The sequence below is a fragment of the Garra rufa genome, chromosome 2 (genome assembly GCF_049309525.1).
Source record: "Garra rufa chromosome 2, GarRuf1.0, whole genome shotgun sequence".
In the NCBI taxonomy this organism is placed as follows: Eukaryota; Metazoa; Chordata; class Actinopteri; order Cypriniformes; family Cyprinidae; genus Garra; species Garra rufa.
Window position 1 is genome coordinate 8,991,308 of NC_133362.1, and position 68,686 is coordinate 9,059,993.

Here is a 68,686-nt window from a genome sequence, read left to right on the forward strand (position 1 = left end):
TGAACTTTTTTTATTGCATGTTCACATCTATTCACAGGGTAACAAAGAAACACTTGTGAAACTGCTGTGTGGTCACGAGAAGACCAACAGACAGGAGAGAAAATTTTGAGAAACAGAAAACATATCAATAGTGCAATATCTAGAATAGCATGTTTGCAGAGAATTGCATCAGATGATGATTGCAAAAATATATACTCACTGGAGCATGAAAAGACATACATACATACATACACATCATGTAATCACACGAACAGACGCTTTTGGGAAGAGCCGCACACACACAAGCTCATATAATGGTGAGTTTTGGATGTTAAGTGAGGACAAACAGGCAACAGATTGAAATAAATCTCTTTTTAGTCTGACATGAAACTCATTCTCTGATTCACAGGATTCCTCTGAACTAAATGAGTGATGGGCCCAACTGAAAGCAGGTCATACCAACCGCACAACTAACCATGGAACACACACACACACACACACACACACACACACACATATACATATACAGAGCCGTTCGAACATGGAACACAAACACTCACTCTTCACACACACAGCCACTTTACCGTGGAACACTCATTTCTCAACCTGTGGTCACATCCCTACCCAGAATGCACTCTGGCTGCGGTGACTCATGGCATTCTGATAATCACCCAAAAACTGACGTTCCACAGAACTCGAACGTGTGTGTTTGCTGGGGTGTAAGGAAAGAGATGCATGGATGTACAAATCAACACATGTATACATGTAAATTTGTATAATCCGGTCATAATCAGCACGTGTATATTTGTAGCAATAGACAACAATACATTGTATGGGTCAAAATTATTGAGGATTATTTATCATTAGGATATTAAGTAAAGATCATGTTCCATGAAGATGTTTTGTAAATTTCCTACCATAAATATATCTTAAATGAAACTTAATTTTTGATTAGTGAAATGCATTGCTAAAAACTTCATTTGGGCCACTTTAAGGGCAATTTTCTCAATATTTAGATTTTTTTTGCACCCTCAGATTCCAGATTCCAGATTTGCATTTCTCTGCAAATGTTCTATCCTGTAGATATTATTATTACGTTGCACTATTGATATGTTTTCTGTTTCACAAATTTCACCAGTTGGTCTTTTTGAGGCCACACATCAGTTTTACACACATTTCTTTGTTATTCTGCGAATATATGTGAACACCAAAAATACATTGTATGGGTCAAAATTATCGATTTTTCTTTTAGGCCAAAAATCATTAGGATATTAAGTAAAGTTCATGTTCCATGAAGGCAAGCCGTTCCAAATGAGGACTTCGGAATGGGTTTGCAAATCTTTTGCTTTTGATTCAGATGAGGGCGGTTTCTCAAGTCTTTTTTCAGATTTTTTTAAAACATCAAACCATTAAGGCACTACAATTATAAAAACAATACAAAGTAAAATGAAAAAGTATGCACAAATACAAATCCGTTAAGAAAATTAACCATGGTTTTACTAAAGTAAAAGTGTAGTACAGTCGTGGCCAAAAGTTTTGAGAATTACATAAATATTGGAAATTGGAAAAGTTGCTGCTTAAGTTTTTATTATAGCAATTTGCATATACTCCAGAATGTTATGAAGAGTGATCAGATGAATTGCATAGTCCTTCTTTGCCATGAAAATTAACCCTAATCCCGAAAAAAACTTTCCACTGCATTGTTAAGAAGGCTTCAGGGCGTCCAAGAAAGTCCAGCAAGTGCCAGGATTGTTTCCCAAGGAGGATTGAGCTGCGGGATCGGAGTGCCACCAGTGCAGAGCTTGCTCAGGGATGGCAGCAGGCAGGTGTGAGCGCATCTGCACGCACAGTGAGGCCAAGACTTTTGGAAGAAGGCCTGGTGTCAAGAAGGGCAGCAAAGAAGCCACTTCTCTCCAAAAAAAACATCAGGGACAGATTGATCTTCTGCAAAAAGTATGGCGAATGGACTGATGAGGACTGGGGCAAAGTCATATTCTCTGAAGCCTCTTTCTAATTGTTTGGGGCATCTGGAAAAAGGCTTGTCCGGAGAAGAAAAGGTGAGCGCTACCATCAGTCCTGTGTCATGCCAACAGTAAAGCATCCTGAGACCATTCATGTGTGGGGTTGCTTCTCATCCAAGGGAGTGGGCTCACTCACAATTTTGCCCAAAAACACAGCCATGAATAAAGAATGGTACCAAAACACCCTCCAACAGCAACTTCTTCCAACAATCCAACAACAGTTTGGTGAAGAACAATGCATTTTCCAGCACGATGGAGCACCGTGCCATAAGGCAAAAGTGATAACTAAGTGGCTCGGGGACCAAAACGTTGAAATTTTGGGTCCATGGCCTGGAAACTCCCCAGATCTTAAAACTTGTGGTCAATCCTCAAGAGGCGGGTGGACAAACAAAAACCCACTAATTCTGACAAACTCCAAGAAGTGATTATGAAAGAATGGGTTGCTATCAGTCAGGATTTGGCCCAGAAGTTGATTGAGAGCATGCCCAGTCGAACTGCAGAGGTCCTGAAAAAGAAGGGCCAACACTGCAAATACTGACTCTTTGCATAAATGTCATGTAATTGTCGATAAAAGCCTTTGAAACGTATGAAGTGCTTGTAATTATATTTCAGTACATCACAGAAACAACTGAAACAAAGATCTAAAAGCAGTTGAGCAGCAAACTTTGTGAAAACTAGTATTTGTGTCATTCTCAAAACTTTTGGCCACGACTGTATACTTTGTAATACTTTAGTAGTTGGCCTAATACTTTGCATGTGCTTCACTTTCTTATTAGTATATTTTTATTTATCTTTTTTATTATTTATTAGAATTTGAAAGATAAAACATTGCTTGATAGGTGAGATCTCTAATTGAAGTCCATGAAAATCAAACAAGTAGTGCTTGAAATGTCCTGTAATTTCATTTTATGATATCTGTACAAACCCTGCATACAGAATTTTGCTACTGTGAAAGTAGGAAATCTATGATAGACTTTAGTCTAAAAATCAGTCTGCTTTTATCTTTTTCTATGACGTGCGTATATCTAAACACTGCTGAACTGTTATCTGTTGGATACCATTCATCATCTCATTTCTCTATTTGAAGGTCTGATTCGTATCAGGACTGCAGACATCAGACTCAATCCACCTGATTAAGAAAAAAACGCATGCATGCAACATTAACTCTTAAAGGTAATGATTCATTCATTGCGTAACTAAAAATGTGTGCACAGCAAGTCTTTGCACAACTGTTGATTAAAAAGCATGCTATCTTTAAAATGCATTGGCATTCAAATATTTATTCGCATGCAATATATGCTGTATATTTGCTGTATAAAATGCACACACACACTGTACTGTATGTAAATGTGTCTGTCTGAATTTAGTGAGAACTACATCTCTACATCCTGTCCCAAGCTCTGAGCTCTCCTTTTTGTCTGTCACATGCAAACCTCTGTCTGCACCACAGGAAATCAACAGGTCTAATATACACACACACTCAGACACAAACACTAACCCATACATAGACACACACGACCGTGCATAAACACGCACAAGCATTTAGAGCCGCGTATCTCTGGTGCTGTAGCACGCAATGTGCACAAAGCACACAAACAAAACTCTGCATAAATGTGAGATAAAAATACAAATGCACATTCAACCGATGCAATAGATGCATTTGAGGCATGCAAAATTGATAAATCAGATTATTGCACATTTACTTTAGAAACCCCAAGTAGGTCTGGCATGAGAAGCGATGTGTTTGTTTCATCAAAGCCAAACGCAACCGAAACTGAGAAAATCTCATGCTGTGGGAGAGAGTGGGAGAGAGAAAACGAGAAATGCGAACGGGGGATAGACTGGCACGGCTTGACGTGACACACATCTGCATGTTTGAAGTGCTCTGAATGGTAAGGAGCCGAGGTTGGTGGTTGGGTTTTGGTCGACCATGCTCTGGCCCAGATCTGGTGTGATCTGGTCTGGTCTGGTTTGAGGAATGTGAGATGGTGAATCTTGAGGTGGAGACCGTGGCTTTCAGGGCTCCCACGCAGTGGAGTCTGCCAGTGGAACTCTGTAACCCCACATTAATGTAATTTCCCCCGTCAGCGGCAGTGATGGCTCACAGAGCATCCCTAATGTGGAGGAGGTCATTTTTGAGCAGATGACTAAGGCAAAACATTATTATTAGCTTAGTAAGCTTATTATTAACTGCATTTACACTGATTGCACTTGACAAAATTTTTATTTTTAGTAAGTATGTTTGTTTTGTTGTCCATTAAAAATATCCAGACCATATAAAATTTCTTCTGATGTATTTCCTATGTAAACAGGAAGTTTGGGGTGGAACATAGACTGGTTTGTCCCTTATTTTAAATAGCCAATAGATTTTAGTTTACACTGTAAACCTTGAATGCTAGAAGTAGGTGATTTTTATTCTATCGAGCAATTATCTTTGTAAATTCCCCTGAGTGCAAGATGAGTCATCATTTTAGAATATGTTTTGCTCTTTGCTTTTAAATGCATAAATCTGCTATAAGCTGACTTTTAGTCAGCTTTTTGGAGAACACTAGCATCTAGATGGCCTCATAGATAACAAACATGGACTAAAAGCCATGCAACTCTACATATGTGACCTAAAGTGATGCCATAGAAGAACCTTTCAGTGAACAGTTCTTAAAATAACCATTTTGAATGACATTTTAAAAATCTAAACTTTTTCCAGTATAAAGAAACTTTTCTGCATTTGAAAGGTGCATTTTAGACATGGCTAGCAGTCTTCATGATGCTTTTGGGCCTTTTTTTGACAAACAGACAAAATGTTGCCTTAACTTAAAGGGATAGTTCACCAATTTTTCACTTTAGTCATCATTTACTCATCAATATTAACTTATTATCTTTTACATATTGGCTTACATATTAAAGAAAGTCATAGAGGTTTGGAACGACATAATGGTGAGCAAAGGATTTTACTTTTTGAGAGAACTAAGTATGTTTAAGTATGCATGGACACGGTGACATATTTTATTCATTTTTAGGCAGCACTGCATATATACTGCATCACAACACTGAATGCAATTGTTATTTTGGGATGAACTATCTCTTTAAAGAAATGACTTAAATTAACTGCACTAGTCAAATCAAGTGCACTAGTGATGCAACCCTGGACCACAAAACCAGTCTTATGTAGCACGGGTATATTTGTAGCATAGTATGGGTCAAAATGATAAATTTTTCTTTTAGGCCAAAAATCATGTTCCATGAAGATATTTTGTAAATTTCCTACCATAAATATATTAAAACTTAATTTTTGATTAGTAATATGCATTGCTAAGGACTACTTTAAAGGCGATTTTCTCAAAATTTAGATTTTTTGCACCCTCAAATTCCAGATTTTCAAATAGTTGTATCTCGGGCAAATATTGTCCTAACAAACCATACATCAATGGAAAGCTTATTTATTCAGCTTTCAGATTATGTATAAATCATATTAAAGTTCTCAACATAGCGACATTGTCCATTCCTAGGCTTGCAAATGATATCTCTTAGTATATGCACTTACACCATAATTGTAGTAAGTACTGAAGACAAAATTTTCTCATGAGAAAAATAATTTTGTAAAAGCCACGTAAACCTGACAGACATGATCTTTAAGGAACTTAACGAAGGGGTAGTGTGTTAGGAGGCTGTGTGAAATATTGGAGTGAGGGTGCAGATTGTGCATTTCAGTTACTGAGAATTTGTGTGCAGATAATGTGGCTCTTCTTGTGTGTGTGAACGCGATTGGACAAAAATACAGTATCAGATTTGACGGTATCATTGACGCAAAAATGTGGGTCACTCATTATTTCTAAATGCTCATTAATATGAATGCATGGAATAACATTAAGCGGAGTGCTTTTTGTTAATACTTAGTTTTAAAAGAAAATGCATTTGACTGGTGTGTTTTTCTGCCGGTAAAGGCTCTGTGGTTGAGAGAGAGTGTGAGAAAGCGGAAGGCGGGAGGTGCGGGTACAGCTCTGTGGAAAGGGGCGGAGCTTAACAGGCTGGCAAGGCGATAAACAGGCCGAAGTTATTTTTTCTTTTTATCTCTCACTTTCTCTGTCTTTAGATTGGAAGTTGATAATTGCTTTTATTATGCAATGGAAAGATGTTTTGAGTTAATATGCTATATCTTTCTTGTTTCTAACCAATTGGACTTCATGTATCCGACCAAAAAAAAAAAAAAGGATGTTGAGAGTGAATGTTTTGAGATTCCTTTTATTTACAAAAAAAAACCCTGACCTATTCAATTGGTATCAAAAGTGGCAAGAAAAAAACAGGAATGATGAATCGAAACTCTACCATCAGCAGCGGTACCTGTGGGAAAATAAGGATCCAAATTTTTTTTATGCTTTGTGTTATTTTAGATGTGTGAGAAGCCAGAGATTGACACAAATGTTATCTTTCATTAACACAAACAAGCAGCGACTTCCCCTTTAAGAGGATCTCAAACAGGACTAGACCAAAACAGGCAATTGAGATAAATGTATTAAAAGTGCTATCATAATATGAATAAGGCAATATTTGTTTTGTACCAATTTGTACCGTTGCAGATTCAGTTATAGAATTTGCAGAGTTAGATGTAAACAGTCACAGACTTTTTTCTGATTTTTAATGTACTTTAAGGTTAATGAGTTTGTGTTTCATCTTGGACCAGGTTTGGTGGTTTGGTTGATGACTTGAAAAAAAAACCCTTCAGGACCAAAGTTTTTGAAAAGGTAGGAGGTCACTTTTCTATATACTCTATGATTTTAATATAAGAATAGTTCACTGAGTATGAGTATTTCAGTTTCCACACAGAGAGAAGAGACAGAAAGAGAGAAAGTGAACGTATGTGGGGCAGGCTGAGTGTGTGTGCGGGAACACGACAAACGTTGCTTTGAAAGGTAGTTTTTTTTTGTGGTGCATTTTCTGCTGAAGTGGCCTGATGAATATAGTTTTTTTCCCTGCTGATGAATTAACTACACATCCACAACGTTTAATAGATGTCAACACATCTTAACAAAGTCATCATGTCAGCAGACAACTGTTTGTTGATCTTGCATTTCCTGTCAGTTAATATCATGCACATGTGCTAGTACTACAGCATAAAGGGATCAAGCAAGCAAGTAATATATATATATATATATATATATATACACTGTAAACAAAATCTGTAGAAATTACAGTATTACTGGCAGCTGGTTGCCAGTAACTTACTGTAGATTTTAATTTATGCTATTTACTGGCAACAGTTTGTTCAAAGTTAATTGAACATTAAACATTAACAAGTCTTTATCTTTACAGAATAAAACTAAAATAACAGCCTCATGCAAAGCATTCTGGGAACCAAAATCTGAAGGAAAAAAACAGAAAAAGGTTGATGAAGGTTTCTGGTTCCCAGAATGCTTTGCAGTAGGTTGTTATTTTATAGTTTTATTCTGTAAAGACAAAGACTTGTTAATGTTTAATGTTCATTTAACTTTGAACAAACTGTTGCCAGTAAATAACATAAATTAAAAATCTACAGTAAGTTACTGGCAACCAGCTGCAGAACTACAGCAATTTTTTTACAGTGTATATATATATAAGTTAAAGGGACAGTTCACCCAAAAATGAAAGTTTGATGTTATGGCAGTCAATGGGACCCACGGCTTTGAGAGTCAAAAAAACATACACAGTCAAAACCAAATTAAACCCTGCGCCTCGTGACGATACAGGACTTAACTAGCGTTGGGTATCGTTTGGGTTTTTTTCCATACTGGTGCCAAAACGATACTTTTAGAAAGGTACTGGTGCCAAAATTGTGCCTGAACCGATACTTCTAAAAAAGCCACAAATGCTGGATGACACAAGAATATCTTTTTATTGGACAAAAAAGTTCTTTAAATTGAACAGTGTATTAAAAGTTTAAAGTATACATTTATATTTAAGTAAATACAAAACACAACAACAATAAAACTTTAGCCACCTAACCCTTAGTTAATTAAACATCTTCAAATTTCAGAAATTTCTTTTGCAGAAATATAACCATATTTGCATTCTCTGGCAAAATACGTCACCTCTCCTGACTTATTGCATGTCCTGGTATGATTGGGGCAGGGGTCGTCCACACTTATAGTCATGGTGCGATTTGTGAAAAAAAGCAGAGAGGGTATGCTTTTGAAAACCTTTTTTCTCTTCCCATAGGCAGAGGTTGACCAATCTGTTAGTGCAATCTGTCACATTTCCCTCAGGCCATCCAGGATGTAGATGTGTTTGCGTCATTGTAACAGATTAAAAAAACAAGTAACTGCCTGACCAATGGATCCTCTGCAGTGAATGGGTGCCGTCAGAATCACAGTCCAAACAGCTGATAAAAACGTCAGTAATCCACACCACTCCAGTCCATTAATTAACGTCCTGCGAAGCGAAAAGCTGTGTGTTTGTCACAAACAAATCCATCATTGAGGCGTTTAAGGTTAAACTGTTCCTTCTGGTCAAAATATGAGTCCATATACTGGTTTAGAAAGGTTTTGGACTGTTTACACTTGTAAACAGTGCTTGATCTGTGCATATTTTTCTCCTGATTCAGATGAGACTACTTTTTCTCTAGAGAAACCAATATTTTGGAAAGAGGACTTGTATTTTATCAAAGGTTTGAATTTAAAAACATCTTGAATTCATTATGAACAGCTTTTTGCTTCACAAGATGTTAAATGAGTGGATTACTTGTGGATTAATGTGATGATTTTATCAGCTGTTTGGACTTTCAGTACCCATTCACTGCAAAGGATCCATTGGTGAGCAAGTGATGTAATGCTGAATTTCTCCAAATCTGTTCCAATGAAGGAGCCAGCTCATCTACATCTCGGATGGCGTGAGGATGAGTAAATCAGCAAATGTTCATTTTTAGGTGAATTGTTCCTTAAAGTCAATGTTGTTTTAATACGATCAGTGTGGATATATGGAGTATGATTCTGGGATTCATGAAATCGAAATGGCTGACTGTAGTTGGTTTCTTATATTCTTTTCTCATCCTTCCATCCAAAAGCCTCGATCCCCCTTAAGCAGCATAGCCAGATTTAGACTCTGGGCGTTCGCTTTTGGTCCGAAAATGCGTTTGAAGTGAAGATGGCCACCTCATCACTGTATTTTTCCTTCTGTCCTTTGCTGTGTTCCCCCTTTATGAGTTGCACATGGGGCAGCCTGCAATTTATATACCACAAAATAAGCCCCTGCACATCTGCGCTCGCGACCGCACGCTCTAGCCACCACCCCGCTCTGCCCCACCCGTGGGGTGGAGGGACATTGGCAGCATTCGGCCCACCGCAGGTCTCTCAGCAAAACACTGCAGTTATATTAAACTTAAATACAGGGGCTTGATAAACAAGAGAGAGAGGAAGAAAAAAACATCTCTGTCCGATCGCTGCAGTGCTGCTTCCACCATTTTTGCTTGTGGTTAGTGAACAACGCTGCTAAGAAACCCTTTTCCCAAAACACAGAGCAGATGGTGTTTGTGTCTGTGGAAAGAAGCTGGACGGCCCCATCCTCAACGTTTGATACACTCTTCGGGAATACACGCACTTGTGGTGTACTTGCTAAATTTATACGGAGTTATAATGTGCGTAAAAATCTGAAAATTGCTATTAGACTTGACATCAAAATGTCACACAATTCTAAATAAAAAAAGTTGCAAAGGCTACTGTTGTAGGTAAGGCAGTCTTTTTACCATTTTGCCAATAGTCAGTGGCTTAATGTGTAACATTACAGCAACAGTAGCAAATAACAATAGATTAAATGCATCTCTAGGGTGAAGTTGACCTGCAGCCTGCACTTCCTCAAACTAAAACAAAGCCTGCCGTACTGGTATCGAATGCCAACATGGATTCAATCAATTCCCAATGAATAAAATTCAAGTTCCTCTCTATAGTGTTTTCTCTTTATCCAGTTTCACTCGTGTGACAATGACGTTGTAGCAGAAGAAGATCCCACACAGGTGCACACACAAACACACACTGACCGAGCTGGGTGATTCTCTCAGGGGAAACTTTGTGAGGTTGGAATAAGGTTGATAAAAGCCCTGGAGTCATTCTGTGGCCTCACCATAGGCCACACTCCATGGAAGTGTGTTATTTGCCTCACGCACACACACATCCACTGTGTCATTTTCCCTGTGTTGCCGACTGACCAGCACACAAGTGCTCATTTTCATGGCACTGTGGCTACAAAGTGGCATGTTACAACATAAACTCAAATCACACACTCACACATCTATCTATCTATCTATCTATCTATCTATCTATCTATCTATCTATCTATCTATCTATCTATCTATCGATCGATCGATCGATCGATCTATCTATGTATTCTTCGTCGTTCTATCTACATTTCTATCTATCGTTCTATCTATCTATCTATCTATCTATCTATCTATCTATCTATCTATGTATTCTTCGTCGTTCTATCTACATTTCTATCTATCTATCTATCTATCTATCTATCTATCTATCTATCTATCTATCTATCTATCTATCTATCTATCTATCTATCTATCTATCTATCTATCTATCTATCTATCTATGTATGTATTCTTCGTCGTTCTATCTACATTTCTATCTATCGTTCTATCATTCTGTCACTCTATCACTCTACCTGTCTATCTATCTATCGTTCTATCGTTCTAATTTATTGTTCTATCTATCTATCTATCTATCTATCTATCTATCTATCTATCTATCTATCTATCTATCTATCTGTCTGTCGTTCTGTCTAGCATTCTATCTATCATTTTATCATTCTGTCACTCTATCACTCTATCTATCTATCTATCGTTCTATTTATCGTTCTATCGTTCTATCATTCTAATCTATCTATCTATCTATCTATCTATCTATCTATCTATCTATCTATCTATCTATCTATCTATCTATCTATCTATCTATCTATCTAATGTCCAGTATGTAGTAAAGCCCTAGCAACCACATAACAATGCCAAACTGCATTATAACAAACTGCATCAAAATGTGTGGGTAATTCGGGGAACAAATTTCACATGCACACATATGCATACTGACATGAACAGTTAGATGGTGTAGATAAAAAGGTACACATGTTTGCTTTTAACACGGCCACTGAAATCAGGCCATACATGAAAGGTGTATTAAATACCGCAAATATTTCGGAAATAAAAAGTAGGCCGCCCACAGCCATGTCAACTTCATAGAGCAGAGAGTACTGGGTACAAACGAGGGTGAAAAGCGAGCGGGAGGCCTAATGAAATGACTGGCATGGCTGTTTTTAATGAGGCTAGCATTGAGATACTATCAAGTGGTGAGTGAGGGTGGAAGGGTGGTTTAACAGGCTCGAAACCACCAAAGCACACTTCAGCACTCTGTTTTCCCTAATAGTCTGCTTACGTCCCACATTTCCTGCAGTTTGTTTCACTTGAGAGTTTGTGTCACATCTAGGCTTTGTGGTCCCTCTTCTAGAAGGTCCTGTTGTCATCTGAGAAACCTTTCAAAAAACACCAATCAGCCAATCAGATGGGTGTGAAACACACTGGGAAAGAATAGAGAACTTCACTGCACGCAAGTAAGAGAGAGAGAGAGTCATGTGACTTGAGGTCCACCAATCAGATCATGGGATTGCCGTGCAGCAGCCCTACCGCGGGAGCTGTGACCTCGGATACCTCAGACATGCGACTGACAGGCCGTTACCACGGAGATCATCGTTGCGAGAGAGTGTCAGACACCTGAACTTTCAACTACCTGACTAAAACCACGTAGATACTACGACAGCCACTGTCAGACAGACACACAGAGACAAAAGTGTCCATCGTCAAAGGTGAGTCCATCGCTCAGAGTGGCTTGGTCTTTCTCTCTCTCTCTCTCTCTGTCTCTCTCACTCTCACTCACTCTCACCACACGGCACATATGCTGTTCTGTTAGTCGGCTTGTGGCGAAAGATTCCTGTGGCACTCTCAAACCCCAAATTCTTGGTTGCAGGCAGTCTATGTAGTTTCTCTATTTCTCTTTCTCCGACTGTCATTCTCTCAGGCTGAAGTCGGCACGGCGGTGGAGAGGCCACTTCTTTTCCCTCCTGAGCGGGACACATGGCTTCAAACAGCATCTTCGACACATTCTCCAGCTACTCGCCCAGTTTACTGCGAGGTAAGTCACCCGTTGTGGCATTCCCTTCCCTCCTCCTCCTCCGCCGTTTTGTGGTGACCAGAAAGCTGTCAGGCGCAGTTTTGGTAATCGTAACGTTCCTAAGAGCGTATCTGCTGTAGTTTGCTCTGTGTCTGTGGCAGTTTAGCAGCTATGAAAGTGTGACATTGCATGCTTGGGTTTGACGTGTTTAATATGGACTCCAAACTCCCTTGAGAACTATTAACTAACACTTTTTAAAGTGCAACCTTTCCCATGTTTTGCTTGGTAAACGGACTGCTTTGAAAGTTGAGCATCATGTAATTCTATGTATATACTGTATGTTTGCCGTTGAGCCTTTATGGCCTTCATAGATTCCAGAGTATTCAATGCACAAATCTGTCTTCTGAGTTACCTGCGCATTTGTTTTCTGTAAGATGTTTGTTTTATAATGCCGCAGTCTGTTTGGAGCAGTTCTGATGGGTTTGGATCATAATGGCCTACTCACCGCAAGCATTAGCACCATAAACGCTCTCTCAGCGCAGGGCGCAAGGGAGGAACCAGCTAGACCAACCTTTACTGGAACTCACAAACCAGTCAACTTCTGGAGCCAGGGCACTCTCTGCCTTTCTGTGGTCACTGTGTATATGTGTGGGTACGGGCCCAAGTCAACATTAGTGATTTACTGGCATTTGCATCTCCTGAGCTCCTCAGAAGAGGCCATTTGTCACTATGGTAACGTCAACATGTGATGAGGTGCTTCCTGTCCTTGCATCCCGTCCGGTTTTGTTTTAAAAACAATGCAGAATCATTCTCCTCATGCACTGCTTATAGGGGCAAGATAAAAAGATCAAATTCAAGTCAGTGTTAGGTCAAAACTGATATTTGCTCTTGAATGCATGGACCTGGTCTAATTGGGCGTGATGCATCCCTGTAACTACTAGAAATAAAAATGTTTGACTTCATACCGACCTGTCGTTCTTGTATGTGACCCTGGACCACAAAACCAGTCATAAGGGTTAGGATAGGCCAATATTTGGCCGAGATACAACTATGTGAAAATCTGGAATCTAAATATTGAGAAAATTACCTTTAAAGTTTTCAAAATGAAGTTCTTAGCAATGCATATTACTAATCAAAAATTAAGTTTTGATATATTTATGGTAGGAAATTTACAAAATATCTTTATTTATGACTGGCTTTGTGGTCCAGGGTCACATACTTAATTCCCAGTTTTCATGTATAAACTGAGGACCTGTACTACATTTATCAAAGTCTTAGAAATATGTAATTTAAAGAAAGAAAAATGGGTTGCAAACTGCATTCATGTTGAATTTGTTTTGATTTTAAAAGTCATCTGGAATCTGAGGGTGCAAAAAATGGAAATATTGAGAAAATCGCCTTTACAATTTTAAAAATTAAGATCTTAGCAATGCATATTTCTAATCAACAATTAAGTTTTGATATATTTATGGTAGGAAATTTACAAAATATCTTTATTTACGACTGGCTTTGTGGTCCAGGGTCACATACTTAATTCCCAGTTTTCATGTATAAACTGAGGACCTGTACTACATTTATCAAAGTCTTAGAAATATGTAATTTAAAGAAAGAAAAATGGGTTGCAAACTGCATTCATGTTGAATTTGTTTTGATTTTAAAGTCATCTGGAATCTGAGGGCGCAAAAAAATGGAAATATTGAGAAAATCGCCTTTAAAGTTTTCAAAATTAAGATCTTAGCAATGCATATTTCTAATCAACAATTAAGTTTTGATATATTTATGGTAGGAAATTTACAAAATATCTTTATAGAACATGATCTTTACTTAATATCCTATAATGTTTTTTGGCATAAAACAAGAATCGATCATTTTGACCTTTACAATGTATTGTTCGCCATTGCTGCAAATATACCTGTACTACTTAAGACTGTGTTTGTGGTCCAGGGTCACATATTTAATTCCCAGCTTTCACAATCCAATACACTTCTAATGAATAAACTGAGGACCTGTCCTACATTTTTTAAAGTCGTACTTAGAAATATATAATATAAAGGAAGAAAAATGGGTTGCATGTTGAATTTGATTTAATTTTGAATCTTTTTGTCTGATTACACAAATATATGTATGTGTGTGTGTATGCATATGCATTACAAAACATTTGCATCGCTTTCAAGATGCTATATGCATTTCACCAGTTCATGCATTCCCTGGGGATGCTCTGTATTAAAGGGGTCATCAGATTTTTACATGTAGTTTGAACATTAATGTGTGTTGACAGTTTGTGTACACAACCACCCTACAATGATAAAAATCACCTTTTAAAACTAATATCCACTTTTTAAAATCAGGTCATTCTCAGCTTCTTGTCAGTGTGACGGCACACAGACAGAGGCCACTCCCATGATAGTAGATTGACATGAGCGCCTCCGCCCTCACCGAGCTGAAACAGTCCGTCTCTGATCACCATTGTGTGACTCAGGTGCAGGGGAAGAAAAGAATGTCTCCGATTGAGCGATTTAGGTGTGCTGTTGTTGGATGTAATAATGAACATAGCAGTCGCCATTTACTCCCGACATCTGAGCCGCTGAAGACGCAGAGGATAACCTTACTTTTGTTTTTAAAAGGAAAGCACCGATCCTGATCTACATATGTGTCTATGTTCTTGCGAACTGTTCCTGATGCAGCTTTACCCACAGCAAAAGAGGGTAGAAGGGTTTTTTTATGCATCTTTGCAAACAACCTTTCTTAATAATGTGCTTGATGTCAAGTTCACTGCTAATCGCGGCTAAATGCAGCTAAAGTAAACATTACGGCTCATAATCCTACAGCAGAGAGGGGTGGGGCGAGCAGAGCTCATTTGCATTTAAAGAACTAAGCAATAAAATGAATAGAATTTTTGCAGAGCTGATTTTGACAAGGTAAAAGGGTGTCTTTTTACAATACTATTGAGAATTTTTAACCAAAGTATATTGTAGACTTTTCATTATTAAGACACTAAAGAATCATATGAACTTGTGGAAAATGGGCATCTGACGACCCCTTTTTAAGGACCCCTTTTTCACTTCCAGAACAAAATTTTACAGATAATTTACTCACCCCCTTGTCATCCAAAATGTTCATGTCTTTCTTTCTTCAGTCGTAAAGAAATTAAGTTTTTTGAGGAAAACATTTTAGGATTTCTCTCCATATAGTGGACTTCTATGGTGCCTTCGAGTTTTAACATCCAAAATGTACTTTAAATGCAGCTTCAAATGGTTCTAAAAGATCCCTGCCGAGTAAGAAGGGTCTTATCTAGCAAAACGTTCAGTTATTTTCTAAAAGAAATTGACAGTTTATATACTTTTCAACCTCAAATGCTCATCTTGCATTTGTGTGTACTCTGTGTATTCCGGTTCAAGACAGTTAGGGTATAGGTCGAAAAACTCCCATCTCATTTTCTCCTTTTCTTTTAGATCTTTCAGAGCCCTTTAAATCTACATTTAAATTGCATTTTGGAAGTTCAAACTCGCAGGCACCATAGAAGTCCATTATATGGAGAGAAGTCCTGCAATGTTTTCCTCAAAAAACCTAATTATTTTACGACTGATCAAAGAAAGATATGAACATCTTGGATGACAAGGGGGTGAGTAAATTATCTGTAAATCTTTGTTCTGGAAGTGGACTTCTCCTTTAATCTTAATCATTCTTGTAGCAAGTGATAGTGTAGGCTGTTTACTGTTGCCAAGTAACATAGAAACTTAATGCACCAATGCAAATTGCTTTCAAAAGCAGCTCATCCAATCAGAATCAAGAATTGAAACTATCTGTTTCAGAAAACAAGTTGTGTAAGATCAAAGCAGAGAAGAGCAAATCACCCCTCGCCAAGATTACAAGTGATGCTTTCGGTCTTGTTAGGTGACGCCACCCAGCCCGGCAGAGAAGAAATATATACCGCCCGCCTGTGTTGTTTTTCTACTTCTTTGCACTCCATTTCACACAGATGACTTCAGATCCATTCATATCCCACTCATCTGCTCACATGAAAGTCTAGAAGTTTGAGTAATTGCTGCTGAATTGATCCTCACATGGTATGCTTGAGTCTGTGTTTACATGCATCAGCAGAACTCTGAGCTGGTTAACATTACCGTAGAGTCTGGGATGGATCTGTGTGAGTTAAATAAAGTAGCTCAGAATTGGACAGAGTGTACGCTGATGTCATGCGCTCTATGTAGTAAACAGTAGCTAAGCCCTAGCGGGGGTTTATGTTTGCTGTGTTCCTATAAACTCCCAGCATGCCAATCCACTCTCATCCCACATGTTCGGTGTTGAGGGACCATCAGTTGTTGAAAAATCTTGATTGATTACTAATCAGAATAATTCAGGAAAGATGTATCCCACTGTCTGTGGCGGTTACATCCTTGTGGGATGAGCTGAGGGTTTTAGTTTGTCTTAACAAAGTGCTCACATCCAAAAAATAAGGAAGAAAAGGGACGGAAAACAGAAGTGTTGAAAAGTGTGTTTGCTTTAGTAACAGTGTTGCCAAAATAAGGGTCTGGGGCAAGAGAGGTAGTGTTTGAAGGATATTTTTAACCAGTTGGTTTCTGTTTGAAGTCAACATGAAATGCCTTTCGCAATTCGTTTTACTTTTGTAATTTAAATTCATTCCAAGTCAAACAGATGAAAAAAAAAAAAATGGAGTGTATTTAACCAGAACTGATTCTGAGTCAGGTGATTGGAGGGTAGAGGTTGAGATATTTCAGAACTGAATGGCATTTTGATGATGGAATATGATGATTATTTTTTATTACTAGCAAAACTGCATTGATGAATCAATCACAATTGGGATAATGCGTATAAAGAAAGTAAATCGGCTCAGTTTTGATTTCAAGTAGACTTTTTCATTCTTTCCATCTTTCATGAATCAATGAACCATAAATTCTGCTTCTACTGTGTTTTAGAGTAAGAACTTCTCAGATACCAAAACGCGGCTCTAATTACCATTGGAAATCATTTGTGAATATGCAGTATCCTTTTTCAGTTTGTTTGCCCATGAAACCAAAAGTGATCATTTAAACACAGAAAGCAATGAAGTTCTCCAAGTTTTTCAGATATCCTTTGTTTAGTACAATAAATAAATCACAAGGTTTTGGAACCATTCATACTTTTCTGTGTGAAATCATACTCCATTTTGGAGCATTTGCTCGATATGTCTATTTATACAGTACTCTATTATACTTTTCAAGAAGAATAGATATATATTCTAAGGTCTAAATGAAGACATTTATTATCATTTATTCTGCTCGTGTGTGTGTGTGTGTGTGTGTGTGTGTGTGTGTGTGTGTGTGTGTGTGTGTGTGTGTGTGTGTGTGTGTGTGTGTGTGTGTGTGTGTGTGTAAAGCCAACTTAACTGGATGAAGACAATCATGACACGTATCCAACCCACAGCAATCAATCAGTCAGTCAATTAGTCAAGAAATAAAAATATCATTTTAATACTAATTTTAACTGTCTTGACTTGTTTTCCAATAAAAATATTTAACCATCCTTAAAACCGGATTTATTTTCTTGAAAAGCAAAATTGCATATATTTAGACATCTATCCAGATAATGAACCTTTTTCTTACCCAACTGGAAAATTTGTTCTTGATTTAAGCATAAATCAATACAATTTACTGAGGTTTTTTAATAAAACAAGAATTTGCCTGTGGGGAAAGAATAATAAACTTCATTTAAGTGCATTCATTAAGCACATTAAGTATATGTTATTAAACTAAATGACTTATTTTTAAGTAAGTCTCAATATTTGACTAAAAAAACATTTTTATGTTTCACAGTGCATATGTACAGTGATATACAATACAGAAAGAGTCTCATAAAATGGTTCACATACGAAAGAAGGAGTGTGAGAAAGAAAATTGAAGGAAAGGCGAGAGTGTGGGTGCGTGTGTGTGCGCATGTGTGTATGTGTATGTGTGTGTGTGTTGCGTGTTAATCTGATGCAGACTCTGTTTGCTTCTGCTGCTCACCAGCAACCACAATGAGGTCACACCTGTTGCACTGAAACAGCAGTCTAAAACACACACACACACACACATACACACACACACTCAATATATAAATATTTATATAAACATATCTATACAAGCCATTTACTTACATAAATGGAAACATGTACAAACACACAACCGCATTCACACACATTAGAGTACGCGTCTGCTCGCATTAAATTGGCCTAAATCTTTACATGCAATGTAAAAATGATTCACAGATCGAGAGAATAATGTTCATTTGCATGACTATTTCCATTTGCATGCTTGTTCTAGCAACTTGTTATTTTCAGGAACACCAGTAATGCATCTTAATGCAGTTTATTTATGTTTTTTCTTCGTCTCTGTTCAAACCAGCAAACACAATTGGATTAATGCAACATTGAGTTCAAATGGCCTGATAAATTTAAAAACTTTGATTCAAGCCTATTCACTGTCTTACTGGGGCATCAATAATTGCAAAGTTGCACATGTTTGACTGTTTGCAATGCCACTGTGGTTGGATTTTGTTGTCTCATTTAGCAACTTCTTGTCTTCTGATATCAGTCTTGTTCCTCTCAGTTAAAATGTTTTTGATCTTGTTGCATTTTGTCAATTTTCAAGTGTTGAGGTCTGTGTGGTCTTTAAAGGACTTCATGACTGATTTTTGTCTCATGAGTGTTCATATGAACAGTGTTCATATCACGTTGTCAGTAGTTAACTCTACACAACATGCATAAGTTCTGTTAGGAAATAATATTACTTTGAAAATACTCTTGGAACACAACCCTAAAACCTTTTTAGAATTTTTATCTAAAGCAATTTAAATTGTATTCTATTTCATACCGTTTTAATTTGTTACTCATCATTAAAATAGCCAGCGAAGCTGTAATGGTATAAACACCAACCATTGTCCACACTACATGCATATTTCTCATTAAAAAAAGAGGTGGATATTGAACAATATTAAGAAAAGTCAAAACTTATATATAGCAATTGCACAGTCCGTATAGAACCCACAGATACAATTTATACCATCTTTTTGGATTTAATCTAAATAATAATTTTTGGTGGCCAATTTAAAGTCATGGCTTTTAGATAAAATAATTAAAGGGACAGTGCACCCAAAAATAGTTTTTTTTTCATGTCATTCCAAACATGCATGACTTTCTATTTTATCTGTGGAATAGAATATACATGGAATGTCATGTTTGGATCCCAGTGTACTTCGAAATATGTGACCCTGGACCACAAAACAAGTGTAAAGTTGCACAGGTGTATTTGTAGCAATAGCCAACAATACAATGTCAAAATTATCGATTCTTCTTTTATGGCAAAAATCATTAGGATATTAAGTAAAGATCATATTTCATGAACATATTTAGTACATTTTCTACTGCAAATATATCAAAACTTCATTTTTTATTAGTAATATGCATTGCTAAGAACTTCATTTGGACAACTTTAATGGGGTTTTTCTCAATATTTTTGTAAAGTTGTATCTCGTCCAAATATTGTCACAGATGATGTGCAAATCTACAAGTTCTAAAAATGGACCCTTATGACTGGTTTTGTGATCCGGGGTCACATATATTAAAAATCATACAGGTATGGAACAACATGGATGAGTAAATTATCACAGAATTTCCATTTTTAAGTAGTTTAACCTAAAGCAGTTGAATTCACCTTAGAAAAACCCATGCAAGCGGTTGCCTCTGGGTTTCCACAAACTACTAATTTTACACAGCGTGCAAACATGCGTACACAAGCACGTATCTGCATGCATGCACGTATGTAGACGCGCATAGTGGAGCCACTGTGGAAAGTCTTCCGGTTGACTTCTACCGACGTGACCTCACATAACACCAAAAGCAACGCTGAGCTCCATCAGTTGGAGCTACAGAAAACATCTATCACATTATGCTGTAAACATTAATGGCAGAACTTGAGGACACTGAGTGCTTAGCCTGCAGATTTACCAATGCAGCATGTAGGTTGTGCAAAACTTCAGATGACTGCACAGAGTTTATTAATTTCATAAACACATGGTTCGTGCTCCTATAAATTGATACTTCACTGCGCTGGAGCGCATTCAAAGGCTTTCGGCTCCTGCCCATTACCCTCGGCCCCCGAAAATATCAGCATCCAAGGCAAGAACTGAAATCTGTAACCAGATATTGAGGGTCTGGATATTGGACAGGGAAGAGCGTAATGAAAACTGCATGAGGGTCTCAGCGGAGGGTCTGGCTTCTGTGTCTAATTTAGCTCAGAACAATTCCTATTTATAAAGCGCAGGCTCTGTTGTGGGGCTGGAGTTGATTAGGGAAATGTCCCGAGAATAAGGGGAGTGTTTTGCAGGGATTTCTTGTCACTGGTTCTGAAGTTAGCGATCAGAGCTTGTGTCAGGACATCTAATGGCTTTGATGAGTGAGAGATTTGCTTGTGTAGTTGTCTTGAGGGATCGGTATTTAGGTTGCAAACAGAGTTTTTAACCCTGCAAAGCCTGACATATGAAATAAAGTCCAAAAATCTATTTGTTTTTGTTTATTGGATTTTTTATATGTGACCCTGGACCACAAAACCAGTAGCACGGGTATATTTGCAGCAATAGCCAAAAATACATTGTATGGGTCAAAATGATCAATTTTTCTTTTATGTCAAAAATCATTAGGATATTAAGTAAAGATCATGTTCCATGAAGATATTTCGTCGATTTTCTACCATAAATATATCAAAACGTATTTTTTGATTAGTTATATGCATTGCTAAGAACTTAATTTGGACAACTTTAAAGGCGATTTTCTCAATATTTCTCAGCCAAATGTTGTCCTATCCTAACAAACCATACAACAATGGAAAGCTTATTTATTATTTTAAAATTGACTCTTATGACTGGTTTTGTGGTCCAGGGTCACATATATTGTTTTATTATATTCATAAAAATATAAAATGTCTTGTTTATTTCATCAAAATCAGTAGAGATTTTAGAGCAAAAGAGATGTGAACCATGACCTGAAGGTGAACATTTTAAGAATGATACTAAATAGGAAAGTTATGATCATGTTGATTAATAGAGACTTTAGAAATGTATCAAATATGTCTTTTTAGACATCAAACCGGTTCTTTGTCGAACCTTCATTTAACAATAAAACTTTATCCACTGCACTTGGTTATGTTGGTTCGGTTAAACTAATAAGCAGTTTTGCTTGATGAAAGATTTTAAGATTGAAGTTGCATTCATTTAGAAATGAAATAAAGGCTCTAATGTCTACATAGGCTGCATTCTGCAAAAAAACTGCAACCTCATAACTGTCTAATTTGGTCAAATAATTGGTGCAGCTCATGCAAAGCAAAGTGTAGACGTGACTTGACTCTTTCAGGTGAGCTTGGTTCAATCATTTTCAAAATACATAATGGAAATATTTAATTTTTCTTTACAATTAAACAGTTTTAAATGAATGATTGAAGTAAGTTTATAATCATCTCACATTTGGTTGGGATATTTTACACTGAGCATGAGGCAATGGATTATTGGATCATCTCCTCCTCTAAGAATGCATGCAATGCAGTATTAAAAAAAAATATCTTACAAAGCAGCATAATTATCTTTTGAAAGCCTTCGACTTTCCGAAAATGCTTAAAGGGATACTTCACTCTAAAATAATTGCCATCATTTACTCATCATGTCATTCCAAACCTGTATGATTTTCTTTCTTCTGTGGAACACACAAGGAGATATTTTGAAATTTTGAAAAAAAATTGAAGAGAAAAGAAGCGCATAAGTTTTCATTTTTGGGTGAACTATCCTTCAACTTGTGTGTTTTCTATTGCTGTCGTGGTAAATGCTATTAAACCTGACATTTAATATTCAGGTCCCAAGCTATAAACGAAGGTTGTATTCAGAATAGAATGCGAGGAAACTACTTTGACTTTTTCTGACATATAAGGTTGAGTAGTATGGTAGTATTATACTCTGAATTTTGCAATTTGGATTTTTGCATGATTATGTTAAACTATTCTTCCAGCTTAAAAAGTAGTAGACAATTTGCTATATTACCATTGCAGTAACATTCTAGAAATCATTCTAATATGCTGATTTATTATCAGAACATTTTTTGTTAGTACATTTATTCAGTAAGGATGTGTTAAATTGATAAAAAGTAATAGCAAAGACTTATTTTTTTTTAAAGATTTATATTTTGAATAAATGCTTTTCTTTTTATTCATCAATGAAACTGGTTCCAAACAAATATTTGGCAGCACAACTGTTGCCAACATTGATCATTTTAATAATAAATCAGCATATTACAATGATGTCTGAATGATCATGTGACCCTTAAGACTTGAGTAATGATGCTGAAAATTCAGCTTTGCATCACAGGAATAAATTATATTTTAAAGCATATTAAAATAGAAATTATTACGTTATATTGTAATAACATTTGCAATATTAGTTTTTTTTTCTGTATTTATGATCAAATAAATGCAACCTTGATGAGCATAACAGACTTTTAAAAAACATCACAAACCTTACTGATTCCAAATTTTGAACGGCACTTACCATGTTTAGTAAGTTTTAGTTGACTAAAAGTCTATTCATTTTAGTGTAGTTTTAGTCAATGAAAACTTCCCAGTTGTTTATCTTAAATGATCATTTTTATCAGATTTATTGCACTTTCACATACAAGCACAAATAAAAAGAATGTCACCTGATACACATGAATTATTTTACCCCCTCTATTTTCCCGATTGATTAAATTATCCTGCAAATGAACATACGTCAACTCTATGAAAACTGGTAAAACCCAGAGGCTTTTCTCAAAAGCTGAAACAGTGACATTCCTTGTATTAATTCCAGTAATTCCAAATTAAATTCATGTTTTTCTATTAAAGCAGCAACAAAAAAGACTTGTGGCACAAAGGTTGCGTAAGTGCACTTATTCGGCAACCACATCCATGTTTGGATTTATTGCAGTTCCTCACTGAGAAGGTCTGGCAGATATAGTCGGCCGTCTGAAGGAACACAGACTGACTACACATTAATTTGAGCAGAATATCTCAATGGAGCTCGATAGACTCCAACTAAAACATTTGTTGATGTTTTCAGCTCATCAGTGCTTTTTTCCGCAGAGAGTGCGTGTGAACAGTTGCCAGTTTGCGAAGATAAAATACTGGGCCAAAAGTATGCCCTTTTAAGAGTAAAACTCTAATAGAGGGATTTGAACTCTTGACATCTGGCAACCCTAAGCATTAAAACTCATGAAGGTCTATGTGTTTTTGTAAGTCACAAAAAAAAAAAAAGGTTGTCAACAAATACGTTTTGTCATTGATTGCATACTAAAGTTGATTTATAAATTACACTCCAACATATTTTGGAATGTAACAATGTACAAAATCAAGTGTGTGCAGTTAGAAGATTTTCCATTCAAAATAAGTTTCGAGCCTTAAAATGCTGCTTACAGTAGGTTTTGGAACACAGCCAGTGCACGTCTTTTGTAAACCAGAATACTAGGCCTTGAAAAGGTCATTGCGTGTGCATCAAAAGTGTTTTTCATGTATGTGCGCTCCATTCAGCGGCAGCAGTCTATTGGGTTCACCCAGAGTTGGTGTGTGTTTTCAGCGCCTGGGTGTGTGATTGTGTGTGACAGCAGCGAGTGAAGCCGATTCCTGGGTGTATGCGAAACGCATTACCACAACACACAGCGAGTTTGAGGAACAAGAGGTGTTCGGTGGTCCTTCCATAACGATCTGTCATGATATGAGGAGGTAGAGGGATGTCAATGTCATTTATAATGTCTAGACGAGCTATTTTTGAGGGACCCTCACTGCAGTGGAACAGACGTCATGAAGGCAGGATGAACACTTCCAGAATATCCACAGCACTGGAAAGCTCAGTGGAAATGCTCATAAAATAGTTTCTGTTTGATTCTCTGAGCATGTTAAAATAAATGCATCTAACATCTCTATAGCTCACATGTTCCAGTGAGTAATGGACCATTAGGAGAGATTGCAGTCTCACAGTACAGTTCGTTTCATGCTTATGAAACTTTTCTCTCCACCACTGGTGACCTTTTTATGGCAGTGCTGTTCATTGTCTCTCCTTATGACTAATTGCATATGTTTGTGATTCATTCATTTGTAGGTTTCAGGCAGAATGAAATTTAATAAATGTACAGTAAATGTAATAGCTCATTTAAAACTGAATTGCAGAAACATGTACACTGTTATTCAAAAGTTTGGTTTCAGTAAGGTTTGAGAAAAAAATGTGTTCAAACGTTTAAATGGTAACCAGTGGTGTGTTTTTGGGCAAGACTATGTTTGGGAAAAATGTTTTAATTATTATGGAAATTAAATGTCGTTTATTAACATTTTTTGCAGTTCTATTTAGTGCCACTAGTGGTGCAAGCCACACATTTACTTTAAAAACACTCTTAAAAATAAAGGTACACTGTCATTCAAATGTTTGGTTTCAGTGAGGTTTAAGAAAAGAAAAACAGTTTTGCTCAGCAAGGCTGCATTTATTTGATAAAAATACAGTAAAAACTGTAAAATTGTGAAATATCATTACAATTCAAAATAACTGTTTTCTATTTGAATATATTGTAAAATGTAATTTATTCCTGTGATTCAAAGCTGAATTTTCAGCATCATTACCGCAGTCTTCAGTGTCACATGATCCTTCAGAAATCATTGTAATATGTTGATTTGCTGCTTAAGATACATTTTTACTTGAATTTGGATATGTTTTTGAATATGCAGCGTTATAAATGTCTTTACTGTCACTTTTAATCAATTGAATGCATCCTGGCTGAATTAAAATATAAATTTCTTTGCGCAAAAAATCTTTTAAATATGCCATGCACTTGAATTATAAGTGTTCCATCCCAGAATAGCATGACTATCGGCCTGTAGCAGATCTACATATAAAAATACACAGTGATAAGATATGTGTGGGAGTGAACTTGTTTAGGAGTGGTGTGACATGCTATGTTATTTATGTTATGTTTTTAAAGTCAAAATATTGTGGAGTGAGAGGAACTGAAAGGTTTACACCCTACTTTCAGTGTGACCATCAACAATTGACAGCTATTATGACAGATTGTCATAAACTGTAAAGGAGCATCTGCACTTCCAGTCTGGACACACCTACTTTTTCTGTATTGTGACTGTTTTCCACATTTGAGAATCCACGTAGTTATCAACAATGTGAAATAATGCAAATGCAAGCATGGGAATAACGTACAGTAGTGAGCAAAACACACTGTTTGGGGTGAAAACTTTGTAAATTCAGGCTAAATTTAACTTATTTTGTCTTCTGGAAAACATGCAAGTATCTTCTGTAGCTTCTGAAGGGCAGTACTAAATGAAAAAAAAAAAGATATTTAGGCAAAATAAGGAAAATGTACACATCTTCATTCAGTTCAAAAGTTTACACCCCCTGGCTCTTAATGCATTGTGTTTCCTTCTGAAGCATCAGTGAGTGTTTGAACCTTCTGTAATAGTTGCATATGAGTCCCTCAGTTGTCCTCAGTGTGAAAAGATGGATCTCAAAATCATACAGTCATTGTTGGGAAAAGTTCAAATACACAAAAATGCTGAAAAACCAAAGAATTTGTGGGACTTGAAGGGTTTTTCTGAAGAACAGCAGGCAGGACAAACAAGGGACTCATGAACAAACTTTTGAATGACCATTTTTATAAGTTCCACTGTTATTTTCTCTTGTGGACTATATATAAATGTCTTTTATGCTAAATATCTTATTCAGGTCAGTACTAAATAAAAAATAACATGCAGTTTTTAGAGTAGAAGTAGAAATAATTTAGCAGAAGCCTTAAGATCATGAGAAACAATTGAGAAAAGTGTGTTCAGACTTTTAACTGGTAACCAGTGGTGTGTTTTTGTGCAAGACTATGTTTGGGGAAGATGTTTTAATTATTATGGAAATTAAATGTCATTTATTATCATTTTTTTGGTGCCATCAATTCTATTTGGTGCCACAAGTGGTGCAAGCCACACATTTACTTTAAAAACACTCTTAAAATTAAAGGTTCTTTATTGGCATCAATGGTTCTATGAAGAACCTTGAACATCCATGGAACCTTTCAAATGAAGAAAAAGTTCTTTAGATTTTAAAAAATGTTCTTCAAAATGGTTCTTTTAGGAACTGTTTACTGAAAGGTTCCTTGGGGAACTAAAATGGTTCTTCTATGGCATCACTGCAAAAACACCCTTTTGGAACCTTTATTTTTAAGAGTGTATATGCAAGACAGACAAGACAGTATCATAATTCAAGATACGAGAAATCAGATAAATGTGAGATTTTCAAACTTTTAAAATAGATTCAAATTGTAAAAAAAAAGACGATCAATTGGACTGCAAAATTGAAAAAATAATAATAATAATAAAATTAGGACTGCAAAGTTTGAATGGAGCCTGAATTAATTGCAAAGGTTTATTTTATAGGGTTAGAGGTTTAGAACAAACCCAAACCTGAATATTTGAGGGATATTAATGCAGTCCTGCTTTGATGTGTTTACAGATTGGACAATTATAATAATTTTACCGTAATAAGAACATGCAATATAAAATTTGAAGCAGACTGAGTCGTTCAGAGCCACAGACCACTAGTATTTTATCAGATGGACAGAGAAGGATCTAGTCAGTTTGATGTTATATGTCTTTTGCTTTTTCAGTACGCCATTAAAACATCATTCTGAACTTCTGTAGTGTTTAGTTATCCCTAGCTCTTGCTGTTGTTTCTTTGAAAACTAACAGAAGCAATCATGTATTTTTACCACACGGCTCGACACCTGCTCTTAAACACTGATAAGCTTATTTTCCATTAGTATCACTTTCAGACCTCACCCAACACCTGAATGAAAGCGCAGAGAAGCTAACAAACATTTGGCTTTTCGAGCAAACACACACAGATCCTCCCAAACACACCCTATAACTGTTATTGCTACGGCCCCACCAAGATGCAAAACCACTAAGAACATTAGTGCCGCATTTTTAGCTCCAGTTCACACTGTGTTTTCACAGCGTAACTTGAACATTTCCACATTAGGACTTTAACCCTCAGAGACCCGCTGTCACAAAACTGCAAAGCATCTTAACTATGGGTTCAAATATACAACAGTGTATCATTATGAAATATAGCATTGCTATGAGAAATGTTTGTCGTTTAAAAGTCTGAGGCTTTAAGCAACTTGTTTCGAAGTTTGGTCAGGAATGAATGGAATACATGGAAAATTAGAATTCGCAATGATTGCATTGCCTCTTTAAAACGGTGCCCTGAAGCGTCTGCACACAATCGTTTTATTTGTCGTTAAAACCTCAGACCGATGCGTCATCAGTGCCTCAATTATCCGTCTGAAAGCGTGCGAGACTGATACGCGACGGAGACTCTTCTACCATGAGAACTCTCACACACACAGACAAAAATCCTTAATCGTCTTCAAAACCTCTCCCTTCCTCTCTCCCTTATTTGCCAGAGTGCAATAAAACAAGTTAATTATGGCGTTGAAAATATGAGGATAATGATAGGATATAAGATGATGGTCGCCCCGAGGTTATGAGTTTTTGATTCTCTCTGTTGCCTTTTTGTTTTTTGTTTTTTTCTCTGCTCGCTAAATCCAAGGCGCCCTTCCCAGAAAAAGCTGAAGTTGTTTACAAGCGGTTTATTGACTTGCGCTGGGTGATGGGAGATTTTCAGGTTGGTCTTCGTGAAAGGAAACAACTTTTCAGTGAATTATTTCAGATGTGTTTTCAGTGCATTTGTGGTTCACTCCAGTTAAAATCATGCCCTATATAAGATATGGTTTTAAAAAGGGGTCACATCTGAATAGTCAAATCTGTTTTTTTCTTTCTCCGTGAATCACAATAGGAGATATTAGGCAGAATGTCCAAGCTGCTCTTTTTCTTACAATGAAAGTGGATATTAATCAAGAAAATGATTATTTATTTTTATGCTTATTCTGCATTTTATGTTAAAGGTGTTGATTGGATTGTAAAACAAAAAAAGTGTAGAAACAGTCGGAAATCGCAGGTAAATTTAGCAAACAGTTACAAAGGGAATTAAAGTAATTTATTAAATGTATGTAAAATGTATTTTTAATTTTAAAAATTATTTTTATATTGTTTGGCATTTGAGAGAAAAGTTTTGGATGGTTTGGTGATGTCCAGAAACTGGTGGAGTAAATAATTATAAATATAAACATGAATTATTACATGGATAAAAAATATTTTTTATTTGGAATAACTTGAATAGATGAATCACCCACAATAAAACCAGGAATATTTACTAAGTTTTTGAACAGTAAGATTTTTTAATGTTTTTTTTTTAAGTCTCTTCTGCTCACCAAGCCTGCATTTATTTGATCCAAAGTACAGCAAAAACAGTAAAATGTTGAAATATTTTTACTGTTTAAAATAACTGTTTTCTATTCGAATATATTTTAAAATGTAATTTATTCCTTACATTTCAAAGCTGAATTTTAGCATCATTACTCCAGTCACATGATCATTCAGAAATCATACTAATATTCTCAATGCTGCTAAAAAAAACATTATTATTATTATTATTTTTATGTTGAAAACAGCTGAGTAGAATTTTTCTCAGGTTTCTTTGATGAATAGAAAGTTCAGAAGAACAGTAATTATCTAAAATAGAAGTCTTTTGTAACATTATAAATGTCTTTATAATCCTTTTGATCAATTTAAAGCATCCTTGCTAAATAAAATTTTTAATTTCTATAATTTCTTCCCCCCAAAAAATTATACTGACTCCAAACTTTTGAATGATATAGTGTATTATGTTACAATACAATAGCTTTTTTTTTTTTAATAAATGCTGATCTTAGGATATTTCTATTCATGAAAGAATCCTGAAAAATAAAAATGTACTTAACTGTTTTAAATATTAATAAGAATAATAAAAAATGTTTATCAAACAGCAAATCAGCATGATTTCTGAAGGATCATGTGACACTGAAGACTGGAGTAATGATGCAGAAAATATAGCTTTAATCACCAGAATAAATTACATTTTAAATATATATTAAAATGGAAACAGTTATTTTAAATAGTATAAATATTTTTACAAAGTTCTGTTTTTGCAGTAATTCGGATCAAATAAATGCAGGCTTGGTGAGCAGAAGAGACTTTAAGTCTTTAAACATGAAAAATCGTACTGTTCAAAAACTTTCGACTGTTAGTATACATTATTGAAATAAATACTACTTCAGTTTTTCTACTTCAAATTTTACTTACTTGCAATTTCTGAGTGAAAATTGTTTCTACGCCATTTTTTTCTCACTATAGGCTCCGTTTTGATTTCATGCTGACTGTGAAGTTATAATCTAAATAGACAAACACCCAATTTTATGAAGCTACTCTGCACAAAGTGTGTATTTTAGATGGGCAGCCTTTAAACTATAGTAATCTAGTATCTTTGAACAGTTCATAAACTATAGGGAACTTGGAAGACAGCCTTTTCATTCATCTGATGAGGTAGTAATTTTAGTTTCACTAGTGAACTAGTTTTAGTTTTAATTTGAGCATGTCTGGCATAATTTAATCTTCAATTGCACGCGTGCGCTTGACCTGAGATAAAACAGCGAGTGTGCTTGTGTGTTTATGGAGTTGCAGCAGTTCCTTTTCTGAGGAAAAGCCCCAGACGAACAGACAGGGATTCCCCCTCACACACACACACACACACACACACACACACACACACACACACACACACACACACACTCACGCTTTCTCTCTTCCCATTCCTGTGTCCTTCTGTGTCTGGACTCTGGTCAGGCTGTCTGGATCACTCTCACGACATTCCCATGCAGACACACATACGTACTGTACGAGTTGCGAAATCTCTCACACTTTCTTTCATTTTTGCAGACAGATGACAGACAGCATGCTGCTGACTCGCTCTGTCACAATGATGACTTGGCGATTTCCCTGTATCTAGAAAACTTCATGACAAATATTCACACTGTCACTTCCTGTTGGACATTCCATGCTTCGTTTAACTGTTGGCTCTCTGAAAGTGTGAAAACCAAATTTAGGAAGTGACTTTAAAGTCAAAATTTTACAGGAACAATCCCTGCTTTATTTCACATGAACTGAGAAAATTGATCTGAAATTTGAGTAAATTACATTTTTATTGTAATAATATTCTAATGTATTATTATATATGATACCATATATTTATTGTATATATATAATTGAATAAAAATAAAATTTTACTTTTTTTTACTAGCTATTATTCATATTGTCATTAGGTGCCCTAATGCAAGAAATATTTATTCGCAACAGATGTTTTCTTCAGTACGCATTTAGTATGTGTCTTTGATTTGAATCGCTCATTATCTTTACCTTATTTATTATGTTGCATTTCTATCATTTATCAATTTGTCATTCGTTTGTTAGTTTGTTCATTCTCTTATTCACTCCATTATATGATCTATCTGTTGTTCATTCTATTGTTCACTTCATCTATCTATCTAACTATCTATCTATCTATCTATCTATCTATCTATCTATCTATCTATCTATCTATCTATCTATCTATCTATCTATCTATCTATCTATCTATCTATCTATCGTTTAATCTGTCTATCTGTCTATGTATTGTTCTGTCATTCTGTCTATCTATCATCTATCTATCTATCGTTCTATCACTCTATCAATCGATCGTTTAATCTATCTATCTATCTATGTATTGTTAGCTCTCTGAAAGTGTGAAAACCAAATTTAGGAAGTGACTTTAAAGTCAAAATTTTACAGGAACAATCCCTGCTTTATTTCACATGAACTGAGAAAATTGATCTGAAATTTGAGTAAATTACATTTTTATTATAATAATATTCTAATGTATTATAATATATGATACCATATATTTATTGTAGAAATATAATTGAATAAAAATAAAATAGCTATTATTCATATTGTCATTAGGTGCCCTAATGCAAGAAATATTTATTCGCAACAGATGTTTTCTTCAGTACGCATTTAGTATGTGTCTTTGATTTGAATCGCTCATTATCTTTACCTTATTTATTATGTTGCATTTCCTAAAGAGATCACAGACCAGCTGGCAAGTAATTTTTAATTCCGTATATGATTTATAAGTTGTTACTTTAAATGATTAGTAATGTTGTAATGTTTTAAAGGTTCATTATTTTTACATTTATTCCCATGTTTGCCAGCAAAAATGAGCTCAGCGGTGTGAAAACACTCTTATCTTTTTATTTACGGGCCACTGATAGGAAGTCAAACTTGGCGAGGCCATTATGAGTGATTAAACATGCAGCGAGTCTGTTAACGAGCTCGTTTTAGAGCTTTGTCTTTAATCAACGCAATGGCAGAAACTTTACATGCTCTTGGATTGATTAACTCAAATAACAGCACAGAACGACACCTTCCAGCACTGTAACTGAGTTTACAAACATGCCACAAGAGATGACAAGTCAAAAACTACACAGGCAGAAATTTGGATTTTATAAGTTCATGCATTCCCTAGGAATCGAACCCATGACCGTGGTGTATCATGCACCATATTACGCACTACAGCGCTTGGTGTGTTGCAGTCAGAAAATCTGCATCAACATAATCATGAGTGTTGACCGCATACACTTGTGTGCACATGCTCTGACAAGTGTGCTGTTTTGATGAATTCCTCTGTTTTATGTCGACCTACTTTTTTAATTCCCTCATTCCTTTCATATACGGCATATCTCCTCCCTTTCAGACGCTCGCGAGATGGAGCACTTCGTCTGAACAAAAAAAAAAAGATAAACATGTGGCTTTTGTTGCAGGCGGGAATGAATGACAGCATTCCGCAGGAGACCACATGAAAGCTCCCCTATATCTCACACCATTTCTCCTCTTTCTCTTCTACCACTTTATCATGCTTTCATTTTTCTTTTGTGCACAGCTTTTGTTTTCCTCTCGGTTTTAAATGCCCTTTTTGAATCGAACAACATCTGTCTATCCTTCTGTGGTTCTATCTATCTGTCATTCGCTCTATCTATCTATCTATCTGTCTGTCTGTCTGTCTGTCTGTCTGTCTGTCTGTCTGTCTGTCTGTCTGTCTGTCTGTCTGTCTGTCTGTCTATCTATCTATCTATCTATCTATCTATCTATCTATCTATCTATCTATCTATCTATCTATCTGTCTGTCTGTCTGTCTGTCTGTCTGTCTGTCTGTCTGTCTGTCTGTCTGTCTGTCTGTCTGTCTGTCTGTCTGTCTGTCTATCTATCTATCTATCTGTCATTCACTCTATCATTCTATCAATCTATTTATCGTTCATTCTATCATTAGTTCTATCATCTATCTATCTGTCATTTGTTTGTTTGTTTGTTCATTCACTCTCATTCACCTTATTTAGCATTTATTTGTTTACTCTCGTTCACTCCATCATTCTACCTATCAATCTATCGTTCATTCTATCATTCGTTCTATCATTAGTTCTATCATTCGTTCTATCATCTATCGTTTTGTTATTCGTTCGTTTGTTTTTGTTCATTCTCTCATTCACACCATTATATGATCTGTTGTTCATTCTATTGTTCACTCCATCTATCTATCTATCTATCTATCTATCTATCTATCTATCTATCTATCTATCTATCTATCTATCTATCTGTCATTTATTCACTGGTTTATTCTTATTCACTCTATCATTCTACCTATCAATCTATCTATCATTTGTTCTATTGTTAGATCTATCTATCTATCTATCTATCTATCTATCTATCTATCTATCTATCTATCTATCTATCTATCTATCTATCTATTGTTTATTTGTTTACTCTTGTTCACTCCATCATTGTACCTATCAATCAATCAATCAATCGTTTTTTCTATCGTTCACTCCATCTATCTATCAATCTGTCATTCTATCTACCTATCAATCTATCTATCATTTTATTGTTTGTTCTATCGTTCATTCTATCATTCTGTCATCTGTCTGTCTATCTATCTATCTGTCATTCATTCATTGGTTTACTCTTATTCACTCTATCATTCTACCTATCAATCTATCGTTCATTCGTTATATCGTTAGTTGTATCATTCATTCTATCATCTATCTGTCATTTTTTTGTTTGTTTGTTCGTTCACTCTTATTCATTCTATCATTCTACTTATCAATCTATCGTTCGTTCGTTCTGTCGTTAGTTCTGTCATTCATTCTATCATCTATCTATCTGTCGTTTGTTTGTTCATTCATTCACTCTTGTTCATTCCATCATTCTACCTATCAATCTATCTATCGTTCGTTGTATGATTCGTTATATCATCTATCGATTTGTCATTTGTTCATTTTTTTGTTCGTTCTCTCAGTCACTCTATCATTCCGTCTATTATTCTATTGTTCGTATCTATCTTCCATCTATTTTTCATCTATCTATCTATCTAACTATCTATCTATCTATCTATCTATCTATCTATCTATCTATCTATCTATCTATCGTTTTTCGTCCGTCTTAACATCTTATCATTTGTTTCTTTATTCATTCTTTCATTTGTTTTATCACTCTGTCAATTTGTTGTTCTATCTATCAATCTATCTATCTAGCTATCTATTGATCATCTGTCTACTTTTTCTTTCTGTTTGTCTTTTATTCAATTTAATGATCTATCTATCTAGTCGGCCTTTCTTCCCTTTTCCCTCTTTTTCTCGGTCTCTCTCCCTCTGTCTGTGTGTTCCGGCTGAGAAAGGCCCACCGCACGCAAACACAAAGGGGCATTGTATTCCGGGTAAAATGTGGTAAGCAGACGCTGGTGGACGGCCCTAGCGGTTGCTGGCAGGCAGACACACTTCCTAACGCTGCCGGCACATGAGCTCTTGTTTTGGGAAAGCCCTGAGTTATGGCGGCTGTGGCGAGGGGCATTTTTGAAAGCGGGACGTGGCTTATTTTGGGAGCCAGTGGGGTGGAGTGTAAATTTAGCCCCCACCACAAGGTCACCCCTGGATCTCGTTCTCTCTGTCTCCCTCATTAAGACATCCGTACATCCATCTATTGTCAGGGCGGGACCACCGTGTGCCCACTGAAACTCATCTCTCACTTACTCCATCAAATTGGTTCCAACAAGTCTGAAAATACATCTCTATGCTGTGCTCGGGGGTCTTTTCCAGGGGCTTTGAAGTTTTTCTAGAGGGTCAGACTTCCCAGCGGTGGTGGTGGATTACTGCGGTTCGGCTGTAAAAATAGAGCCACATAATAGAACTGTGCGCCAGCAGAATTATCTCCACCAGAGTGCATTATATAGAAATATGGGATTTTTTTTTTTTCCGCTAATTTTTTTTGTCTCTTTTTAGTTTTAAAGGTGGTGTTTGTGTAATATCTTAAATATTCTATTTTTCATCCAAGCTTAATGTGGAGAGACTATAAATACTTCACAAAAAAAATAAACCATTTATAAATACTGTGACACTATGTTCAAAACATTGCTCTCTGTGTTTAAGCAGCGCAACCAGCCAAACCCAGCTACATTAAGTAAACCAATGACGTTTGATTGGTGGCAGAAGTAACTATTTATTAAGAAACCTGTTTGAAAACAATCATAATTTTGCTTTTCTATTTTGTGGCTCGCGGTGCATTGCACAGTTCGCCTTTAAAGGATAAATGATATATTATAATATATACATTTTATAAAAGTGCCTAACTACCTTATAGTTTATTTTAAGTGTAAGGCTTATCCTTAAGAAGAGGTCTTTAAAGAAACCCTCAAAACACACACAAATTCCACTTTATAAGGTTGTGTGTGCGTATGATAATGGTGATGACTCTGTGCGAATGACATCACCGATGTACAACAGTCATGGTGATTCTCATGTGTTGCGAACTCATAAATGAATGCTGCTGGTCAACCACAGTCAGAAGCAAAAAGTGCTTGGTCAACAGCATGATTTTAATGAAACGCTGTACATTGTCTGACCACATATGAAAGAACTTTTTGAAAAGAGCAGACTGGAAGAGTCTGAGAAAGCGACTTCTTGGCTTGGGAATGGCAAGTGTTTTCAATATGAGCTAAAAGAGGCACATTTTGCTGGGAAAATCAGTCTGCTGTTTATTACGGCAATGAAATATTTTTTTCAGTACTATAGAAGTAATATCAAGACTGGTGCGGTGTATTCTTCGTCTTTTTTTAATTCGTTTTATTTTTACTCCCTAACATTCAATAATGTTGGTAAATGTTTACACATTTTCCACCCTCTTATAATTAAATGGTTTGTTTTGCAGCTGTGTGTAAACTTCCTCTGCACATTTGAAATGTGATAAAGCACTTCTTTGTGGGTTTAACTGCTAAAGACTTTTTTAAATACACAATTACTTTCAATTAGAGATGAAATGCCACATCATCGGACATGCAGTGAGAGTGACAAAGTGAAAGTGATGCAGTGAGTCTCTCTGTGTGAACGTGGGTGCAAATGTTCTTGCATGTGTTTGACATCCAACTTGATTAATCAAAATGCTATTAAACTCAAAACCGAGTTGATGTTAATGCACATTTAAACAAGTAAAAAGAGCTAGGGAGACTGTGAGCATATGTAATGTGTGCAAATCAGATCTTACTCTTTACTGATGTTTCCTGTGTCTCCCGCCAGTGATGTTTCAGAAGCTTCAACTGATGCACATGCCTCCTCTAGGGGCCAGTAGGACGACTGTACCACCATGAAGTTAGTCCAAATCCAACTAAAAGAGGAAATGACATTGAAATTGCACATATCTCCATAAAACAGCATTTGATTTATCTCTCAAGGGAGGCATTTACTTACTGCGGAGTCTTAATACTCCTAACAGCGTAATAAATCTTTGTACTTTTCTACCGCAAACATTAACTCAGATCTCTCTCTGTAAAACACTTCCTGCATGCTCCATGAAAAACAGACTGTTTTGGTGACACGATTCATCGTGCATTTTCAGTATTATGTCACGTAAAACATCTCAGCATCTAAGCATTTTTAGTTGCTGTAAAACAGATACACTTAATAATTTGGTGTGTAATTTTCATTCAGAAGTTACTACTTCAGAAGTTTCAAGCAATGCAAAAATGCACAAAATTGTATTTGTACCTTAATTAATGCATGAGAAATTGAGAAGACTGGTGTCATATTGACATCTGAACCCATCAGATATTTCATTGAGTAATGTGTTTTTTGAAGTCTTTTGAAGTTTATTCATCCTTATAAGCAAATATGGCTTTAATTTTGTGCTCTGTGTGAGAGGGAGCACTTCTGGACAGAAATACAAAATAATTGTTTGTTTTACATTCTCTGAAAAGATCCATATACGTTGCGAATGGCGTCATCTGTAATATTTCAGCACAATAACAATTCAGAATCATCCATCAGCGAAATATGCTTTGATCTGACACGCTTTACTTAAAATATAAAACAAATTACAGCTTAGAGTGAATCATTCACCGCAGGCTTCACTGTATTTGACAAAAGGCGGTAAACTAAGCTTCATGACAGTCAACAGTACCGAGAGCGTGTTTACATATTCTATTAATATGAGCATTGTGCATTGCTGTTATTTTTCCTCACATGAGTTTGAGTATTAGTATGCATGCGATGAAAATGAAAATGAAAGATGACATGACGAAGACTTGACAAAGATGCGTTGCGCTTTAGATGTTTAGGACGCTGCGATGATGTCATTGGGGACACCTGATATGAGGTGGGGCTGAAATTCAAGCGTGTAAACGGGAGATTTAGAGTTGACTGCAGGTCATCCGTGCTGCTTTCTCAGGCAGACAAACCCGCAGCTGAAACACAAGGAGACACTGTACGGAAGGAATGCTCTCTGCGGCTTCCAGACTTGCTCCCTCTGTAATTTGTAAACGTAAAGAAATGTGCTGCCGCCCACAGAGGGGGGAAGATAGCAAATCCACAGACTTATGTCAGCATTTTATGCCCCGATTTGATTTTTATCTGCGGGTACGGAGGCCTGTGTGTGTGTGTGTGTGTGTGTGTGTGTGTGTGTGTGTGTGTGTGTGTGTGTGTGTGTGTGTGTGTGTGTGTGTGTGTGTGTGTGTGTGTGTGTGTGTGTATTTGGGGGGTGATGACTAATGAAGTAATGTTTTACCAGTGCAAAACGTTTGGGCACATATCTGTGGTTTCTTCAGATTCAGTATTCCTCAGATTGTCGTGTTGCTTTTGCATGAAATCTAAATGGGTTCGTTTGTGTGTGTGTGTGTGTGTGCGCGGATGCTTTCAACATTAACCTTAGAGGCGTATGAAGTTACTTTTGACTTGCTATTGGATAAAGAGTGGATTTAGTTTGGCATGTGAACTGTTTAACATCTTTGTCACTACTTAAAGAGTGCAATGGAGTGAAAAGCCTACATTTAGGAAAAATGTGGAGCTTTTTTATATACAGTTATATACAGTTGAGGTCAAAATTTTACGTACACCATGCAGAATCTGCAAAATGTTAATTATTTGACCAAAATAAGAGAGATCATACACAATGCGTGTTATTTTTTTTATTTAGTGCTGACCTGAATAAGATATTTTATGTAAAAGACGTTTACATAGTCCACAAGAGAAAATAATAGTTGGATTTATAAAAATGACCCTGTTCAAAAGTTTATACACTTGATTATTAATAATATGTTGTTACATGAATTATTTTTTTTATTTAGTGATAATTGTCCCTTGCTTGTCCTGAAGAGTTAATCAAACAAAAAAAATCCTTTAGGTCACACAAATTCTTTGGTTTTTCAGTGGTTTTGTGTATTTGAACACTTTCCAACAATGACTCTGATTTTGAGATCTGTTTGAGAGTCGTATACAACAATTACAGAAGGTTCAAACACTCACTGATGCTTCAGAAAGAAACATGACGCATTAAAAGCTGGGGGTGAATTTAATTTTTTTGTATTTGAGGATCAGGGTCAATTTAACTTATTTTGTCTTCTGGGAAACATGTATATTCTGTAGCTTCTGAAGGGCAGTACTAAATGAAAAAAAATATGATATTTAGGCAAAATAAGAAAAATGTACACATTCATTCTGTTCAAAAGTTTACACCCCCGGCTCTTAATGCATAGTTTTTCCTTCTGGAGCATCAGTGAGCATTTGAACCTTCTGTAATAGTTGCATATGAGTCCCTCAGTTGTCCTCAGTGTGAAAAGATGGATCTCAAAATCATACAGTCATTGTTGGAAAGGGTTCAAATACACAAAAATGCTGAAAAACCAAAGAATTTGTGGGACTTGTAAAAAATTTTTTGAAGAACAGCAGACAGTTTAACTTCAGGACAAACAAGGGACTCATGAACAACTATCACTAAACAAAAAAAGAAAAAAAAAACAGCTGTGGATCATTCAGGTAAAAACACAGTATTAAGAATCAAGTGTATGTAAACTTTTGAACAGGGTAATTTTTATAAATTCAACTATTATTTTTTCATGTGATCTATATGTAAATGTCTTTTATGTGAAATATCTTATTCAGGTCAGTACCAAATAAAAATAACATGCATTTTGTATGATCCCTCTTATTTAAGTAGATAATTAATGTTTTGCAGATTCTGAAAGGTGTATGTAAACTTTTGACCTCAACTGTACTTCTTGAACCACAAAATCTGCATCAAAATAGTTTAGTAAATATGTTGTTTGATTGAAGTTTTTATGATGAAACCTGTGGCGAAAAGCCTCTAGTTATTGATTTTGGTAGATATGAGGGCAAAAATGATTTGCAACAAATGCATGATATTTTTGGAATAACTTCTAAAGAACCACTTCAGCAAATGGTTAACCAGTTTTGTCTGTTTATTCAACCACTTTTGGCATTTCATAACCTCTCAAATGTCTCATACGAATCATGTTTTTAGTAGTACAGTAGGCACAGTGTTAGTGTATGCACATATATTACAAATTTATCTCCATTGTGATTGAAGCAGTCAGTGTAAGCCCACTTTGCACGTCCTTTGCAATAAATCTTTTCCCTCACAATTATGAAAGGCAATTTGTTGCCGTTCAGGCATACTGTATCGATCCTGTGCCAACCAAAGTCTTTTTGGTGGTGCTTTTGGCCACAGTGTTTTTTTTTCCTCCCTCCCAAGTGGAGTCTTTGGATTCTGGCCTTTGGAATTATTTTACATATTTGTAGTTTTATAAACCTCTTTGCGGAATTTAATAGTTTATTGTATTATACCTATCTAAAATAAAGTATATGGGGTTTTACTTGAATCATAAGATTTAATAGCATTTGTGACCCTGGACAACAAAACCAGCAATAGCCAAAAATACAATAATATTTTATGGGTCAGAATTATAGATTTTTCTTTTATGCCCAAAATTATTAAGATATTAAATAAAGATAAAGTTCCATGAAGATATTTGTAAAGTTCCTACCATAAATATATCAAAACTTAATTTTTGATTAGTCTTGCATTGCTTTTGTTTTTTGCAATTTCATAAGTCATGACGTGAGAACATTCACAACTGAGCAACTTACCGTATATTAGCCAAGTTTTTTTTGTACTTTCTGTAAATGCATAGGGGGATTCCCTTTTTCAGTGTTCAGACAAAATATTTTCTTTTGTTCTCAAAATGTATGATATTTTCAGGGTTTCTCATTATCTGCAACATGTTTAGTACTAGACAGATCACGTTACCTCGAAATCAACATTTAGACGTTGCATGCAATAACTTCATGAATCAGGATGCTTGTGCAATGCATAGTGACAAACAAGTTTAAAAAAGAGTTGTTGTAGTTTTTGTTGCGTTTGGGGAGAACATAAAAAACAAAACAAATCAAAAGATCTCCTGGAGGCATTTAACCCTATTGTACCCTTAAAGAATGATGGCATGTTGGTGCGCTCGGAGTCTGTGCATGGAATATTTTTCATAGTTTGAACTTTATGCTGTTTTGGAGAGCTTGTGCCTCTTTGTATCCGCTCACATCATTTCTCAGCGCTTGATTACTGGATGTGCATTTGACGCGGGCTGTAAGCTGCGCCTCTCAGATCACATATCAGAGGGACGCGCGTCATTAAGGAGGGCGCGTTGCCGCGCGACTGTAACCGTAGAAACTGCGCGCGGAGTCTGAATATGACAGGAGTCGGTCTGAGCGAGTGCGGTCACGTATTAATAATGAACAGATGCTGAAATATCACCGATATATGCATGCACAACGACCCCTGACCAGCTTTGGGGAGGCTTCTTGGCACGTTCGTGTTCAGGATAACAATTTATGTTACTGTGTTTATTCTTTTTTTTTCATAGAAGCATATAGGTTTATATGACTGGCGTTTAGAAAACTGTTCTAGTGGCGCCAGAGGATAATTTGCGCTGCCCGAGACGAACTTCGACGGATTGCGCCCCCAAAATTACCTTTATATTTACATTTAGCCATTTAGCAGGCGTTTAAAATTTGTCTACACATATCAGGCCTATATAGCACACATATATTAGGCTACAACATATGTGACCCTGGACCACAGAACCAGTTTTAAGTAACACGGGTATATTTATAGCAATAGCCAAGCATACATTGTATGGGTCAAAGTTATAGAATTTTCTTTTATGCAAAAAATCATTAGGCTATTGCCTAAAAATCATGTTTCATGAAGATATTTGTTAAATTTCCTACTGTAAATATATGAAAATTTAATTCTTAATAAGAACTTCATTTGGACAACTTCAAAGGCGATTTTCTCAATATTTAGATTTTTTCCACCCTCAGATTCCAAACATTTTCAAGTAGTTGTCCATACATCAATGGAAAGCTTATTTATTCCGATGTATTTCAGCGTTATTTGGATGATGTACTTTCAATTTCAAACAACTGACCTTTATGACTGGTTTTGTGGTTCAGAGTCACATATATGCCCTAAAATTGATTTATTAATTAGAACAAGCAAGATGCAGCAATGCACTTCTTTTAAATGCATTCTTATTGTTTATTAGAAATAATTTGTATTTGCTAGTATAACAACAGGCACGCTGTAATGTAAAGTGTGACTCAGTTATTGCATTTGTGTGAATAATTAAAATATCCTAGTTTATTTAAAGTCTTTAGGCTGTGTGCAATACATGTCAACATTTGCGTCTATTTCGACAACAGTTACTCAGTGCAACGGGCGGATGGAAGGCGTGAAAAGAGGAAGACATTCGCAATAGGTCTTTCGAGCAGATGTTGATGAAACATGCTAATGATCTTGAGATGGTGGATAATGTGCAAATTTTTTTGCTCTCTTAGACCATTAGTGTGGGTGAGACTTTGACTTCCTTTCTAGGCTATATTCACATTATTTCCCCACATGGAGATGAAAATAAACATCAGTGGTTTAACAGCAAAAAACTCTGCGATAACATAAAAAATATAACAAGCGGATTCTTAACTTTTTTAGGTTTTCGTATAATAATAATAATAATAATAATAATAATAATAATAATAATAATAATAATAATACGTATTATTATTATTATTGCGTTTACATGGCTGTTGTCTTTTATAGTAGCTATATGAATTCTAATTATTAAAGACGCATGTTTGTTTTGTTTTTGTTTGTTCTAATGAGATGTTCTCTTCATGCAACCAAACGCTGGTTTCAAACTGAGCTCATCTTTAGTATGTGAACCCGCAGATTTCTGGCACGAATCCTGCCAACAAGAGCTAAACCTCAAGCTCACTGCACATATATAACTCTGAAACATACACTCCCTCTTTCTCTCAAAGAATGAGGCAATAAAAGAACGAAAACAAGCAGCATGAAATGTATTAAATTACTGTTACGAATTAATCGACTGCTAAAATGTGAACCACGGTAAATTGTAATAAATTATATCGTTTTATATAGAAAACGTTTACAAACATTTATATCATAGTAATTAATTAATAACAATTGCTTAATTTGTGTTGCGAATTGAAGATTGTAAATAAACAGCCTGTTCTTTCTGATTGCATTTAGTTTCAGCCGTGCTGAGGAAAACTAATAAATTTAATTTTATGCACATTTTTTGAAATTGTATAAATGTATATAAATGTTAGTAAATAAATAAATGATTATTTTAGCAGTTTGTAGGGAAATAAGACGTGCTTTTCCCAGTTCACTAACCGTGAACAATGCGTTTAGGATTTGTTAATCAGTCAATTAATTAGTTTGTTTTTCTCGTGTTCTTACAAGCCGCGTAAGGACATTTTGTGCATCATCAATAACCATTAAAAAACAAGCAAACAAAAAAAACAGATAAAAATGAATTCATTCAGATGCCCAACCGTAGCTGCGAGAATCGCTTTATTTCTGCCTCTCTGTTTTTTTTTCTTTCAGTCTGTCTCCCTCTCTCTGTCTTTTTCCCTCCCATTCAGTGTTAGTTTAATGTGCTTTAATTCGCTTTCCGAGGCGCCGCTGAAAAGTTTTTAAACGACACATGCGCCAACTAGTGGCGACAGTGTGAACTCAGGGTGTGTCAACCACACAAGAACTCATTAGATTCTAATTAAATACCATGTATGAGACTTATAAAATCCATTAGCATAATTATCGTTGTTCTGTTATGATGGAGTAAAACCGTTAGTTATTAGAAAATTAATTGGGAAAGACGTTTTCAGTTTTTCCTGTGCAAAAAAAAAAAATAATAATAATAAAAAAAAATACTATTAGGCTACAATTTGAGCATTCTGCTTAATTGTTATTGCAACTGTTTTTAACTTAATTTGTGTTTGTGTTGTGACAATTAATGTTAATTAACTGCTCCTGGAGTGCTAAATACCCTACATTATTTGTTTTACATAGCCTAGATTAAACAACATGGCACACAGACCTGAATAGCAACAAAAGATATTTTAATTTTTGTCTGTGGTTTTTTAAGGTTACACCTGGCAGACTCTAAACCTTAATCCATTATGTGCCCTAACATGTAAGGAGAGGATTGAAATATTTAGCCCTATTGATTGTTCATTAAGTATATGGCTGATAATAGAGGAGCTTTCAGTTTTTCTTCGGCGCGTTTAATGGAAGCATCAAACCCAGCCCTGCTCGCTGATTGGTCGACTAAACCCGGCCCTGAACGCTGATTGGCGAAGCGCGTAGCGCACTTCAGGCTATAATGAGATGAGTAAATAACTCTTGTCTGCAGAGCGCGGAGCGCAGCTTGTGCAAGCCCGTTCGTCTGACGACCACAAACTTTTTTCTATTTTAAACTCACTTTTACGCCTAAGCATTCAGTTGGAAGCAGAATATTTGAGAACTAAACCGGACTTCATTGCAACTCGTCTGGATTAATTTGTGTGGACTTTATTTTCAGAGACTCTGGACTGATAGGACTGAAAGTAAAACTGACATCCAGGAGGAGCGCACACACCTGCTGTAATGTTACACACTCTGGAATAAATGCGGTTTAATAAGTAGCTTTAGAATAATAGTTTCATATTATTTGAGAAGCATAACTTACTTGTGTCAGTTTTGTGTTTTTTTTTACTGCGTATTCCTTTCATCTTGCAGCGCAAGAGCATATGTGTGTGCACTTGCGGTTTCTTGGTTTTTGCTGAAGTCAGTGGGAAACTCAAGCGCTTCTGCACTGAACGGTCACGGAGGAGTTTTCCACGTCCACTATCACGGACTTGCTGTACTTACCCCATCTGGGTGCCTGAGCTCTTCACGGGGTCTCATTTGTAATCTGTTGTGATGCATATTCCTGTAGACCCGAGCACGAGCAGACGGTTCACGCCGCCCTCCGCCTCGTTCCCGTGCGCCAAAGTGACCGAAAGCCCGAGTATGAACGCACCGGGTCCGCTGCGGGGCGGGCGGCCAGTGGAGAGCCGCTCCGTGGTGGACGTTTTGGCGGATCACGCTGGAGAGCTGGTGCGCACCGACAGCCCCAACTTTCTCTGCTCGGTCCTGCCGTCACACTGGAGGTGCAACAAAACTTTGCCTGTGGCTTTTAAGGTAGGCTAAAATATTCATTTCTATAATATAACTTATTTCAATGGCGTTGTCAGTTAACGTTAATTCACAAGTGAATAAAATTCGCGCTCTCCTGAAGAGATAACCATAGCAACGGTATGATGTTCGAGCGTTTTCCGTTAGAATCCGGTACAAATGGTACAAAAAAACTGTAAGTTCTGTCATTATTTATCACTTCTCACATATTTACGTAGAATACCCTCAAAACAAAATGTGTTTTTATACACAGAGTAAAATATCTAACATTTGGTTAACTAGGGTCGTCAAATCGATGGCGCGATCCGAGCTCACCAGTTAGTCTTCTGGAAATTAATTTACTGACAAAAATTACTTTTAAAAGTCTATTTACCTGAAAGTAACTAAATAATTTTATAAGCAGATTTGTTTCTGAATATCATCCTAGCATACTTGACTGATAATATTAACAGAAGATGAAAACAAAATACTGAGCACGTCCTTTCATTTCTATGATAATTATCTATTTTTTTTTATTAATGTATTTGTTCAATTTGAAATAGGCCTCTTGCAATATTATAATAATCACGGCTAACAGTAACGTTATTCCACTTATAATGTTTAATTTGCAAAATCATTACTGTTGTTAATATCTAAATTGTATTTATTTTTATATTTAGTGTATATATAAATTACAACCGTGCACAATGCGAACGTAATTTAAATAAATTGTTAAAATAGAAGAGAAAACAATGCAAAACTTTGCATTTGCATTTATGATATTTAAGGAAACGACGTACTCGCGAAGCTAATTATAAATATTTCAAGTGCAAATAAATAGAATAATATTAATAGAATTGTCAATATATTATAATCATGTATGCAAGTTTATATTGTAGGCTAATAATTATTGTGAGGGTTGCAATCCGGGTTTGTTTGGTTTGGGGTTTATTGAGGTTTGTGTGTGTTGTTGATTGGGTTGATCTGTGTGTTTATCAGGTGGTGGCTCTGGGTGACGTTCCTGACGGGACTCTGGTCACGGTGATGGCGGGAAATGATGAGAATTATTCCGCGGAGCTGAGAAACGCGTCTGCCGTCATGAAGAACCAGGTGGCGCGATTCAACGACCTGCGCTTCGTGGGAAGGAGCGGCAGAGGTGCCACATCTATCAATCTGTTTTTCTGTCTGTCTGTGGTCAGATGCATGCCTGTGGTTGGAAATTTAACAACATATTTATACATTATGATAAAAACAAAAAAATAAAAATTGTATTTTTTCTTCCAAGCACAATTTGACATTTCTAAAACTTAAACACATTAGCTTAAGTATTGCACAGTAAAAACTGAAAAAAAAAAATTGGGTAGCCTACATATATAACAGCATGCATCAATTGCTTTTCCCAAAGAAATAATTTCCCCACTGCAGAATTTTTCTTGAGCGATTTGAGGTTTAAAAAGCCATCTTGTTTGTGAAAAAAAAAATTGGGTAGCCTACATATATAACAGCATGCATCAATTGCTTTTCCCAAAGAAATAATTTCCCCACTGCAGAATTTTTCTTGAGCGATTTGAGGTTTAAAAAGCCATCTTGTTTACACACCTAAAACACCCTACCTCTTACATAGCTCACATTCTTTCACAAGCTTTTCCTTCTTGTCTTTTTCCTCTTGGCCTCGCTCCTCGCACTCACATTTTTCCTGTAAATGTTACACTTTAAATAGTTGCAGACGGATGAGTGGAAAGCGCTGCAGTGTGCGAATTAAAAGTACCTTTCATTTCTGCAGTCAATTACCCCACCCTCATAGCCCTCATACAAGCCACGGCTCTCTCCCCCTCAAAGCGCAGCTTCATTGCATTTAGAGATCACACACACACTCACACACACACACACACACACACGCACACACATGCACACAGACACAGCGGAGTCCCGGGAACAATCTGGAACACATTGTCTGACTAATCCACATCATAAACGCATTTGAAAGCGCATCAAAGCAGTAGTGCTGTCTCTTTTCAGAGGAAACTCATTCATTTCTCCCAGCTGTATGTGACCCACCTCACTGGGATTGTGCATGAATCTTTACTTCATACCGCCTGAGGGAGTTTCTGTTTTACCTGAAGGCTTTTCTGGTGTATAATCAACTTTATATAATGTAGTAATTTTTCATAACCGAAAGTACTAAAAAGACAAAAGGTACAAAGCTGTCAGGGATGGTATCCTAAGGTACAAAAGCTAAAAGGTACACTTTTGTACCTTATTATTGCATATTATTATCTTAAAGCTGCATTTAAAGTGCTTTGAAAGTACATATTAGTGCATTTCAAACTGGATACCGTTCCAGTTTTGTACATTTCTTTTCTAAGGTTTACATGATAGTCCCGTACGCCACTTTTCCAGAATAAATTTAAAGAATATCAAGCACATATGTGACACTGGACCACATTTTAAATTGAGATATATATTTTATATTTATAGCTGAGTAAATAAGCTTTTCATTGATTTATGGTTTGTTAGGATAGGGCAATATTTGCCTACAAGATACAACGTTTTGAAAATCAGGAATCTGAGGTTGCAAAAAATCTAAATACTGAGAAGTTGTTAGTTCTTAGCAATGCATATTACTAATCAAAAATTAAGTTTTGATATATTTTTGGTAGGAAGTTTACAAAATATCTATGATTTTTGGCATGAAATGAAAATTGACAATTTTGACCCATACAATGTATTTTTGGCTATTGCTACAAATATACCCATGCCACTTAAGACTGGTTTTGTGGTCCAGGGTCACTTATTATGCAAAGAAAGATGATTTTGTCATAAGGATGTTGCTAAAATACTGGCTACACAGTATTTGTTGTTGTTTTGAACCACAAACACTTTGTGTTTCTCGTCGCTACACTCAATCTGACTCAACAAATTGACAGTGGGGTCCAAAAATCTGAAACGCTAATGAAAATGCTTCTCTTTTGCAATTTTTTCAGTACAAATGTTATTATCAGCATAATATTTTCAGAGAAGTTATCATGTATTATCTTGTCGTTCTCAGGAAAGAGCTTCACTTTGACCATCACTGTGTTCACCGGACCTCCCCAGGTCGCCACATACCACCGTGCTATTAAAGTCACCGTAGACGGACCTCGAGAACCAAGACGTGAGTACCCAGAATTTCCCTGAATGACTATCAATAAGAGCGTCAACAGTGGTCTACGACCGACTTTGCATGAACTCAAACAGTGTGTTTTATATAACACACTTTACCAGGAGCTGTGTGTTTCTTTGTGCATCACAAAGAGTTGTCATCAGTTTTATTGATTCATCGTCTGTGTATAATTTCATGCTAGACTGCAAATCACAACTCTGGTAGAAAAGCATTTCTTTTGCGGTGTTTGCTAGTGAAGGAAAGTATTTGAGGAGGTGATACGAGATGAGATAGTCTCTCCTTTGTGTCTGCTTTATACCGTGTTATTTACTGCAGTAAAAACCAGCCTGAGCAGTCTTTAGAATGCGTGCCAAGTAAAACAGATTAGTTAATCTGTTGGTTCCTGGAGTTTTTCTTACTGTATTAAAGCAATTGCACACTACTGTTGCTAAAGCGGTGAATGTGTGTAATGGTTTTGATATTACACTATATTGGGATGGAGTACTCGAACATGTATTTGAACTATTTTCGGGGCACCAACGGCTTTAAGAGACCTATGAGTCATTCGCAGATGATAGCGTGGAATAGAGCCACGGCGTGTGTGTGTGTTTCCAAAGAGTACAGTGTATTTTTGTGAGTAAGTGTTGGTTTCGATGTCTCTTTGTATTCTTGTGTTTGGGTGTATACATACCTGCACAGCTGCTTGTGTTAATATTAAACAGCGAACAGTCCTTCGTGGTCTAGATGGTTGCCAACCTCAGATGTCAGTTGTGGTGTGTTATTAAGCCGTTTCGGGCGCAGAGAGCAAGGGTGCGTCTCGGAGCCGCAAACACAGAGGGTTCAATGAAAGTGGCCACTCTTTCTGACCAGCGGGGTCAGCAGTGCCTGACCGCATTAGAGCCGCTGAATTAACACAGCACTGAACGCCTGCTAGGGGTACAGATCCATAACGCTAATGCAGCCTGCGACCACAACAAGAGGAGACCAGAGAGAGAGAGAAAGAGATAAGAGTAAGTCAGTGCGGCTGTTTACAGAACTGTTGTCATTTTTTGTTCATACACTAACCCACAGAAATACTTGGGACACTGTAATGGGTTTATGAATGTAATTGCACTAGTATTAAACCAAGTGGAAATTAAAAAAAGATAGCACAGGTGCACTTTTAAAGTGAAACGGCAGACTAATAATCTACCATTCCATGAAAAGACTTATTATAAAGGTAATGTTAAGTGAAGCCCTCATGAAGTCTGTCAAGAATATGCGCAGCTCATATTTCTAAATAAAAAATATATATATATTTTGCTTAAAGAAAAAGACTGTTTTTAGAAACAATTTTTATGTAATTATGTATTTGTTTATTTAAATATAATTTTTGACAGTTAATTACACCCCACTTTCAGTTCTCACAATTTAATGCAATATATATTGTTTTTATGACATATAAATTAAGTTATAAATTAATTAATTCAATAATTATAATTAAAAATGTTTTTTAATGCCAAAAATCATTAGGATATTAAGTAAAGGTCAGGTTCACTTAAGATACTTTGTAAATTTCCTACTGTAAATATATCAAAACTTTATTTTTGATTAGTAATATGCATAGCTAAAAACTACATTTTAACAATATTAAAGGTGATTTTCTCAATATTTAGATTTTTTTTTGCACTCTCAGATTTCAGATTTTCAAATAGTTTTTCTAAATATTGTCCTATCCTAACAAACCATACACCAATCAATGACAATCAAAGCTTATTTATTCAGCTTTTATATGATGTATAAACTCAGTTTTAAAAAACTGACCCCTTAGGTTTTGTGGTCCAGGGTCAGATATATATATATATACATTTTAGATTTGAATTTATGCATATATTATATGTTGTATTACCTTGTTAATGCTGAATTGAATCTTAAAGAGTTTTATTGCAGTATTTATGTTGCTGAAAAAATGTGAAAGCATAAAATGCAAAAAAAAAACAAAAAAAACTAATGACCCTAAAAATAGGTTTAATTTTCTTTATGCATGTTACTTTTTTCTTTTGAATGTTTGAAATGTGACCTGTACATGTTTTAGTTCATTACGATGCCGCTTGCTTTGATATTTTATAAAATGCAATGACATGTAGTAATGCAAAGTGCATGCAAAAATCCTTTTTGGTTTAATCAGGCACTATGTTTACCTTTTGGTTACGTCTGTAATTCTAGATTTCCTCATGCATGTCATATTTATCATATTGGCTGACAATCGCTTGGCCTGTAATGACTCCTTAGAGCTGTTTCCTGTAGAGCGGGTCACACTGCCGTACCTGTAGCCGATGCTCACTCAACTAGCACCAATGAGCAGGTGCTTCAGACACAATGCAGTGTGAAATGATGTGTGGTTTCACATGGTTATGGTGGTGCGGTTGTATTAGACTTTGAGTGTGTGAAATTACTTCAGACCCGCAACAAATATCAGAGGATACGAGACTCTGCTTTTAACAAACAATAAGTTATAAATATTAAATGATAATAATCTGTGACGTTATTTTTTTTGTACATTGATCATCCCGTCATGCTGAATACTAATGTTTGATTGAAGTCTGAAGATTCACTGCATTGTTCATTTGCAGATTGTGTGTGAATATGCACTGGAGTGTGTGTGTGTGTGTGTGTGTGTGTGTGTGTGTGTGTGTGTGTGTGTGTGTGCGTGTGCGTGTGTTTATTTTACCTTTGTCAGATATGTTGTGTTGATGGCATCTTTCATAAGAAAAACCACACCCTCTTCTCCCCCAGGCACGGGCTGACTGAGGCTGTATGTGTACTTTGATAGTGCTGCCAATAGAATAATACCTCATTAATGTTTACCTGTGGAGTTGATAAACCTGATAGACGGGACCCCACACACACTCACACATTGTTAAGTTTGTATGTTTTATAGGGACTTTCCATAGATTTTCTATCTCCTAAACCTGAACACAACCCTCACAGAAAACTTTCTGCATTTTTACATTTTGAAAAACAGTCATGTAGTATGATTTGTAAGCTGTTTTTCTCACACACTCTTAAAAATAAAGGCTCCAAGGGGGGGGGGGGGGGGGGGGGGTTTGCAGTGATGCCATTTTGAAGAACATTTAAAAAATCTAAAGAATCTTTTCTGCATTTGAAAGGTTTCATGGACGTTCAAGGTTCTCCATGGAACCGTCAATGCTAATAAATAATCTTTATTTTTTTAAGAGTGTTGGTCCCCACAACTAACACTCTTAAATAAAGGCTCCAAAGGGGTGTTTTTGCAGTGATGCTATAGAAGAACCATTTTTGGTTCCCCAAAGGACCTGTTTTACATGACCGGTTCTTAAAAGAACCATTTTGAAGAGCATTTAAAAAATCTAAAAAAAAACTTTACTGACTATAAAAAAACCTTTTCTGCATTTGAACGGTTTCATGCATGTTCAAGATGAAAAATCAACATTTGGTCCCCACAACTTACACTCTTAAAAAAAGGCTCCAAAGAGGTGTTTTTGCAGTGATGCTATAGAAGAACCATTTTTGGTTCCCCAAAGAACAATTTTGAAGAATATTTAAAAAATCTAAAGAACCTTTTTCGACTTTAAAGAACCTTTTCTCTATTTGAAAGGTTCCATGGATGTTCAAGGTTCTTCATAGAACCATCGATCCCAATAAAAAATCTTTATTTTTTAAGAGTGTGGGACCAAAAAATGTCTTCAACATTTAATCCCCACAACTTCACTCTTAGAAATAAAGGCTCCAAAGGGGTGTTTTTGCAGTGATGCTATAGAAGAACCATTTTTGGTTCCTCAAAGAACCTTTCAGTGAACGGTTCTTAAAAGAACCATTTTGAAGAACATTTTTAAAAAAAAATCTAAAGAACCTTTTTCAACTATGAAGAACCTTTTCTGCATTTGAAAGGTTCCATGGATGTTCAAGGTTCTCCATGGAACTGTCAAAGCCAATAAAGAATCTTCATTTTGTGTGGGGACCAAAAATTTCTTCAACATTTGGTCCCCACAACTTACACTCTTAAAAATAAAGGCTACAAAGAGGGTGTTTGCAGTGATGCCTTAGAAGAACCATTTTTGGTTCCCCAAAGAACCTTTCAGTGAATAGATCTTAAAAGAACCATTTTGAAGAACATTTAAAAAAAAAAAAAAAAAAAAAAATTCCACTATATAAAGAACCTTTTCTGCATTTGATAGGCTCCATGGATGTTAAAGGTTCTTAAAAGAACCATTTTAAAGAACGTTAAAAAAAGTCTAAAGAACCTTTTTTGACTTTAAAGAACCTTTTCTGCATTTGGATGTTCAAGGTTCTCCATGGAACTGTCAATGCCAATAAAGAATCTTTATTTTTTAAGAGTGTGGGAACCAAAACATTTCTTCAACATTTGGTCCTCACAACTTACACTCTTAAAAATAAAGGCTCCAAAGGAGTGTTTTTGCAGTGATGCTATAGAAGAATCATTTTTGGTTCCCCAAAGAACCTATCAGTGAATAGTTCTTAAAAGAACCATTTTGAAGAACATTTAAAAAAAAATCTAAAGAACCTCTTTCGACTTTAAAGAAGGTTTGAAAGGTTCCATCGATGTTTAAGGTTCAGCATGGAACCATCAATGCCAATAAAGAACCTTCATTTGGTCTCCACAACTTAAACTCAAAAATAAAGGTTCTTTATTGCCATCGATGCTTCTAAGCAGTACCTTGAACATTCATGGAAAATTTCAAATGCAGAAAAGGTTCTTTATAGTCTTTATAGTTTCTTTAGATTTTTTTAATGTTTTTAAAATGGTTCAAGAATCATTCACTGAAAGATTCTTTGGGGAACCAAAAATGGTTCATCACTGCAAAAACACCCTTTTGGATCCTTTATTTTTAAGAGTGCAGGGTTTACCTGGACCATAAAAAATACTGAAACACAGGCATCTTGTTAAAATAATAAGATAAATGCTATTCACACTTTATAGCATAAATACAGCTTACCTAGAAAGTTTCATGTGCAATTCAAAGTGTTGCTTGCCGTTTCTTTATAATTATATGTAAAATTTACTAGAAATTTCTGATTGAAAATCGTTTCAGAGGAAATCCAACACCGACTTTTTTTTCCCAATGTGTATAAATGTCATTGCATAGCAACCTGTCAAACCAAGCAGCATTCATTTTAAAGATACATGCACACTTATCAAGCAAAACATGACCAGCTGCCTAGAAGTCATTGCTAAAAGCCTCATAAAAGCTTGTGCGGCATTTGCGGCATTTGAGCACAGACGCCAGCTGAATAGAAATTTCATTGAGAAGAGAAGAGACGAGATTATAGTCAGGGGTTTCAAGTTCAACCGTATTTGCATTTTGGCACACAGCTCGTAGAGGGCATGTAAATCTGTTAACAATATCATTTGCTGTGTTATTTTTCCACAGATATCACTCTGTGTTTCTGTAAATAAAGGAGTGTACATGCATACATTAGTGTGCGTGTGTGCGTGTAAAACACCTGCCAGGTGTGTCATCCATTAAATAATGCATGCCACACCCATAGATACGAAATACATAGTTGTGCATTTTGCAGATGATATTAAAAACCAAAAAATAAATGTATGAATCTCTTACATGGGTACTTTGAAAAAGTCTGATTGCAATGGGTTCCGATGGGAGTCTAAAAATCTTGAATGTGTGAGTGTTCTGCGCATTTTTAATGGTGCCATCATCACACTAATGCTATTAACAGCCATTCTGCTGTCTGTGCATCATAAGAGCGCCTCTTCAAAGCAGCGCTAACGGCGAGTGGCAGCTTTCGTCACCGCTGACGTTAAATATGAATGGAGCCAATATCGGACGGCAAATGAATGGAATGCTTTTGAAAAATGAACAGACGATTCATTACAGTGGAAACGCATGCAGTGCAGATTTAACCATTGGATACTAGAGCTCTCGCTACAAAAGGCGTCTTGTAACGGATGATTCTGTCCTCTCATTATCTTCACCTCCCGGTCATATTTTCTTTTCTTTGAGGGATAAACTCTACAAAGGCTGACGAGAGAGACATGAGGTGTCTACACCCCTGCACAACTTGAACTTCCTTGTTTATTCTTTCACCCAAGCAGATGCCATTAGCAGCTTTAAAGAGTAATTTAATAAAGTAGCATAATAAAGCACCTCACAGTCCATGATAAACGTCTGAGAGGCATTGAGTAGGAGAGGGAGACAGAAAGGGGAGGGAGGAGTGTTACGGGAATATTATAGTGAATCATCTGTTTATTTTTCTGCCATTTTTAACAGTGAGGAAAATTCTGCAAATAGCCTAATTGAAGAAGCGAGATGTGCCCAGACTTCCAGTAACACACACACATGTCGAGCTTGTTGGGAAAAGGAGATTTTCTCTTTGTCAGAGTGTAGTGTTTCAGCACTTTTAAATGGGTCATATCATGAGGAATCAATTTATCCTTGATCTTTCGAGATGAAAGGCTTCATTGTGCCATGAAAAATGTTACTTTTCAAGCTCAAATTTTTCTTGTTCCGCACTTCCACGGCTTTCTGACGTCACGTTTAACCATGGCCGCCGTATGTTAAACGATGTCTGTTTGATTTTCAGAAACTTGACCCATCCAATGATGGCGAGATAATAAAGAGGAATTAGAATAGATTCTATTATTTATAAATATGGGAAGATCTAAAGATACGATTCGATGTAGGAAAGTCTGTCAAACTTTGCAGATCATTCCGAAGAATCCCAATATTAGAAACGGGTGTCTGAGTTTTTTATGAAATCACTGATCTTTCCAGACTGATCTGAACAGTTTAAGCAATACATTTCAGTGCGAACTGTCTTGCAAGCAAAAGCAGTAAAATGTTGTTTCTTATTGCACATGTGCAGAGAACATTTATGTCAATTTTTAAAAGACAAATATATATATAATAAAATATATTTAAAAATATATCTAAAATTATAAATCATGTATATAATATATAAATATTATATATAAAAATAAATGCATTTTAATTCAAATGGTATTCTTTTAAGATTATTGTTTAAAGGTTAGATAATGGCTGAAATAGAATTATTATAAGAAATTATAATTAGAATATACATATAAATTTTGTTCGTGTGTGTGTGTGCGTGTGTGTGTATATACATATATATACATATATATATATATATATATATATATATATATACACACACACACACATATATATATATATATATTGTGGCGAGGCAAAGGATCACACGACAAGGGGGTATGCAGTTTGTCCCCGGAGGGTGAATTTATTAATAATAAAGGTGCTCGTGGAAGTGAAGACTGTGTGCTCGAAGCTCCCTTGTGATACTCCTTCCCCGTGGCAGTGTGATCCGTGCTGTGCTCTGTCTGGCGATGCTGATCGGTCACGTGCTGTTTTCTGTAGGAAGAGTGAGGGAAAAGTCATTAGCCGTGTCTTCGGAGACGTCTCTCACCAAACTAGTGTTGGCGGCGGCTTATATGGCCGCCGCTTGATTACTCGCCAGCCGGGACCGATCAGGTGTGGGAGGGGCGTGGTTGCTGCTCCTCGTCGGTTACCAGGGCGACGCTGATGAGGACTCAGGCCATGTGTCACACTCCCCCCCCCTAAGCATCGCGCTGGTACTCGGTGTAGTGGGGATCTTGGGGTGGAGGGAGGAGCGTGCCCTGACAGACCTGCGAAAGCTGACCAGATCCGGGAGAGACCGTCGGCGTTGGCGTTGGCCGTCCCCGCCCGATGTTGCACCGTGAAGTGGAAGTCCTGGAGCGCCAGGAACCAGCGTGTCACCCGGGCATTGGTGTCCTTCGCCCGGGCCATCCACTGTAGGGGTGCATGGTCAGTTATTAATGTAAATTTTCGACCCAACAGATAATACCTGAGCTCCAGGACTGCCCACTTCACTGCCAACGCCTCTCGCTCAACGGTCGCGTATCGCCGCTCGGCGGAGGTCAGCTTCCGGCTGATGAAGATCACCGGGTGTTCCTCCCCGTCCTGTATTTGGGACAGGACGGCTCCCAACCCGGTATCCGACGCGTCCGTCTGCAGCAGGAAGGGGCAGTTGAAGTCTGGGGCCCGTAGTACTGGCTCTGAGGTCAGGGCCGCCTTGATCGCCCTGAAGGCCTCCTCTTCGGTCGGGCCCCAGGGTGTCCTCTCCGGTTGCCCCTTCCTGGTCAGGTCTGTCAGGGGGGCTGCTAAGGAGGAGAAGTTGGGGATAAAACAGCGGTAATAACCCGCCAACCCCAAAAACGCTCGTACCTGGGTCTTGGTCGAGGGCCGTGGCGCAGAGAGGATTGCTGCCACCTTCTTCTCCTGAGGTCGAATGAGGCCACGGCCGACTTGGTATCCCAGGTACTTGGCCTCCGAGAGCGCTAGATGGCACTTCTTGGGGTTGGCGGTCAGTCCAGCCCGCCGGAGCTCCAAGAGCACCCTCCGCAACCTGTCCAGGTGGTCCTCCCACCGCTCGGAGTGGACGACTACATCGTCCAGATACGCCGCAGCGTAGGCCTGATGGGGGCGGAGCAGGACGTCCATCATCCGCTGGAACGTAGCTGGGGCCCCGTGTAGGCCGAAGGGGAGGGTCCGGTACTGCCAGTGACCTGATGGTGTGGAGAAGGCCGTCTTCGGTTTAGCTTCCTCCGTCAGGGCGACTTGCCAATACCCTTTTGTGAGGTCCAGTGTGGAGATATACCGGGCCCTCCCCAGGCGATCTAGTAGCTCATCTACACGGGGCATGGGGTAGCCGTCGAACTCTGAGACCTCATTTAGGCGGCGGAAGTCGTTGCAGAAGCGGAGGGTGCCATCCGGCTTTGGTACCATGACGATTGGGCTGGACCACGGGCTGCGAGATGGTTCAATTACCCCCAACTTCAGCATTTCCTGGATTTCCTCCTCAATAGCCTGGCGCCGAGCCTCAGGGACGCGGTAGGGCCGCTGCCTGACGATGACTCCAGGCGGCGTGCGGATATCGTGCGCGATCACGTTGGTCCGCCCGGGCAAGATGGAGAACACATCCGAAAACTGACCGACCAGATGTTGCAACTCCGTCTTCTGGGCAGCCGACAGATGGGGGTTGACGTCGACAACCACGGGGTCTCTGGTGGTCAGGGCCAAGAGATTGCTCCTGGTCCCGACCCAGCGCTTGAGGAGGTTAATATGGTAGATCTGGTCCTCCTTTCTTCGTCCGGGTTGCCGGACACGGTAGGTGACAGGGCCGATCTTCTCCGTAACCGTGTACGGGCCCTGCCAGGAGGCCAGAAACTTGCACGCGGAGGTGGGAACCAGGACCATCACGTGATCTCCCGGCTGGAACTCCCGTGGTTGGGCCGCCCGATTGAAGTGTTTCTGTTGGGCTTGCTGGGCCTTCACTAGGTGTTCCCGGACCAACGGCATCACTCTGTCGATCCTCTCCCGCATCTCCCGGACGTGCTCAATTGTGGAGCGCATTGGGGCCGGCTGCTGCTCCCAGGCCTCCCTCGCGACATCGAGAAGTCCTCGGGGTTGCCGGCCGAAAAGAAGTTCAAACGGGGTAAACCCTGTTGAGGCCTGGGGGACCTCTCGGATGCCGAAGAGGACATAGGGCAGCATCCGGTCCCAATCTCGCCGATCCTCGGCTGCGACCCTCTTAAGCATTTGCTTGAGGGTCTGATTGAAGCGCTCCACGAGTCCGTCCGTCTGCGGGTGGTAGATGGAGGTGCGGAGTTGCTTTACCTTGAGGAGCCGACAGAGCTCCGCCATCAGCCGGGACATGAAGGGGGTCCCTTGGTCGGTCAGTATCTCCGCTGGGATGCCGACTCGGCTGGCTAGGAGGAACAGCTCCTGGGCGATCGCCTTCGAGGTGGCCTTCCGAAGAGGGATCGCCTCGGGGTACCGGGTGGCATAGTCGACGATCACCAGGATGTGTTCGTGACCACGGGCGGACTTAGGCAGCGGCCCGACCAGATCCATCCCTATCCGCTCGAAGGGTACCTCGATGATAGGCAGCGGAATTAGTGGGCTGGGGGGAGGGGTCCGAGGAGACGTCCGCTGGCAGGTGGGGCAGGCCTGGCAGAAGCGCCGAACATCTCCTTCCATGCCAGGCCAGTGGAACCGATCCCGGATGCGTTGGGTGGTATTTTGCGCTCCTAGGTGCCCCGCCATAGGATGAGCGTGGGCTAGCTCCATCACGGTCTCGGTCTTGCTCCTCGGGACCACCAATAATTTCTTCTCCTCCCCCCGTCGCTGCGCGACACAGTATAACAGGCCATTTTGCACAATGAAGTGTGGGACCGGGTGTGGACCAGGAATAACCGTCTGGTTTTCCACCACCCTCACTTGGGCCCAGGCATTCTTCAGCCGGTCATCCTCGTGCTGGGCCTTCGCAAATGTTCCCCCTCCCGTCACCTGTTGGAAGACATCAAAGTAGAGGTTAGTATTTTGGGAGGGGGACTCACCGCTTGGAGGATGGTCGGAGGCCATCAGCACGGGACGCCGGCCAGTCTTCTTCGGCCTGGGCCGTCTTCGGCGGCCCCCGGCGGCGCTGTCGGGCTGGCTTGCGGCGGCGAGTAGGCGGTCCAGCCCTGGCCAGTCCCTCCCGAGCAGTACTGGAACGGGCAGATCCTTCACCACGCCGACCTCCACAGCCCAGGCACCAGGACTGGCCGAGATGGTGACGCGGCGAGCGGGCACCTGGAAAGTGTCTCCGTGCACGCAGGTAATTGGAAGACACGCTTTAGAATCTGCTCGTGGGGGAAGGACGGCCGGATGGACGAGGCTGACCGCACTACCCGTGTCCAGGAGGGCTTGAAACGGATGGCCGTTTATCTTCACCTCCGTCTTCAGAGCCCCACTGGGCGGCTCGCGGTGGACAGCACAGCCCGCTAGCCAGGCGCGGTTCGGCGGTCGCGGGGCTTCGGTGGGCATTGGCTCATCCTGCACGCCGGGGGCGGCCGGCCTGCTCACTGGTCGCTGGGTACCCTCCGGCGGGCGTCGCTCTGGATTCACCCTCCGGGGGAAGGGCGGTGCTCGCTCCCCAGCCTCCCGGTGTTGGGCCGCTTCCGCCAGCTCAACCGCCTCCACGAGCTCGCCGACGGTGGTGGGGTTCCTCATCCCAGCGGCCTGCCTCAGAGTGCGGGGAAGGGCTCGCAGCAGTTTGTCTACCACCACACGCTCCGCCACCTGGGTGGCGCTGGGACCCCCGGCCAATAGCCAATGCTGGGCGAGACGGGACAGCTCTGCGGCTTGGGCACGTGCTGGCACCCGGGACTTATACTCCCATTCGTGAAATTGTTGTGCGGCGCAGATCGGTGACAATCCCATTCGGGCCAGAATTTCCTGTTTCAATTCTTCATATTTCTCGCTGGCATCGGCAGAGAGGGAGAAATAAGCCCGCTGAGCTTCCCCGGTGAGTAAAGGGGCCAGCAAGCGTGCCCAATCCCCTCGTGCCCAGCCTTCGCGAGTGGCGACGTTCTCGAACATCTGTAAGTAATTTTCCACATCATCATTAGCCGTCATTTTGGGCAGAAGCTGTGTTACCGTGATCCGGGGGTCCGGCGGCGGAGCGGGTTGGGCTGCAGCCGCCCGGAGAGCGGCGAGCTCGCGGTCAGCTTCTCCTTGGCGGGTGGCGATGTGCTCCACGATTTGTTGCTGGCGAATGCTGACCTCGGTGAGGCATTTGAGCAGCTCTTCCATCGTTGGGGGAGGAGCGACCGCCTGCACAGGGACAGCAAACAAAAAGGAAAAAAAGGCGGGAAAAAGAACAAAGGGCTGAGGTTAGTCAAAGAAAAAGTGGGGTTTGTCGGTGATCCTCTGCTTAGTTTGCCCGCATTCTCCACCAGTGTGGCGAGGCAAAGGATCACACGACAAGGGGGTATGCAGTTTGTCCCCGGAGGGTGAATTTATTAATAATAAAGGTGCTCGTGGAAGTGAAGACTGTGTGCTCGAAGCTCCCTTGTGATACTCCTTCCCCGTGGCAGTGTGATCCGTGCTGTGCTCTGTCTGGCGATGCTGATCGGTCACGTGCTGTTTTCTGTAGGAAGAGTGAGGGAAAAGTCATTAGCCGTGTCTTCGGAGACGTCTCTCACCAAACTAGTGTTGGCGGCGGCTTATATGGCCGCCGCTTGATTACTCGCCAGCCGGGACCGATCAGGTGTGGGAGGGGCGTGGTTGCTGCTCCTCGTCGGTTACCAGGGCGACGCTGATGAGGACTCAGGCCATGTGTCACAATATATATATATATATATATATATATATATACCTAATTTAGATATATATTAAAATATATAAATAAAAAATTTATTCAAATTTGATATTTTTGAAATTTGAATTTTAGGTGTTTTATTAATATAATGTTTTTTATAATAATATTATTATTAATATATATTTCAAAATATTATATATTATATTTAAATTAGATTTAAATAAATATATTAATGTAATGTATTTTTAGAAATGTATATATATATATATATATACACACACACAATTTATATTTTTAACAAAAATAAATTAATTATATATTATATAATTATATATTATATATTTTTAAAAATGGTGTTTTTTTAAATGTTATGGTTTTAGGGTTATAGAATTAGAACTAGAAATAATAATTAGACTATGCATATAACCTTTTCATATACATAGTCCGTTATGTCCTCATTTAGATGACGAAGTAAACATTTGTGTGTGTGAACTATAAGACTGAAACCTATTCTGCAGGACAGATATATCTCAGTTCTCACACTCCTGCAAGCTGCAGTTGCGTCAAATCCTGTTACACGCACACATACGTGTAGGCGCTTGCGTTTTGAAGTCAAGGGTCTCTTCCTGCCCTTTAACACCTCTCTCAGTTCTCATCAGAACACCTCTGCCCCGTTCTGTGTCATCTCCTCCCTAATTTCCACTCCATCTTCCAGAACAATCTCAAATAAAGCCTTCAGACAGTCCGTCTCCGCTGAGAGCAGCACGTTTAAAGACCCGGTTTGAAATTCCTCACGCTGAAGCTCAGTTGCGTTTGAATTTCATTAGTTTGGCAGGGGAATTTGCTCCTAAATCACGCTCTTTACAAAAAGTGCGCTCTTTCTTTGTCCTATAAACTCCAGGCTTTCGATTTCAGTACATTCCAACTGCATACAGCCAGCAGACAGCAGGACACTCCGTCAGATGCACACTTGTTCGAAGACAAGATGTGCCATCATCTGGGTCAGAAGGGTTTCTTGGTTTGAGTTACATCTAGGTCAACCAAAACCAACCAAACACCAAACCACACATATGCAGGTGCATGCACGTATGCATACAATAGCACTGCCATTTAAAGGTTTGGATGCACTGACTCATTTTACACTGAGTAAAGTCATAAAAATGAGAAAGTAACACAGTATGAGAATTATGTAGTGAAAAAACTCATATAAACACATATGTAATTTCTCACTGAAAAGCCACAAACATACATGTGTGTTGTTACACCCTGTTTTTCATGCTCTTTTTTGCATTAGACATGAACAGGAAAAGCAAAGAGGGCGTAACAACACAGACGTAGAAAACACAAAGCGGTGGGTGACTGCCTCTGGCTGCTGTTTTGTCTGATGGATGTGGGCACTATTGAAGGGTCTTTCTTTATCTCACCTGCTCCAACTTGCCCTGGAGAATGAATCAAGGATTAGAGATAAAAATAAAAGAAACTCTTTATTCCCTTGTTTATATGATTTTCACATGCCCACATTCAATGTTTTTTTTTTTCTTGTGCACTACCAGTCAAAAGTTTTTGAACACTAGTATTTGTAAAGCCTGCAATTATTTGATCTAAAGTACAGTAAAAACAGTAAAATTTTGAAATATTTTTACTGTTTAAAATAACTGCTTTCTATTTGAATATATTTTAAAATGTAATTTATTCCTGTGATCAAAGCTACATTTTCAGTATCATAACTCCAGTCTTCAGTGTCACATGATCCTTCATAATATTATTTTTATTTTAAGCAGTATTTAAAACAGTTTTAGAGCACATTTTTTCAGTCAGATGAATAGAACGATCAAAAGATCAGCATTTAGCTGAAACAAAAAAATGTTTGTAACATTATACTTATTTTATAATAATTATTATCAATTCTTTTTCTGAACAAGAATGCTTTAAATTGATAAAAAAAAAAAGTGATGATAAAGACATTTGTAATGTTGCAGAAGATTTCTATTTCAGATCAATGCTGTTCTTCTGAACTTTATATTCATTAAAGATACCTGAAAAAATTCTACTCAGCTGTTTTCAACATTATAATTCTTTAATAATTTGAGAATCAAATCAGAATATTAGAATGATTTCTGAAGGATCACGTGACTGGAGTAACGACGCTAAAAATATAGCTTTTAAATCACAGGAATAAATTAAATTTTAAATTTAAATTAAAAGATATTCAAAAAGAAAGGTTATTTTAAATAGTAAAAATATTTCAAAAATGTACTGTTTTTGCAGTATTATGGATCAAATAAATGCAAGCTTGGTGACTTCTTTAAAAAACTTTAAAAATCTTACAGTTCAAAAACATTTGACTGGTAGTGTATATTAGTATGAATATAAACTAATTTAAATAAAACAACTCATTATTTTTTATTTTATTGTATTTTATTTTATTTTTGGCCTATCTTTGGGTTCATGTTTAGTTGAAGGGGGTTATTAAAGTTACTAAAGATAACCATTTTAAAGCATTAAGCAGTTTTCTTCTGCTTCATAGTTTTTTTTTTTGTTCATATCAACATAATATACCGTGGCAGGTCTATTTTTATGCACTTACACTGCGAGATCTAATGCACAGATAAAACATTTTGACACACATCCAGATTTTCTGTCCCGTGTGTTTACATTCTCTTAAGACATAACCGACTGTGTTTACAGTAATACCTTGCCAAGACAGGCATTTTGACCACATTTCCACACGTATCCGAAAGCAGCCTATCAGTATGACGGGCACGTATCAAATTCTGTATTACCTGTATCACAAATTCTGTATTCTGTATTACTAGTACTGCAGAAAGATTTATCTTTTGATTTCCTGCATATTTGAGGTGCAAAATAGAAAATCTCAGTGCAGCGTGCAGTTTGAGGTTGAATAGAGGCTCTGTTCAGGATTTCAGTTTACCGCCCAACACACTTCACTGGCACAAACCCACTTCCTGTTATGGGTTGATGGGATTGGTCACGCATTGGCCTGACATCACTACGACTTTCAGACGGAAAGAGACCGAGTTTAGGATGTTTCAAAAAGGAAGACAGGTGCAGCGATCTTAGCAGATGTAGAAACGTCTAAAGCGTTCGTTACTACGGAAGCACACTTTCGTCTGAGGCCTCGGTTTCTACACCTGACGTACGCTGAACTCACTCTCACCAACTGTCAGCTAGAGCGGTGGGGAGAAAGATATGTTTAAAGAACTGCTTTCAGGCCCTAATGAACAAATTCAGACTGTTCTTATTCCTCAGACGGGCCATGCAAAATTTGAAGCATATTCAGATGGGAAGCACTTATTTGCATTTTAGGAGGCCAAAGTATTTTATGAGTCTGCCTAAAAGCTACATTTACAGGATGTGATATACATCAAATGAGTGTTTTTAAGGGAAAAAAAAGAATTACACAAGTTTTCTGGCTTTAGTATTGTTTGAAAATGGCATGTGCTGTGGTTGGTAATTTTATGCCAAAAATCAACAGCTGAGTACATTTTCAGGACTCTTTGATGAATAAAAAGATCCAAAGATCAGCATTTATTTGAAATAAAAAGCTTTTCAAAGAAAAAATAAAAACCTGAAAAAAATTCTACTCAGCTGTCAACATAACAATAATTATAAATTATTTTTTGAGCAGGAAATCAAAATATTAGAATGATTCCTGAAGGATCATGTGATTAGAGTAACTATACTAAATACTCAACATATTCAAATAGAAAACAATTATTTTAAATAGTAAAAATATTTCAAAATTGTACCGTTTTGTACTTTGGATCAAATAAATGCAGGCTTGGTGAGCAAAAGAGACTTCTTTGAAAAACATTTTAAAAACCCAAATGAGCGTTTTTAAGGGGGGGGGGGGTGAATTACAATACCTTTTAAAGTTTTCTGCCTTTAGTATTGTTTGAAAATGGCATGTAAAAACTTAATGTGACCCTGGACCACAAAACCAGTCATAAGGTTAAATTTGACAAAACTGAGATGTATACATCACATGAAAGCTCAATAAATAAGCTTTCTATTGATATATGGTTTGTTAGGATAGCACAATATTTGGCCGAGATACATCTATTTGAAAATCTGGAATCTGAGGGTGCAAAATATCTAAATACTGAGAAAATCACCTTTAAAGTTCTCCAAATAAAGTTCTTAACAATGCATATTACTAATTAAAAATTACATTTTGATATATTTATAGTAGGAATTTTACAAAAAAACATGATCTTTACTTAATTTCCTAATGATTTTTGGCATAAAAGAAAAATCAATAATTTTGACCCATACAATGTATTTTTGCCTATTGCTACAAATATACCCCAGCGACTTAAGACTGGTTTTGTGGTCCAGGGTCACAAATGTGCTGTGGTTGATAATTTTATGCCAAAAATCTAAAGTATGCCTAGGATTTCTTCAGAATTGCGTTAAACAATTAATCTAATGCCACTTGGTGCATGAAAAATTGTTGTTTCTAAAACTCTCCTTATTTGTAAAGGTCTGCAAATTAGTTTTTGTTTTTATCACTGGAAAAGAAAGGTGTAGAAACAGATTTCACTCAGAAATTGCTAGTAAATTTCACAGTTAATTACAAAGAAACAGCATGTTAAACATTGAATTATTGAACTTTTTTTAACAATTTTTTTTAATCATTTTTTTTTATGTTGTATCAATAAGAATCTTAGTTTTTTATTTTATTACTTAATTTTAATATTTTTTAGATTTTCCTACAAGGAATGTTAGAAAACCCAGCAAAATCCATCTGAGTCTGCTTATTTTCCACATCTCTAAACCTTCTTCAGTCGGTCGAGCCAAAGCACGCTTTACCCTCAGTCTGCAAGGATCGATTTCACAATGTTATCAAGTGCCTATCAGCCCCATTTATAGACACCCGTACAAATATTTACAGTATGCCCGCCGCGACACGTCTGGCCCTCCGCAGCGAAAGTCGAGTTTCAGCCCTGCCCAAATGCACACACACACTCCACCAGCACAGAAAAAGAGCCTGTGTTCTGTCAGTCCAAAAGGGAACATATGTTTCTTTCTTTTCATCGTTAGAGAGAGAGAATGAAGAGAGGGAGGAAAGGAAGGAAGCTGGGCGTATCAGTTGATCAGTGTGAGTATGAGAGCCGAAAGTGTGCTGAGAGGGCCTCTGTGTACACACTCCACTCGCAGAAAGTGCGGACTCGAATGAATGATGGCGATAGCTGTACTGTTTATATCACGGTATTTATTGGGCAGATTGGTTTTACACTGTGTGAGAGTGCCAATGAAACTTTAAGTGATGTTGAAATAGAGCAGGACATGTCCCAAATGGGTCAATATGACGAAGTGTTTAATATTAAAGCGCGCACCGTGAATTTCGCCGTTTGTAGTTGTGCTTTTTATACTAAATCTCTGGCGAAAAATAGTTATTGTCTAGGTTTACAATTTTTTTTTTAATGTTTAGTTCATTGCAGTTGTCACAAGATGAATGAAATAACTGAAAGTTGAACTAATCATTTATGTTTCTTGTAATTTATCTTTGGCTGCATTTTTATGATGTCCTGATTTGGAATATGGAACAATTAGTTCAAGTCAACTAAGGCCCTGTTTGCACTAGTGTGTTTGAATTTTAAAACGGTGTTTCAAATGAAAACGATCTTCAATCTTCATCTGACGTTTTCACAGCGTTTTAGAAACGATCTCTATCCAATGAGATGCGAAGTTTCAAGTCTCCATTTTTGAGAGTCGAAAACGCCGGAATAGTATAACCGGCAGGCGCAACCATAGCAAAAGTTATGCATTTTAAAATGAAAACACACTAATGTAGACATAGCCTAAGGCTCTGTTTAGACTAGTGCATTTTCATTTTAAAATGAAGTTTTAAAATGAAAATGATCTTCATCTACACTGGTGTTTTCACTTCGTTTTAGAAATGATCTCTGTCCAATGAGATTTAGAGTTTTCAATGTCTCGGTTTTCGAGGGCTGAAAATGCAGGAATAGTGTAAACATCAGGCGTAACCGTAGCAAAAGTTATGTGTTTTAAAACGAAAACACACTACAGTAAACCTAACCTAAGGCCCTGTTTAGACTAGTGCGTTTTAATTTTAAAACAGTGTTTTAAATGAAAACTAAAACGGGGTCTGCAGTGTTTTTGAAAATCTCAGTTTTTGGGTAAACGCCAGGCTTTACCATAGCAAAACCTATTTGTTTAATAATGAAAACGTGCTAGTGTAAACGTAGCCTAAATTACTTAAAATTTGTTCATTGTGCTGTACAAAATTGAACAATAGTTGGTCAAATTATTTGATCTTCACATCATTAGTGTAGATTCAGTGACTTTTTCTGTAAGTTTCATTGTTTTGCCAGTAGGTGGCAACAAGTTACAGTGCATTCCAATTCATTAATAAGTCAGTGAATCATTAGTTCATATGATTCATTCAGAAACTAGTCGAGTAGCTTTCTTTATGAGTGTTCATTGAATGAGTTACTCGACCAATTCATTCAAAAACATTGAGTAATTCAGAAACCAATTCTTTTTGAGTCACTAAATCACTGCCAGATAAATTATTTATATATTCTTATAATATATAATTTGTTAAACAATAAATTGTTTTAAGTAAATCCCCCAGTAATCTGTATATTATTTTATTATCTGGTAAAAAAGCCACTGCTTTTGCCAAATTGCCCTACCTGATCTCATGATGAAAACGTACCTGTGGGAACTTTTTCGCAAGACACGAAATACGTACCAATAAGTACATATCACTGCAGTTTCCAACAGAAATGAACACTAGAGGGTAAAACAGCAATTGTTTTTGTACACAGTTAAGATTTTAGCTCTATATGCTTGGCTTTCCGGACATAACAAGCTTGTTCGGTAGCTCAGCCGGGACAGAATTGGACTTAGGATGCGGAATCCTGTGAAAAACATGACTCACGATGAAAGAGCTGAAAGATGAGAGATCGAAAAACAGTCCAAAACGGAATGCTTGCAGTTGCGTTTTTACATCAAATTAGCTTTTGTTCATTCTTTTGGGTAGGTTTAGGTATAGTGCACTTGGTATGTTATTTAAAAACGTCATGGAGAATTAGAGTTATAGCGACACTCAATGGACATTTCAAGTCAGAACTGCGGTGACGTACATAAAAAAAAAAACAACGTCACATAAAACGTACCGTAAGTACGTTCATCTGTTCTGGAGGAAAAAACTAACACTCTAGTGCCACTCAATAGATTTCATATTGAATATGTTACAAAAAGTACATGGTGGTACAAATTTCGCATCTTGCGAAAAAAGTTCCTATGGTATGTTTTCGTCATGAGATCAGGTTGAAATTGCTGTTCAGAACAAATTATTAATTTAAATTGACCTATCACATGAAAAATACCACATAACCCATTCATAAATGTGTGTAAAGATGAGGATTTTATTATATTATTATATAAGGGTTAGTGGTGAACATGCATAGTTGTGTTGAGTTCATCCCAGACCATTTCCCCATGACATGTGCGTGTATGTGTGCGTAAGAGAGGGCTCCACTTATTATTAATTAGTGTGTCTGTGTGTGTCCTGTGGTTATGATATCATTCTCACAAAAAGTCAACATTCCTGTCTAAGTGCCCCTTACCTATGAAATATTCATTCATCCATAATAATTCAGACAGGGTGAATGTAGGAAGGGCAGATGTAGGGTTTGACCCCACAACCATCCAGGAGAGAAACTGCCCACACTAGCGCCTGAACAGAAAGGGTTCAACTGTATAACTTTTCAAACTGCATTAAGAAAATATACAGTATGCAAATAGTGACCTAAGACTATGAAACACTACAACTATGCATTGCATTTAACTTGGCTGCTGAAGCTGCAATGGAGAGATGTCAGTTGTTTTGCATTTTAAGCATTAACTCTGTTTCAGATTTTCAACTGAAATGTATTGAGAGAAATAAAAATAGACACAAATGAGACCTACAACTAGAAAATCAATATGGATAGCAGCTCAAATCATCTGATGAGAAATTTAATTGAAGTTTGATTGCACTTATGAGATTTCTGCAGTCCTTTTCAGAGGAGAAACATCTGAAAAGTTGGAGAACAAAAGTCTTAATTTGCATTCTCATTAAAATGTTGTTTTGCATATCTCACACTTCTTAAAATCACCTAAAAAGTGCAAAAAATGACTGTTTGCTATTAAAGTCAAATCAGAGAGGGAGACAACAGCAACAAATGGAGAGTGATAAACTGACAGAAATATTACCCTAGGGGTCCAAAAAACCTGGAGTGATGTATTGCCCTTGGGTGAAGGAGAGGGCAAGAACACACAAAATCCATATCACAGCGTCTGTTATCCCTCTATATCTGAATAAAATATTCAAATACAGCCATTACTCCACATTAAAAACCACAAAATGTTCACATGTTCCTCACACTCGCCACTGATAGTCACATTAAACTCATCCATTAGAGCTGAGCAGGCTACACGTATGATGATGATGATGGTGTGTGTGTGTGTGTGTGTGTGTGTGTGTGTGTGTGTAATGGCTATGGCAACTTATTGTCTGTGATAAGCCCACACACACACATTCACAGCAAGGTTTTTCTTGGTGATTTCCTCTGTGGATCATCAAGCATTACGTGAGTCACGACTGAGTGCACAGCTCTGTCTGAAAGCCATAAGCTTTTTTCCAGACCCTCTTTACCCAATATTTGTGTATTTTTATGCTTATTAGAACATGATGTTGTTAGCTTTGTGAAACACTGATGTCAAACTTTATTAGGATCGTTTGCAGTTGCATTTGCTTCTGTGTGAGTTGCCGTCTATGCGAAGCAATGCAAAACAGTTTCCATAAGTCAATTAGGATGCTGTCTTGCCTTTGTGTTTTAGTGTGTTTATTTTTAGTGTTATATGAAAATCTGTCCTTTTTATAACAAAGAGATGTGTTCTGAAAAAATAATATTATGGAAGTAAAGCTATTTTAAATCTCATTATTGCTTATATGAAATAGTTTGCACTGTATTTACAAGCACTTGTAATGTCAATTACTTTAGTCACTTAAGTTACTTATCTTTCATTTAAAAATACAATTAATTAATTAATTAATTAATTTTAAAAATAATTTTGCATGATACCATTTAAAAGTTTGGGGTCAGTAATATTTTATTTAAAAAAACGAATAATATTTTTATTCAACAAGAAAAATAAACAGGTCACAAGTGACAGTAAAAACATTTATGATAATGATGAGTAATGATGCTGAAAATTCATCTTTGCATCACAGGAATAAATTACATTTTAAAATATATTCTAGTAGAAAACAGTTATTTGAAATTGTAATAATATTTCACAATTTTGCAAATTTTACTG

The 68,686-nt window shown here is 37.5% G+C and overlaps 1 protein-coding gene across 1 annotated transcript; it reads left to right on the plus strand.

The window, feature by feature from the left end:
* Window positions 1-11,687: 11,687 nt before the first annotated feature.
* Window positions 11,688-49,479, plus strand: LOC141325839 (runt-related transcription factor 3-like). The gene is made up of 6 exons (XM_073834569.1): window positions 11,688-11,825; window positions 12,038-12,151; window positions 43,808-44,052; window positions 45,025-45,181; window positions 47,075-47,179; window positions 49,373-49,479. The coding sequence occupies exons 2-6, from the start codon at window positions 12,094-12,096 to the stop codon at window positions 49,477-49,479; spliced, it is 672 nt and encodes a 223-aa protein (XP_073690670.1). The 5' UTR covers window positions 11,688-11,825; window positions 12,038-12,093.
* Window positions 49,480-68,686: the final 19,207 nt, after the last annotated feature.

Coding starts and splice junctions, on each gene's coding strand:
- LOC141325839 (XM_073834569.1), top strand. CDS start 12,094: ATGGCTTCAAACAGCATCTTCGACACATTCTCCAGCTACTCGCCCAGT. Junction 12,152..43,807: donor CTCGCCCAGTTTACTGCGAG/GTAAGTCACCCG, acceptor ATATTCCTGTAG/ACCCGAGCACGAGCAGACGG. Junction 44,053..45,024: donor CTTTGCCTGTGGCTTTTAAG/GTAGGCTAAAAT, acceptor TGTGTTTATCAG/GTGGTGGCTCTGGGTGACGT.